The sequence below is a fragment of the Miscanthus floridulus genome, chromosome 7, assembly GCF_019320115.1.
Source record: "Miscanthus floridulus cultivar M001 chromosome 7, ASM1932011v1, whole genome shotgun sequence".
Classification (NCBI taxonomy): Eukaryota; Viridiplantae; Streptophyta; class Magnoliopsida; order Poales; family Poaceae; genus Miscanthus; species Miscanthus floridulus.
The window spans coordinates 85,924,276-85,996,364 of NC_089586.1; the positions used below are offsets into that span (position 1 = coordinate 85,924,276).

The window sequence follows — 72,089 nt, forward strand, 5'->3', positions numbered from 1 at the left end:
TTATCTGTTAAATATCATACCTTACACTTGTTTTGCAGCAACAAATGGGTACATCGGCAAGCGTACCAGATGTTCAAGCTCCACAACCAACAAGTGCCGATGCCCCCCAGCCAACCATTGCTGAGGCCCAAGCAAAGCGCAAAGCCTTAACAGATGCCGAGGCACAGCCAAAACGACAGAAGTCCATGCCGATCCCCACATCTGCCCCAACGTCTGCAAGCCGGCTAGAATCAGTCGATGCAACTGAGCAAGCAGTTAATCCTCCTGTATAGGACATACCATCGGTCATCATACCCCAAGGGCCAACCACCGATGAGGCCACAGAGGATATCCCATCGGCAAGCTCAGCCGATCCTCCACACGGCATACTCCAGGCTGCTTCCTCCAGCCAAGTACAGGAAATTGCCTTGAAATAGGTAAGCCGATTGACCTAGTCGATTTATAATATTCATACTTATCCTTAACTGACCTCTTTTTCTTTTTCTCAGGAACAAGACTCCCCAAACAGCCTATTTTCCTTTGCCATTGACGTTTCTGACGATGATGGAGAGGAAACAAGTTCTTCCCTTGCACTGGGAACAATATCGGCAGAAATTAAGTCCAAGTTGGAAGCTCTCCTGGACTTGTTACAACAGGATACCGCCCAACTGGTAGATGACTCGGACCCCGCAAAGGCAATTTTCAAAACAATCCGTGGCCAGGTCCCTGCCGATGTTGAAGAAGCACTCTTCCCAGCAGCCCATTTAGAAAGCCGCCAACTGCAATATCAACGGGCTGCTCAACGCATTGCTGATAGAGTAGCTCAGGCTCAACTCAAAGAAGAGATGCTACAACTGAAACAGATTGCCGATGAGAAACACAAGGGCATCGGCAACTTGCAGACTTTGGGCGCTGAACTTAAGCAGAAAATCTTAGATTTATCGGCAAAGAGGATGGCTCTATTGGCTGAATTGAAAGAAGTCGAGGTAGCCTTAACTCATGCCCAACAAGAAGAAAGCCAGCTACCCGATGCCATCAAGGCCCTTCAGCAAGAAAGAGACATCCAGGCTCGCAAAGCCTTGGCCATAAAGAAAAAACTCAAGCCTGTGGAGGGTGCTGCCGATGAAGACATCAAAGAAATGAAGGAAGCCGACCAGATTCACCTGCGTGCGATATTGGCTATCCAATCCTTGTTAAACTTGTAAATCTTGTCTATTGCATCGGCACTTTATGAGACATTGACATCCTTGTATAATTTTAGCCGATAGGACTGTTATCGGCACTTATACTTTTATGCATCCATCCAGATACTAGGGTAATATTTCTTTAAATATTTTCCATTTAATGCTCTGGGAAACACAACCCCTTCAAGGGTTTCTAGAATATATGCGTTACCAGAAACAGACTGATTTATCCGATATGGACCTTCCCAATTAGGAGACCACTTTCCAAACTTTGAACTTTTAGTCCCAATCGGTAAAATCAATTTCCAGACCAGATCTCCATCGGCAAACTCCTTTACCTTCACCTTCTTGTCATACCATCTGGCTACTCTTTTCTTATTTTCTTTGATGCTAACTAAAGCCCTTAACCGATGACCCGCCACATCTTCCAACTCATCCTTCATAAGAGTATCATAATCATCGGCTGTCAGCTGATTTTGAGAACGTATTCGCCTAGAGCCAGTTTTAATTTCACAAGGCAATACTGCGTCGTGTCCATATACTAACTGATAAGGTGTTACTTTGGTTGTACCATGACATGACATCCAATATGACCACAAGGCTTCATTTAATACTGTATGCCACCTCTTAGGATTTTCTTTAATTTTGCGCTTAATGAGTTTGATGATCCCTTTGTTAGAAGCCTCAGCCTGACCATTAGCTTGAGCATAATATGGAGAAGAATTTAAAACTTTAATTCCCATACCTACAGCAAACTCATCAAATTCTCCCGATGTAAACATAGTACCCTGATCGGTAGTGATAGTTTGAGGAATACCAAATCAGTAAACAATATGCTCTTTCACAAAATCGATCATATTAGCTGATGTCACTTTTTTTAAAGGAATTGCCTCAACCCATTTTGTGAAATAATCGGTAGCAACCAGAATAAATTTATGTCCTTTGCTCGATGGCGGATAAATCTGACCGATGAGATCGATAGCCCATCCCCGGAACGGCCAAGGTTTAATTATAGGGTTCATAGCCGATGCAGGCGCTCTTTGAATATTACCAAACTTTTGACACCCCTGACATCCTTTAAAATATTTAAAACAATCTTCAAGAATAGTCGGCCAATAGTATCCATTCCTTCTGATCATCCACTTCATCTTGAAAGCCGATTGATGCGCTCCACACACTCCTTCATGAATTTCACCCATCAAACTTTTCGATTCATCACTGCTAACACATCTGAGTAAAACTCCATCTATAGTTCGATAATATAATTCATCATCGAGGAGCACATACTTGGTAGCTTGGAACCTTATACGGCTTTCAACCTTTTTATATGGATCCTTTAAATAATCGACAATCTCCTTTCTCCAGTCATCGATATCGACTGCCGATGTTAGCACTTCCTGAATAGGCTGATACCCTGAAGCATGCTGAGCTAGTCGATTAGCCTCCTCATTATGCAGTCGAGAAATATGTTCAAGACGAAAATCTCTAAACCCTTTCAACAATTGCAAACATCTTTCATAATACAAAATTAAAACTTCACTTCGGCATTCATAAATCCCAGCCAATTGATTTATAACTAGCATAGAATCACCAAAGATTTCAACAGCATCGGCACGTATCTCCTTCAGCAATTCTAACCCTTTTATCAAGGCTTGGTATTCAGCCTGATTGTTTGTCGATGTAGCAACAATCGGCAATGAAAACTCATACTTCCTTCCTTGAGGTGAAATCAACATAATGCTGATACCTGCTCCTTCACCACATGTGGACCCATCGAAGAAAAGTGTCCAAGGAGCAACCTCCAGAGAGTCCACTATATTACAATGCTGAGTGACAAAATCAGCCATAACTTTCCCCTTAACTGCCTTAGTCGATTCGTAACGTAGTTCAAATTCTGATAATGCTAAAATCCACTTGCCGATTCTACCACTTAATATCGGCATCGACAGCATATACTTGACTACGTCGTCTTTGCATATGACCGTACATTCGGCAGATAACAAATAATGTCTTAATTTGACACAAGAAAAGTATAAACACAGATATAATTTTTCGATGGCAGAATACCTTGTCTCAGCATCCACTAATCTTCTGCTCAAATAATAAATAACATGTTCTTTCCCTTCAAATTCTTGAATAAGAGCTGAACCGATAACGGTATCATCAGTTGACAAATACAACCTGAAAGGTTTCCCGTGTTGAGGTGGAACTAGCACTGGAGGATTTGTTAAATATTTCTTAATTTCATCTAGGGCTAACTGCTGCTTAGCTCCCCATACAAATTCCTGATCGGCTTTCAATTTAAGTAATAGACTGAAAGCCTTGATCTTACCCGACAGATTAGATATGAATCTTCTAATGAAATTAATCTTCCCGATCAAAGATTGCAATTCAGTTTTATTGGTAGGAGCAACCACCTTGTTAATTGCATCAATAGACTTCCTACTAATTTCAATGCCCCGCTGATGCACCATAAAACCCAAGAATTGACCTGCTGATACACCAAATGCACATTTATTAGGATTCATCTTCAATCCATGCTTCCTTGTGCACTCCAGTATCTTTCGCAGATCGGCTAGTTGTTTTGTGATATCTCCAGACTTAATCACTACATCATCAATGTAGATCTCCACTAATGTGCCGATGTATTCATGAAAAATAAAGTTCATAGCTCTTTGATAAGTAGCGCCGGCATTTTTCAAACCAAACGTCATGACTATCCACTCAAACAACCCTACATGACCTGGACATCTAAAAGCAGTCTTGGGAATATCTTCTTCAGCCATGAATATTTGATTGTAACCTGCATTACCATCCATGAAGCTGATAATTTGATGTCCGGCTGCAGCATCAATCAACAAATCAGCAATCGGCATTGGATAGCCATCCATCGGTGTGGCTTTGTTGAGATTCCTGAAATCAATACAAACACGAAGTTTTCCATTTTTCTTATAAACAGGAACCACATTAGAGATCTACTCTGCATATCGACACTGCCGAATAAACTTTGCCTCAATTAATTTAGTTATTTCGGCCTTAATGTCAGGAAGTATATTAGGGTTGCATCGACGCGCTGGCTGCTGATGTGGCCGAAATCCAGATTTGATAGGTAACCGATGTTCAACTATCGATCGGTCTAATCCAGGCATCTCATTATAATCCCAAGCAAAACAATCTTTATACTCTTTTAACAAATCAGTTATTTGCTGCTTACACTTGGAATCTAACTTAGCACTAATAAAAGTAGGTCTTGGCCTATCGCCATCACCAATATCTACTTTTACTAAATCATCTGCCGATGTGAACCCTTGACCTAATTTTCCATCATCGGCAAACCTATCCATTAAAACTCTTCTTCAGAACCGACTGCTTGGATCAGTGGAATTTCATAATCAGCAACTCTAAGGAACTCTTTTTCCCAAACTTCTCCTGATATGCATTTAGTTCGCTCATAAGTATCTGATTCTGCCGATGCGATGATATAAGAAGAATCACCAGGGACAAACTCAATCTTATCCCCAATCCACTGTACGAGGCATTGATGCATTGTAGAAGGAACACAACAATTAGCATGAATCCAATCCCTCCCTAGAAGCAGATTATATGCACCCTTGCCATTAATAACAAAGAACGTCATCGGCAAGGTTTTGCTGCCAATGGTCAATTCAACGCATACTGCCCCTTTAGCCGGTGACACATTGCCTTCAAAATCCTTCAGCATCATATCGGTTTTGGTCAAGTCTTGATCTCCCTTACCAAGTTTCCGATACATCACATAAGGCATAATATTAATCGCAGCCCCTCCATCGATAAGTATCTTAGATACAGGCTGCCCATCAACTCTGCCTTTCACAAACAAAGCCTTAAGATACTGTCTCTCGTCATCGGTAGGTTTCTCAAAAACAGCCATCATTGGATCTAGTGTCAACTGAGCTACTTGATCAGAGAGAACAACTTCTTCCTCACTATCAGATAGTGCCAAAAACTCCATCGGCAACATGAATACCATATTAACATCTGCCGATGGACCCTTATTTTTGTGTTTTACCTGCCACTGCTGATGACCAGACCTCTCATTGGAGGAATTTTCCTCTCGGTATAAATCCTCCTGATGCTCACGTTGCATCCTCCTTTTTTGTGTCTTTGTCAGACCCTCCGGGCACCATCAAGGAAACTTGGTTTTCCAAACCGGCTGATAACAGGTCCCAGTTGATTCTACACGACGTATATTAGGGTCCCTGTAGAATATTTCTTCATCGGGAACTCTTGCGTTTGCCATCTCCTCAAGCTCCTCTTGATTCCTTGGAAAATATCCAGCGCGTTTACCAAGCCTCTCATGTACACTAAGTCTGCCCCCAGCCGATCATGCACTGATGCTCTGCCTCTGATCGGCTCATTGATAAATAAACCCTGATTGCCAGGTTGAAACCTCCTTTCTGACCGATTGACCCCATAATAACCATTGCACTCAGGGCAATTTTCAACAGTTGGCAATTTAATACCTTCTTCCCAGCAATGGATGAAAAACGGGCACCTCCAATGATCTTTATGCCGATACCATTCTTCCCGACGTCTCTCTTCTTGCTGTTGTCGATATCGGTCCTTACGCTGACACCAACCCTCCTGCCGCCTTCGATGGGTAATCACAATGCTAGGTCGAGGAGAGTTTTTGGAACTACTACTTTCTCCTAGCAAACCCTTACTTTTTGCATCATCGGTAGTTATCTGATGTTGGGGATCCACTGATGCGTTTTTCTCAGCAGCCTCTGACGTCAATACCTTGGTCTTCCCTTTGGCCTCCAACATATTTGCTGGAAAAGGGTGTTGATCAATTTTCATCGGCTTTTGGGCCTTGGAAGTACCAAACTTAATTCTCCCAGATTCAATAGCCGATTGTAACTGTTGCCTGAACACCTTGCACTCATTTGTACTGTGTGAAGTTGCATTGTGCCATTTGCAGTACAAGATCTTCTTCAACTCTTCTGCCGATGGGATCACATGATTAGGTGATAGCTTAATTTGGCCCTCTTGAAGCAGAAGATCAAATATCTTGTCGGCCTTGGTGATATCAAAGGTAAACTTTTCTGGCTCTTTCTGACCAAAGGGACAAGATATCGGCTTTTTATTCTTAACCCACTCAGCTAAGCCGATAACTGGTTCTTCATCAGAATCAGAATCTCCTACTTCTTCAACAAATGATACTTTTTACTCCAATTCTTTTTAGGTTCAAAAACCCTAGTATCTTGATCAGAGATCCTTTGCACAAGATGACTGAGGCTTTCAAACTCCTGAGAAGCATATATGTCTCTAAGATGTGGTAATAACCCTTGGAAAGCCAGATCGGCAAGCTGCCGATCATCCAGCACCAGGCTGTAGCACTTATTTTTTACATCTCGTAGCCTTTGCACAAAGCTTTCTACCGATTCATCATTACGCTGTCTCAATTTTACTAAATCGGTAAGCTCCTTTTCATGGATTCCAGCAAAGAAATACTTATGAAATTGTTTTTCTAGATCAGCCCAAGTAATAATAGAATTTGGTGGTAATGAAATGAACCATGTAAATGCCGATCTAGACAAAGATGATGAAAATAATTGAACTCTTAATTCATCTCTGCTAGCTGCCTCTCCACATTGAATAATGAAGCGATTGACGTGTTCCATTGTTGATGTATCATCTTGCCCAGAGAATTTAGTGAAATCTGGTACCTTGTACCGATTTGGGAGAGGAATTAAATCATATGCAGGAGGGTATGTAGTCCGATAAGAATAAGTATTGACCTTGGGTTTTATCCCAAACTGATCCTTCATAATTTCTACTATCTTATCGGCCCAAAAAGCATCAGCCTCCTACTGATGAACTGGCTGAATTTCTACAGGAGGTGCCTGCTGATATCCCTCCACATATCTTTGTGGCCCACGATCTCCAGCAATCAGCATATTTGCCGTTACTTGTGGTCCATTAACCTGTTGGAAAGGATTCATCGGCTGAGCTACCGATGCTTGATTCTGGAAACCAGCTTGCATATGACCTTGTTGAATCCTTGCAACCTGCTGATTTTGCTGAACTGTATGTTGAACAGATAACTATCCTGACCAACCATTATTAGAACTCATCGGTACAAAACTTACCGATGGCTGGTAATTTGCTGACATTGTTGGATAATTATAACCAGCTTGAGGCATGAACTGAACCCTAGTTTGACTCATAGCAGGGGCTTTCTGCTGCATCGGCAGTAAGCTTGCCGATGGACTTGAATTGGGTGTTTGAACTAAAGGCATCTGGAAACCTCCTGGAGTTGGTTGCACAGTAGTTGCTGTGGCATATTGAGGCACTTGAGCCATCGGCGAAACAGCCGATGGTATAGGAGCTTTTCCTACTGCATTAAACACTTGAGGTAACCCAGGATTGAAAGCAGATGACTTCGGAGGCATACCATATCCCCACCAATTAGCAGGAATCTAGCTATTCTAAGACACAGGGCCTAACATAGCTGATGCCGATAGATCTGTATTAAGCTGAACTCATCCTCCTGGTAGTACCAGATCTGATCGTATCGGTGTAGATTGAATATTAGGTAAGCCTGCCGATACTAGAGGAGAAGTAACTTCTGTACCCACAACGGCCGAGGGAGCCGATAGAGTATTGACAGATGCCGGCTCTGGTTGGTGATAGGCAGGCCCAACATAATGCGGTGATGCTTGTCCTTCTTTGAGAGTTCGAACCACAGCATTATGAACAGTATTGGACAGCACATTGGAATGATTAATCAAAGCATGATTTACTGCAGAATTAACCATCTCTTGAAGTTTACCAGGATTGGAGTCAAAGGTAACCTGCCGAGGCAACGACAAATCTTGCTTCTGGATGACTTGTCCACTCTTGTTCAGGCTAAACGATTTCAGACAAAGCTGCCTGTATTCTTCTACAGCCTTTTCCATAGCCTGCCTCTGCTCTTCCTTAAGATCTTCTTCTGATACCACGATAATGTTCCCTGAATCGATCTCGGGATTGAACATATTGATCGGATTGATTTGTCCCACCGAGCGTGCCAAAAGATGTGTTGATGCAAAAGTGGATCTGCAAACACAAAGGGCTAATACCCGAATCGATATCCAAAGCGTGCCAGTCGATTTGACCTGTTAATCGACAAGGATGAAGATACGAGCACTTTGGTCCTGACAACAGCGATACGCCCAAAAGTCACGGCCAAGAGGTACTCACGCGGAACTCGAGAATCGCCGAAGGTCGCACTGAAGCGATGCAACTCGCCGAATTAATGAGAACTTATAAAAAGGAAAAATATGCAAATTGACGAAGTCGCCGAAAAGTAAGTAGATGCAAATAGGAGTAAAAATTGGTTTTGATATTGATTGATATATATTACATTGCCCCTCAATCTATATTTATACCCTGATCTAAAGAGACATAACCAAAAACGACTAGGACACCAAGTCCATATCTAAGGAAACACGTGACTCTTACATGAATCATACTCTAACAAATATAGAAAAGGAAATCAACTCCTATCTATTTCCCTGTCCACCTCAATTACGATGGAATTCTCACCGACCTCCTTTCCATCGGCATACTTCCTATTTCATCGGCAGTAGTTTTCAAGCCTTCCTTCATCGGCATCGACAATAACATCTCCAACCTTATCGGCAATGCCCGAGTCTAAATCAACCTTTCCATCGATCACCACCATTCATCGGCAACCATCTTTACAAGCTGATTTTCATCGGTTGTCAGCGTATACAGTAACTTTCCTCCTGCCGATTAGCCCACTCTGATCATTTTGACACGTGCAAAAAATGGTGTCAACAATATGCACATTTGAGATAAGTCAGTTCAAGAAAAGGGGGAAATAATGGAATAAGGAGCTATCATAATCAACAGGCAAATACTATCATTGACTAATATTCTCATCACTGCAATTTCTAAGATGATTCAAACATTTCACATAGATGTACATGATTGATATAACGCAAGGGAGGACTTGCTAGTTCCCAGTTCAAGACACGGGAGCGAACATCTAAGAAGATGGAGGACCTCTCGCACTAGCAGAAGACCATAATTTATTACCACTTGCACTCGCAGATGATGAACACCTAAGAAGACGGAGTCGCAGAGAAGTACCTGCAACTCTCGACGAGCAGCACTGAGATCTGGTGAGGGGAACGCCGCACGGCCTGGGGTGGGGCAGCGAGCACGGCTCCACGTGGCCTCACGAGGGCTACCACCACGTGGCCGGGGCTAGGGCGGCGAGCTTGACTCCGGGCTGCCAGGCGAGGCCTCCATGGCGTGGATAGCAAGATCCGTAGCGGCAAAAACCCTAGTCAGCCGGATTAGAGCAGGATACGATGCCATGGATCCTACTGCCCTCAACCAAGTTGTCGTAGATCCCGCCCCCCTCGACTGAGTTGCCATAGATCTGGCCCCCCTCGACCGAGCCCATCCTGGCGACGCAAATGGAGGTGCCCATGCTGGGATCTAGAAGCAGCCACCACTAGGATCCGGCCACCACCACTAGGATCTGCCCGCCACCACCGTCATCACCCACGCCAAGATCCCGACGCCCTACGCCCTTCGCCGCCGCTTGTGGCTGTGGATTTGAGAAGAGGAAGGAAATGAGAGGAGAGAGGAAGATAGAGAGCGAGGAGAAAGGGAGAGGAGACAGGAGGGAGCGGCGTCGGTGGGCCGGCGACGGCGATGAGAGAGATGGGGAAGACGAGGGATACCCGGGATACGAGAGAGTGATTGGCATCGTGAGGATCTAGACATACTGGGGCCCCTGGGCGTGCCGGCAGGACGAACGCCGGTGCTGGCAAGGAAGACGAAGACAAAGCTAGGCCTCCCGAGCGTGGGGATCGTCCGTAGACGCAGCTAGGGCAGAGCATCGGATCTAGAGTGGGTGTAGCATGTGCACAGGTGATGGAGAAGGGGGCCGCTATGGGAGGAGGAGAGACAACCGGCGGCTGCGGCGGTGATAGGGTCGTGGAGCTCGTCGGGGCTAGGGTTGTAGAGGAGGAGAGGAGGGGGAGGCCGGTGGGGGAGGGACCAGTGCCGGTGGCGAGGTAGAGCTCATCTGGCTAGGGTTGGAGGTAGAGCTCGTCTGGCTAGCGAAAGGTCCTAATATGGATAGAGGGGGGTGAATAGCCTATTTAAAAATCTACAAATCAACTAGAGCAATTTGATTAGTATGACAAATAGCGTAATGCAAACTTGCTCTAGCTCTACAAGGGTTGCAAGCCACCTATCCAACGATTCTAGTTGCAATGATCACTTAGGCACACAAACTTGCTATGTAATTACTCACTAAGAGCTCTCAATCTTGCTACTCTAAAGAGCTCAACTAGATGAATGTAAATAATAAAGCAAGCTCTCAATTATAATTACACTAAAGAGCTTGTATCAACTAGTTTGTAAGAATGTAAATAAGTGAGTAGGGTGATTATACCGACGTGTAGGGGATGAACCAATCACAAGATGAATATATAGCCAATCACCGGGAGAATGCCAAAGACAAGAGACAATCGATTTTCTCCCGAGGTTCACGTGCTTGCCAACACGCTACGTCCCCGTTGTGTCGACCAACACTTGGTGGTTCGGCGGCTAAGAAGTGTTTCACAAACCTCATCCACACAATTGGACACCGCAAGAACTGACCCACAAGTGAGGTAACTCAATGACACGAGCAATTTACTAGAGTTACCTTTCGGCGCTCCACCGAGGAAGGTACAACTCCCCTCACAATCACCGGAGACAGCCACGAACAATCACCAACTCGTGCTGATTTTCCACCGCTGCATCAAGGCGTCTAGGTGGTGGCAACCACCAAGAGTAACAAGTGAAATCCGCAGCGCAACACGAATACCAAGTGCCTCTAGATGCAATCACTCAAGCAATGCACTTGGATTCTCTCCCAATCTCACAAATATGATGAATCAATGATGAAGATGAGTGGGAGGACTTTAGCTAAGCTCACAAGGTTGCTATTTCAATGAAAATGTGCAAGAGAGTGAGCTTGAGCCGGCCATGGGGCTTAAATAGAAGCCCCCACGAAATAGAGCCGTTGTACCCCTTTACTGGGTAAAACGCGCTCTGACCGGACGCTCCGGTCATACTGACCGGACTCTAGACACAGCGTACGGTCCACAGATGTAAGCCACGTGTCATTCTAAGTTAAACTTGAGCCGCCAGATCACAACGGCTATTAACTGACCGGACGCTCCGGCAAAACTGACCGGACCCTGAACCACCAGCGTCCGGTCGTTTACAGTAAGGGTCCAAATCCGGTTTTCTTCGATCGGACGCATCCGGTCCACCTTGACCGGACATAGACCAGCATCCGGTGCTAAACCCTAGTCACTGTGTTGCCATGTCAGTTTGATCGGACGCAGAAACCAGTGTCTGGTGCATCTCAGGTCCAGCGTCCGGTGCAACACCGAAACTGGCGACCTCTCTGCCACACCTGACCGGACACGCCGGTCCACCCAAGATCAGCGTCCGGTCACTCACAGTGACCTCTAATTTTTCTGTCTAGGGTGCCGGTGGCACCGTCGGATTGTCCGCACTCTACGGGCAGACACTCCGCCGGTGGAGTTTCTTGCTCTTGCACCTAAACTTCACCACCCTTGATCAAATGTGCCAACCACCAAGTGTATCACCTTGTGCACATGTGTTAGCGTATTTTCACAAACATTTTCAAGGGTGTTAGCACTCCACTAGATCCTAAATGCATATGCAATGAGTTAGAGCATCTAGTGGCACTTTGATAACCGCATTCCGATATGAGTTTCACCCCTCTTAATAGTACGGCTATCAATCCTAAATGTGATCACACTCGCTAAGTGTTTGGATCACCAAAACAAAATGGCTCCTACATTTTATACCTTTGCCTTGAGCCTTTTGTTTTTCTCTTTCTTCTTTTCCAAGTTTAAGCATTTGACCATCACCATGCCATCACCATTGTCATGATCTTTTCCATTGCTTCATCACTTGGAGTAGTGCTACCTATCTCATAATCATCTTGATAAACTAGGTAGCACTTAGGGTTTCATCAATTAACCAAAACCAAACTAGAGCTTTCAATCTTCCCCTTTTTGGTAATTGATGACAACCTTTATACAAAGATATGAATTAAAGTTCTTTTGAATCCATGTTGCTTGCCCAAGCATATTTACCATGTGTAAAGGATATGGGCAAGTTTCATGAACTCCATATGATAGCAATTGCTCCCCCTACATATGTGCTAAGAGTTTGGATTGAAGCTTTGCACATATGATTAGATAGGAAATATAGGAGTCAATTTCTACCAAATGATGCTAAGGTGTAAGAGATGGACCTTTGAAGCGTGATACCAATTGGAGTGCACCAATATACCATCCTTAGCACCATTAGTAACTAGACATATACAAGAACTAGAATACCCCATGAGATCAACATTACATGCAAGGGTCTAGTTTCCATAGAATGAACATAAGTCTAGTTACTTAGCCTATGCATGCTAGTTTTTCATTTCAACATTCAAACCTACAACTAGCATACACCACACAAGCATGGATATTTGAAATTAAAACTTATGCCATGCAAGCAAACATATGTAATGCTCATTCAAATGCACCAGACAAGTTTATGAGCTTGCTCCCCCTATTTGTATGCTCAAAATTTTAATTGATCCCCTTCTTTTGTCATCTATTATCTCTCCCCTTTGTTTCACTATCTTTTTAATTGATCCCCTTCTTTTGTCATCTATTATCTCTCCCTCTTTGTTTCACTATCTTTGTACACTATTTCTCCCCCTTTGGCATCAATGATCACAAAGGCTTAAAGTATAGATAGGGTAGGATTATTAATGTCAACAATTTGCACAAAAGGTGGCCTCAGATTATAGATATGTTGGGGTGAAACCATGTGAAATGAGGATCATTTTCCCAATTTGGTTCAATCTAGATTACTTGCAAAAGATATTTAACTCGGTTTGATCCAAGGACAAGCTTCTTCACACCTCCAAATAAAGGTTATCTTGTACCATGTTGAGTTAAACACTTATAGCTCATTTTCTAAATCAAACACTAGGTTTACAAGCCCACAAACATGTCATATGCTACCACTAGATCATTTCAAACATTCAAGCAATAGTGGTACCATACAAGCATCAAATTCATTTAATCTTCATGAATGAGCCTATTCAAATGGAAAATATGTCTAGATGCACTAAACAAGTCCTTAGCAATATATGGATGACATGTCAATCAACTTTACCTTGCTTAGCTCGAAGGAGAGGCATGTCATATATAAATTGGGGGTGCATCAACACATATTGGAGAAGTCAAGTATGTTCAATTCATTCCTTAGCTTGCAAAACCTCTTCTCATCAAGTGGCTTGGTGAATATGTTGGCAAGTTGATCTTCGGTGCCCACACTCTCTATGCAAATGTCCCCTTTTTATTGGTGATCTCTTATGAAATGATGGCAGACATCAATATGCTTTGTTCTTGAGTGTTGAACCGGGTTGTTGGTGAGTTTTACGGCACTTTCATTGTCACATAGCAATGGCATTTGCTTGAACTTGATTCCAAAGTCACTCAAAGTAGCCTTCATCCAAAGTAATTGAGCACAACAACTACCGGCCGAAATGTACTCCGCTTCGGCGGTTGAAAGTGCTACACTATTTTGCTTCTGTGATGACCAAGATACAAGTGATCTTCCCAATAGTTGACATGTGCCCGATGTGCTCTTTCTCTCAACTTTGCATCCCGCATAATCGGAATCCGAATATCCAATCAACTCAAATCTTGCTCCTTTGGGATACCATAATCCAACATGTTGTGTATGCTTCAAGTACCTCAATATTCTCTTAGTTGCCTTCAAATGACTTTCTCTTGGTGAGGCTTGAAATCTAGCACACATGCATACACTAAACATCACATCCGGACTTGATGCGGTCACATAGAGTAGGCTTCCAATCATAGACCGATACATCTTTTGATCCACCATGTTGCCACTAGTATCACTATCCAAACTTCCACTTGTCCCCATTGGTGTACTAATAGCTTTACTATCATCCATTCCAAACTTCTTGAGCATGTCCTTGATATACTTGCCTTGACTTACAAATGTGCCATTCTTCATTTGCTTGATTTGAAGACCAAGGAAGTAACTAAGCTCTCCAATCATGGACATCTCAAACTCACTTGCCATCATTGTGCCAAACTCCTCGCAAAATTCTTGATTTGTTGACCCAAAGATGATATCATCAACATAGATTTGCATTACAAACAAGTCATTCCCAAGCTTCTTGGTGAAGAGAGTGGTGTCAACCTTTCCCATCTTGAATCCCTTAGAGAGTATGAAATCTCTCAATCTCTCATACCATGCTCTAGGTGCTTGTTTCAATCCATACAAAGCCTTTCTCAACTTGTAAACATGGTTGGGTTTCTTCTCATCTTCAAAACTAGGAGGTTGCTCAATATACACAAGCTCATTGATGTATCCATTTAGAAATGCACTTTTCACATCCATTTGGTACAACTTGATGTTGTGGGCACAAGCATAAGCTAGCAAGATCCTAATTGCTTCCAATCTTGCAACCGGGGCATATGTTTCTCCAAAGTCAAGACCTTCAACTTGAGTATAACCTTGAGCCACTAATCTTGCTTTGTTCCTTATTACTATCCCATCTTGATCTTGCTTGTTCCGAAAGACCCACTTAGTTCCAATCATATTATGATCCTTTGGCCTCTCAACTAAATCCCATACTTGGTTTCTTGTGAAGTTGTTTAGCTCTTCATGCATAGCATTGATCCAATCAACATCCCTCAAAGCTTCATCTATCTTCTTAGGTTCAATGGATGACACAAATGAGAAATGCTCACAAAATGAAGCCAATCTTGATCTTGTTTGCACACCTCTTGAAATATCACCAATGATAGTATCCAATGGATGATCTCTTGCAACATTGGTTGGTTGAAGCATTTGCACTTGATTGCTAGCATTTGATTGATCACTTGGTCAAGATGATGAACTAGCCATTTGTTGATCTTGCACATTGCCATTACTAGTGCTTGCTTGGATTTGATCATGAGAACCACTAGATTGCATATTTGAGTTAGAGAGCACTTGATTCTTGTCATCAACATCAATCACCCCTCTAGGCCTTAACTCACCAATGTCCATGTTCTTCATTGCATTGACTAATTGAGTGCCTTTTACATCATCTAGGTTCTCATCTTCCTCCTGGGAACCATTTGTTTCATGAAATTCCATATCATGAACCTCCTCAAGAGTACCACTAGCCAAATTCCAAACTCTATAAGCCTTGCTAGTAGTGGAGTAACCAAGCAAGAAACCTTCATCACATTTCTTTTCAAACTTGCTCAATCTATTGCCTTTTTTCAATATATAGCATTTACAACCAAAAACCCAGAAGTATGCTATGTTGGGCTTTCTTCCATTCAATAGCTCATAAGGTGTCTTTTCCATCATGGGGTGACAATAGAGTCGGTTGCTATAGTAGCAAGTCGTGTTGATTGCTTTGGCCCAAAATGAATGACTCACATTGTACTCACTCAACATTGATCTTGCCATGTCAATCAAAGTTCTATTCTTCCTTTCAACTAAGCCATTTGATTGAGGAGTGTACTTGGCCAAGAATTGATGTCTAATTCCAAATTCATCACACAACTCATCAATTCTAGTGTTCTTGAATTCACTACCATTGTCACTTCTAACTTTCTTGATTGTTGTTTCAAACTCATTGTGAATGCCTTTGACAAATGATTTGAATGTTGCAAACACATCACTTTTGTCACCAAGAAAGAACACCCATGTGTATCTAGTGAAATCATCCACAATCACAAATCCATATTTGTTTCCACCAATGCTAATGTATGTGGTTGGTCCAAACAAGTCCATGTGCATCAACTCAAATGCCTTAGATGTGCTCATTATGCTCTTCTTAGGATGTGTATTACCAACTTGCTTTCCGGCTTGACATGCACTACATAGCTTATCCTTCTCAAATGTGACATCTTTCAAGCCTCTAACTAAGTCATGCTTAATCAACTTATTCAATTGTTTCATTCCAACATGACCAAGCCTTCTATGCCATAACCAACCCATGCTAGACTTAGTGATCAAACATGTTGACAATTTAGCTTCTCTAGCATTGAAATCAACTAAGTATAGATTCTCATATCTAAATCCTTTGAATATCATGTTAGACCCATCTACACTTATGATCTCTACATCATCCACACCAAATATGCACTTGAAACCAAGATCACACAATTGAGCTACCGACAATAGGTTGAAGTTCAAGCTCTCTACTAGTAGCACATTGGAAATGCTCAAATCATTGGATATTGCAATCTTACCAAGCCCTTTGACCTTGCCTTTGCCATTGTCACCAAATGTGATACTATCAATCCCATTGCTCTTGCTTTCATTTATTGAATTGAACATTCTTGGATCACCGGTCATGTGTTGTGTGCACCCACTATCAAGCACCCAATGCCTTCCTCCGGCTTTATAATTTATCTACAAAAGAAGATCAATTCTTTTTAGGTACCCAAACTTGCTTGGGTCCTTGTAGGTTAGTCACCAAGGTCTTTGGTACCCAAATGGCCTTCTTCTTTGGGCCCACAATTGGTGTACCAATGAACTTAGCCTTCATACCATTGGCACCCTTATAAAGCATGTAGCAAGAATCAAATTTGATTGAGGATACATTAGGTAGCTTGTTCTTGTTAGTCTTGCAATTTTGCTCTATATGCCCAACTTGCTTGCATCTATTGCAAAACCGACCATTGCCCTTCACAAAGCTAGCTTTGGGAGTGACAAAGGCCGCTTTGCCTTTCTTGGGGGTATAGCCTAATCCCTCTTTGTTGAGAGAAAACCTTTGACTACCCAAGCACTTTAGCAAGCGGGCATCTCCACCATAGGCATTGCCTAAGGCACGAGTGAGCTCATTCACCTTCTTCTTGAGGGTTTCATTTTCCACCATTAGTGATGTATCATTCATAGGTGGAGTGGTAATGGTTGTGCTACAAGAAGTGTTAGTGGGAGCAACAATAATGGGTTCATGAAAAGATTCATCAATAAGATCACATGTTAGTCCCACATCACATGTTACTATCACTTGCTCCTTCTTGGCTTCCTCCTTCTTGACTTGCTCAATGAGAGAGGAGTGAGCCTTTTCAAGCTTAGAGTGAGCTTTGCCAAGCTTCTCATGGGCTTCCATTAGCCTCTCATGAGTTGCATTGAGCTCATCAAGGGATTGCTCAAGAAATTTGACTTTCTTGTTCAATTCCTTGCACTCCTTTCTCTTCATCTCAAAGCAAGTATGCACTTGCTCACACATGTCCATGAGCTCCTCCTTGGAGTACTCCTCATCATCATCATCACTCCTACAAGCATCACTTTCACATTCATCATCACTCACATCATATTTTACCTTGATAGGTTTTGCCATGAGGCACGTCGATGGAGTGTCGAAGATGGAGGGCTTGTTGTTGATGGCAATGCTTGCTAGTGCTCTCTTGATAGATTTCTTGTCATCATCACTAGAGCTATCACTATCCGAAGAGCCATCACTATCCCATGTGACCACATAGCCTCCACCCTTCTTCTTCTTTTGGAAGGCCATTCTCTTCTCCCTCTTCTCCTTCTTTTCTTTCTTATCCTCCTTGTGCTTCTTCTTCTCATCCTCATCATTGTCACTATTGTATGGACAATTTGCTACTACATGATCGGGGCTTTTGCAATTGTAGCATCTTCTCACATACTCTTTTTTCTTGGTGTGATCTCTTCTCTTTCTTGCACCATAGCCCTTCTTCTTCATGAACTTGCCCATCTTGCGCACAAAAAGAGCCATAGCCTCATCATCAATATCACTTAGATCTTCATCATCACTTGATTCTTTCTTGGACTTGCCCTTGCTTTTGTATGATGATGAACTAGCCTTGAATGCTATGCTTTTCTTCTTCTTGTCCTCTTCTTCCTTCTTGTCCTCCTTGTCATCCCCCCCTTTCCACACGGTATGTCTCTTGTGTCATGACATCACCTAGTACTTGGTTGGGGGTAATATCCTTCAATCCTCCTCTTATGATGAGCAATCTCAACATCTCAAACCTTGGAGGTAGGCACATTAAGAACTGATGAGAGACATCATCATCCTTGATCTTTTCTCCCAAAGCCTTCAAGTCATTGACAATTACTTGTAATCGAATGCTCTCATCTTCCTTCATCTTGAAGCTTGTCAACTTGTCCTTAAGGATGTACAACTTGGCACTCTTCACCACCGGTGTGCCCTCATATGTTTCCTCCAATCTCTTCCACACTTCATTTGCTCTTTCACAATCCTTGATTTGCTCAAACACCTTGGAATCAATGGCATTGTATATGGTGTTGAGAGCCAATGTATTGCATTGCTTGTTGATCTTATCTTGGTTAGTTGGATCATCGGGATCAATGATAGCATAGTCATTCTCGGTCACTTCCCATACTTGATCATTGATTGAACCAAGATACATCCTCATCTTTCTCTTCCAATAATCATAGCATGTGCCATCAAAGAACAGTGGTTTGCCCCCCACATGGTTGAACACAACTTGAGCCATAATTTGACACCGAGGTTGTTAAGCCTTCAATCAAACGGTGACCACGGCTTTGATACCACTTGAAAGGTCCTAATATGGCTAGAGGGGGGTGAATAGCCTATTTAAAAATCTATAAATCAACTAGAGCAATTTGATTAGTATGACAAATAGCGTAATGCAAACTTGCTCTAGCTCTACAAGGGTTGCAAACCACCTATTCAACAATTCTAGTTGCAATGATTACTTAGGCACACAAACTTGCTATGTAATTACTCACTAAGAGCTCTCAATCTTGCTACTCTAAAGAGCTCAACTAGACGAATGCAAATAATAAAGCAAGCTCTCAATTCTAATTACACTAAAGAGCTTGTATCAACTAGTTTGCAAGAATGTAAATAAGTGAGTAGGGTGATTATACTGACGTGTAGGGGATGAACCAATCACAAGATGAATATATAGCCAATCACCGGGAGAATGCCAAAGACAAGAGACAATCGATTTTCTCCCGAGGTTCACGTGCTTGCCAACACGCTACGTCCCCGTTGTGTCGACCAACACTTGGTGGTTCGGTGGCTAAGAGGTGTTTCACAAACCTCGTCCACACAATTGGACACCGCGAGAACCGACCCACAAGTGAGGTAACTCAATGACACGAGCAATTTACTAGAGTTACCTTTCGGCGCTCCGCCAGGGAAGGTACAACTCCTCTCACAGTCACCGGAGATGGCCACGAACAATCACCAACTCGTGCTGATCCTCCACCGCTGCACCGAGCCGTCTAGGTGGTGGCAACCACCAAGAGTAACAAGTGAAATCTGTAGCGCAACACGAATACCAAGTGCCTCTAGATGCAATCACTCAAGCAATGCACTTGGATTCTCTCCCAATCTCACAAAGATGATGAATCAATGATGGAGATGAGTGGGAGGACTTTAGCTAAGCTCACAAGGTTGCTATTTCAATGAAAATGTGCAAGAGAGTGAGCTTGAGCCGGCCATGGGGCTTAAATAGAAGCCCCCACGAAATAGAGCCGTTGTACCCCTTCACTGGGTAAAACGCGCTCTGACCGGACGCTCCGGTCATACTGACTGGACTCTAGACACAGCGTCCGGTCCACAGATGTAAGCCACGTGTCATTCTAAGTTAAATTTGAGCCGCCAGATCACAACGGCTATTAACTGACCGGACGCTCTGGCAAAACTGACCGGACCCTGAACCACCAGCGTCCGGTCGTTTACAGTAAGGGTCCAAATCCGGTTTTCTTCGATCGGACGCGTCCAGTCCACCTTGACCGGACACAGACCAGCGTCCGGTGCTAAACCCTAGTCACTGTGTTGCCATGTCAGTTTGACCGAACACAGAAACCAGCGTCCGGTGCATCTCAGGTCCACATCCGGAGCAACACCGAAACTGGCGACCTCTCTGCCACACCTGACCGGACACGCTGGTCCACCCAAGATCAGCGTCCGGTCACTCACAGTGACCTCCAATTTTTCTGTCTAGGGTGCCGGTGGCAACGTCAGACTGTCCGTACTCTACGGATAGACACTCTGCCGGTGGAGTTTCTTGCCCTTGCACCTAAACTTCACCACCCTTGATCAAATGTGCCAACCACCAAGTGTATCACCTTGTGCACATGTGTTAGCGTATTTTCACAAACATTTTCAAGGGTGTTAGCACTCCACTAGATCCTAAATGCATATGCAATGAGTTAGAGCATCTAGTGGCACTTTGATAACCGCATTCCGATACGAGTTTCACCCCTCTTAATAGTGCGGCTATCAATCCTAAATGTGATCACACTCGCTAAGTGTCTGGATCACCAAAACAAAATGGCTCCTACATTTTATACCTTTGCCTTGAGCCTTTTGTTTTTCTTTTTCTTCTTTTCCAAGTTTAAGCATTTGACCATCACCATGCCATCACCATTGTCATGATCTTCGCCATTGCTTCATCACTTGGAGTAGTGCTACCTATCTCATAATCATCTTGATAAACTAGGTTAGCACTTAGGGTTTCATCAATTAACCAAAACCAAACTAGAGCTTTTAGCTAGGGTCGGAGGTGGCGGGGTCGCGTGCGACTGAGAAGATGGGGACGGGATGAGGACTAGAGATGGGACAGGATAGGGCCAGGGTGCTACATGAGTGCACCTACACACACAAATCGACAAGTCAAAGCTAGCAAGGCCCCAGCAACATGTATGCACGTGTACCTGCATGCGTGTCGACCACCATGCTAATTAGGCACCGACCATGCATGTCAGAGAATTCACCATCCTCTGCTACGCGCCACCGTCCATTTGCATGCCGCGTACGACTGTCCACCTGCTTTGTCTATCTGTGACGTGCCTCATCTGAGCCGTGGAATTTCTATCTAACACACCAGCTAAATAGAATGTACGTGGACACCCTGGGAGGCCGCTGATTCGACATGCCATATATCTTTAATACACCTGAAAAGACTCTCATCGGTGTTTTTGGACCACCGACGAGTAAATTTGTATTTACACGTCTGGCTCAGATGATGTGCTCGGAGAACACAATGGTTTATACTAGTTCGAGCTGAACATCCCTACGTCTAGTTCCCTGCTGCTTGTGTTACCAGCACTTGGTTTGTAGTAGGGGTTACAAACAGGCGAGAGAGGGAAAGGATCTCAAGTCTCTGGTGAAAGGAGTGAACGGGTGCTAAGAGCTCGATTGCCGTTCAGCCGTGTGCTCATGTCATGCTCTTGTGTTTTTGTCTTGTGGTCCTACCTCCTTTCATGGGGTGCCCTACTTCCCCTTTTATAGGTGAAGGGAAATCGTGAGCTACAGCGGAGGAAAAGGAGAAGAATGAGAGAGAGAAGAGAGAAGAAGGCTTCTAGGATTGCTGGGTCCTTCTTCTCCTTCATGCGGGTCTCGCCGATCCTGAAGATGTCAACAGGAATGGCTCCACATCGCGGCCTTGTTTGTCACTGGTGCCAAACGCAGGCATCATCTGCCGGTCATGGCGTTCCACTCTATCTCGACAGACATCATGGTGAACTGATGCGCCTGTCAACGTCCGTACGAGGATTAGGTAGAACAGTATCGGCACATCAAACACTGTTCTTGATGTGAATCACTAGGTATGGCCCATCATGGCCACGGGTAACATCGAGATGTGCCAGCCTCTTTTCTGTTGTCATAGTTTTGATCTAGGCCCATACGCTTGGACCTAGAGTGGTTGGCAGCGGTATGGGTCCCCGTCGGATGAGACGGAACCCGCGTCCTTGGGTCGGGCGAGACGGAGCACAAACCCAAGGGGTCGAACGAGACGGAGCCCATGGCCTCAGGGTCAGGCGAGATGGAGCCCATACCTGAGGGTCAGGTGAGACGGAGCCCACGACCTTGGGCGAGATGGAGCCCATGGCCTTGGGGTCGCTCGAGACCTTTTAATACGTCTTGAGCCATCCAGGGGAGTCAGTGTGGGCACTAACCTCCTTGCTTTAGGTATCCCTAATAATGATACTCGACAGTAGGCCCCGAGCCTACGGAGGAGTAGAATACTCCTTTGGAGGCTTTTCTGGATGGGAGGACTCTGAGGGCCTTGGCCTTCTTTTTGTAGCCTGCAGCGTGTCCTAGTAGAATAGCGATTCCCTTTTGTCATGATCGGTCTTCTTGGAGCATGTAACCGTAGTGCTCGGGAGGTCAAAAAGGTTGTTCTTGATTCTAGTCCCCTAGAATCCGATCGGTCCGCCGTCGTACTGCGACCATGTGTTCGGTCTCCTTTCGAGTCCAACTTCCCTCGAGCCCCCACGCATGTAGGGGTCCGATCGACGGCCAGCTCGTCTTTGTGATCATCATCCCTCAAGCATTTTTTGATTAAACGAAGGGGCTAAGCCATGGACTAGGAACCGACCAAGACTCAAACGTGGGCCGGGATGCCCGCGACGCTCATGCGCCCGGGTACTGGTCACTAGTGGACCCATCCCTTTCCACCCCTCACTCTAAGGGAGTCCTGGAGCGGCTGTGAACCCGTCGGAGGGCTAGCCTTCGAATTCCTAGGCCTAAATGGGCCGTAGGAGCGTTTTTAGCTCTGTATCCCTCCTTACCCACAATGGTTCTTGGCCCATTGATCGGGTGAACCGTCATCCGGCGTGTTCTTTGAGGGCACGGCCAGAGATAGCATGAGCATGATCTTCTGAGGGAGGTGACGTGACGCGGCACAATGGGCACATCAATCTAGGCGGACGGTTCACCTTCTCGCCCTGCTCTGTCCTAAAAATAGCGGCCTCCCCCTTCATGTTTCTACACACCAAAACCATAGCCTTACCTTCTCCGTTTCTCCGCCACCGCTGTTTGGATCTACCGTGCTTGCTAATCTGAGGCCAGAGCCCTAGATCTGTGGCTTTCGCTTCTCTGCCGCCGCCTTTGCTCTTCTGTAGCCGCCTCCATCCTCCATGGATTCGTGGTACTGCTCCAATGTTACCCATGCACGCATGGAGGGATTCGTCAAGCGTGGTCTTCTCCGTGGGAGGACCGATGTGGCGGAGTGGCTCATGCCTGGCCGTGAGGATGCGTCGGCGCCGCCCAATGGCTACTTCGTCTCCTTCGCGCCCTTTCATGAGCGTGGACTCGTGGTTCCTCCTCACCCATTGTTCCGGGGTCTGCTGCACCACTATCAGATCGAGTTGCATCACTTGAACCCCAATGTGATCTAGCACATCGCGGCCTTCAATGCACTGTGCGAGGCGTACCTGGGGATTGAGCCCCACTTCGAGCTATGGAGATATTTCTTCTCCATCTCCTTGATCAAGAAGGAGAGAGCACGAGAGACCCCAGTGCTGATGGGATGCGTGGGCATCCACCCTCGGGGGCAGTGGGCGACCGAGTACATGCCCTGTCCGCTCTCTAGATCCAACAAGGGGTGGCACTCGCATTGGTTCTACATGAAGGACGACCCTACCATACCACTTGAAGGGTCCTAATATGGCTAGAGAGGGGTGAATAGCCTATTTAAAAATCTACAAATCAACTAGAGCAATTTGATTAGTATGACAAATAGCGTAATGCAAACTTGCTCTAGCTCTACAAGGGTTGCAAGCCACCTATCCAACAATTCTAGTTACAATGATTACTTAGGCACACAAACTTGCTATATAATTACTCACTAAGAGCTCTCAACCTTGCTACTCTAAAGAGCTCAACTAGATGAATGTAAATAATAAAGCAAGCTCTCAATTCTAATTACACTAAAGAGCTTGTATCAACTAGTTTGCAAGAATGTAAATAAGTGAGTAGGGTGATTATACCGACGTGTAGGGGATGAACCAATCACAAGATGAATATATAGCCAATCACCGGGAGAAAGCCAAAGACAAGAGACAATCGATTTTCTCCCGAGGTTCACGTGCTTGCCAACACGCTACGTCCCCGTTGTGTCGACCAACACTTGGTGGTTCGGCGGCTAAGAGGTGTTTCACAAACCTCGTCCACATGATAGGACACCACAAGAACCGACCCACAAGTGAGGTAACTCAATGACACGAGCAATTTACTAGAGTTACCTTTCGGCGCTCCGCCGGGGAAGGTACAACTCCCCTCACAATCACCGGAGACGGCCACGAACAATCACCAACTCGTGCCGATCCTCCACCACTGCACCGAGCCATCTAGGTGGTGGCAACCACCAAGAGTAACAAGTGAAATCCACAGCACAACACGAATACCAAGTGCCTCTAGATGCAATCACTCAAGCAATGCACTTGGATTCTCTCCCAATCTCACAAAGATGATGAATCAATGATGGAGATGAGTGGGAGGACTTTGGCTAAGCTCACAAGGTTGCTATGTCAATGAAAATGTGCAAGAGAGTGAGCTTGAGCCGGCCATGGGGCTTAAATAGAAGCCCCCACGAAATAGAGCCGTTGTACCCCTTCACTGGGCAAAACACGCTCTGACCGAACGCTCCGGTCATACTGACCGGACCCTGGACACAGCGTCCGGTTCATAGATGTAAGCCACGTGTCATTCTGAGTTAAACTTGAGCCGCCAGATCATAGTGGCTATTAACTGACCGGACGCTCCGGCAAAACTGACCGGACGCTGAACCACGAGGGTCCGGTCGTTTACAGTAAGAGTCTAAATCTGGTTTTCTTCGATCGGACGCGTCCAGTCCACCTTGACTGGACACAGACTAGCGTCCGGTGCTAAACCCTAGTCACTGTGTTGTCATGACAGTTTGACCGGACGCAGAAACCAGCGTCCGGTGCATCTCAGGTCCAGCGTCCGGTGCAACACCAAAACTGGCGACCTCTCTACTATGCCTGACTGGACGCGCCGGTCCATCCAAGATCAGTGTCCGGTCACTCACAGTGACCTCTAATTTTTCTGTCTAGGGTGCCGGTGGCACCGTCGGACTGTCCGCACTCAACGGGCGGACACTCCGCCGGTGGAGTTTCTTACCCTTGCACCTAAACTTCACCACCCTTGATCAAATGTGCCAACCACCAAGTGTATCACCTTGTGCACATGTGTTAGCGTATTTTCACAAACATTTTCAATGATGTTGGCACTCTACTAGATCCTAAATGCATATGCAATGAGTTAGAGCATCTAGTGGCACTTTGATAACTGCATTTCGATGCGAGTTTCACTCCTCTTAATAGTACAGCTATCTATCCTAAATGTGATCACACTCACTAAGTGTCTTGATCACTAAAACAAAGTGGCTCCTACATTTTATACCTTTCCCTTGAGCCTCTTGTTTTTCTCTTTCTTCTTTTCCAAGTTTAAGCATTTGACCATCACCATGCCATCACCATTGTCATGATCTTCGCCATTGCTTCATCACTTGGAGTAGTGCTACCTATCTCATAATCAACTTGATAAACTAGGTTAGCACTTAGGGTTTCATCAATTAACCAAAACCAAACTAGAGCTTTCACCATTGCATGTCTTCTCCGGGCGTCTGATCGAAGAGGTTCCGCCATCATGGCCATGGGGACACCCGTCAAGGAGAAGAAGAGGAAGCACGACCTCCTCAAGGCCATCGCATTTTTTAAGACCCACGGCCTCCGTGGGGCCAGCGTCATCGGGGGGTATCACGCGAGGAGGGTGGCGTCCCTGATGACACCTAGCACGCATCTCATTGGGATGACACTCACCCAGGGGCTGCTCCATGACAGCGAGGTCACACATCGCATCAAGGAGGCCACAGGGGAGGCTGATGCCGTGTTCTCGATCCTAGGGCATCCCATGATGTGGCCAAACGCGGGCTTCATTGAGCTACCGACGGGGTTAGTCTTCTAGGACTCCATCGCACCGCTGCCAGAGCACGCAGCCGTGACGGCGATGAACCGTGCTGTGGATGAACAAAGTAAGAAGAAGAAGGATGACGAGGAGAAGAAACGATGGTTGAAGCAGTTAGCAAAGCTGCAACGAGGGAAGCAGCATCAAGGTTCATCGGAAGAAGAGGAGGAAGAAGAAGAAGAGGAGGATGATAGCTCCATGTCGCCCATCCCATGGGATGATCTGGCCACCGGGGATGAGGACCCGCCTTCACCGCAGGTGGGGCCCTTCCTATGGCATGCCACGGGGCAGGAGGGGAAGGACGCGCCCCTAGAGTCAGCGGAATCAATCTGCCCTGCCCTGTCCAGACCTTTGGCGGTGGCCTCGGAGCCGATGGAATCAGGCCGCCTTGCCTTGTCTGGGCCTTTGACGGCAGCTCTAGAGCCAGCGGAAATAGGTCGCTCTGCTCCATCTGAGCCCTCTGAGCCAAGGGAGGACTCGAAGTGGCAATGTGCCAACGAGGAGCAGCCAGGGTCGGGCAAGCCAGCCCAAAAATGTCCTCGCATGATGGTGTTAGGGTGAGTCAAGAGTTTTTTCATTCTTTCATCTTGATGGATTTTTGCCGCGAACTAACCACCATGTCCCTTGCAGCGTCGGAGGACATGGGACTCTCCTACGGCTCACTCCGAAAAAGATCCTCCTCCAGCAAATGTGCCAGGAGCCGGCTGGCGCCACGCTAGTGGCGAGAGTGAGTGGCGTTGGGGTGGCCACGGCATCAATCGGGGAGGCACAGCCGATGGCTGTGTCCATGGGAGAGTAGGCAAAGGAGGGCGCGTCCGGGGTGCCTGTGGCTGGTGCGGTGCGGCCGGTCGTGTCCTCGACGTCACAGGCAGAGGTGGCATGGCCGGAGCCATCGTTCGTGTAGGTGGCCATGTCTACAGCGGGGTGGATGGAAGGGGGCGCACCCAAGCCATCCTTCATGGATGTGGCGACAGGACAGGCCTCCGTGTCCGCATCACCCGCTCCCTCTATCGCTAGAGGAGCCACTTTGGAGGAGCTACCACTACAAGAGAGGTTTGCACCGCTTGAGCTTGGAGCGGGGAAGTTCCAGTCTCTGGTCTGGGTGGATGCCCTCGATGAAGCAGCAGAGGAGAGGGAATGGGGGAGCGTCCACACAGAGGTTGGGGACGCGGTTCGTGCCCTGACCACCATGTTGAGCTTGATACGTGACATTGTCGCCCTAGTTGGCCTGGTATGATATGACCGTGCTTCTGACCCGCATGTTCTCTTTCTGCGCCTCTAAGTCTTGTCTTCTTCACAGATCCTTATGGGCCATAGTCGAGAGAAGTCCCAGTTCCTTGATAAGGAGACGTGGTGGAGTAAGGGACTGGCCGTATAGCTCAGTGTCGCCCATCTAGAGGTGGCTGATCTTGCCCCTACCACCCGGGAGGTGACCGACCTCTGAGTCAGGGAGAAGGATGCTCGTGATGATGCCCGTGAGGTCAGGGAGAAGCTCATGGCCCTGATCAAGAGGGCACGCACGGATGACGTGGAGGCCGAGTGACTATGGAAGGAGCGGGGTGATTTGCTCTGGGCCATAGAGGAGATTCGCATGGGGATTGACCTAGCTCGCCAGAAGCGCACTGACGCTCAGCAGTGGATCAACCACCTCAAGGATGAGCTTTAGAGGGAGAGGGACCTAAAGGTTGTGGCCGAGGGTGTGTCTGCTAGGCTCGCCGTGGAGGTCGGTCAGGACCAAGAAGAGGTCTGGCACCTGGAGGCCGAGGTGACCCAGCGGCGCGATGTGGTGCGCAAGCTTCGGGCAGACGTGGATGGTAAGTCTCTGGTTTCCCTTATTGTCTTTCTCCCTAGAATCTATGGTAAGCCTTTTGATATGGTTGGTACGTGACATGGGTAGGTTTCGACGACAAGCTCGGGGCAAAGGTGATGAAGAGCCATGGCCTAGAGAATGAGCTCAGCGAGGTGAAGGACACCCTCTAGAAGGAGAGCGATGAACATGACAACCTATGCGTTGCCGTCTAGCTGGTCTACGATGAGCTCGAGCTAGCCCTAGAGTAGGAGACAAGCTCGCTCACGGTTTGTGCCACCTAGATCACGAACCGGGCACGTGATATGGCAAGGGGCATGCTTCGCTTTGTTGTTCACCAATCGTTCGTGATCACCCATTCTCATTACAAGAACATCGATCTGGCGATGATGAGCCAAGGCTTCACGTCCATCCATACAGATGTTGAGCTGGATGACATGGAGAAGGAGGTGGCCCCCCTAGCTCATGACCTTGCTACCAAGATAGAAGATGAAATCATCCCCCAGAGGGGTTAGTTTAGTCAGATAGCTCAGCCGGCGTATTTGTAATAAGCGGACAAGTTCCAACCCTTCTATTTCGTTTAAACAAGCTTGTTCTTTTGTTTTAGTTGAACAAATTTGTTCTATCTCCGTTTTTATGTGTAAAAAGGGTTAATGCGTTCCGACCTTTCCTATTGTTTAAACAAGCTTGTTCTTTTGTTTTGGTTGAACAAATTTGTTCTTTATCCCTTTTTATGTGTAAAAATGGTTAATGTGTTTTGACCCTTCCTGTTGTTTAAGACTGCAGAGCTCGAGGTGTGGGCGAGAAACTCTGGTCACGCTGGTAAGCAAGAGTGCTGTAGCCACTAGGGGCATAGGTTTCTTGCAGTCTAACCAGTTTTACTTGGCATTCGTTTTCGCAAACCTTGCCTCTTGGTTTTTAACGTGAGAAAGGGTCGGGCACGGTGACTATTTTAGAAAGGGTATATATTTACCCTTATCAGCCCCCAAGTGAGATGCGACCCCTTGCCATTGCTAGGGTCAGGTTTCACTAAAGACCGGGGAGACGATAGTGAAACTAGTAGGAGAAAGCATTTTTTGTTTAGAAACGTTATTCTTAGTTTTTGTGCGTACCCCCTCCCTAGGATCCGAGCCATCATTCTGTGACCATGTATTCGGTCTCCTTATGAGTCCAACTTCCCTCAAGTCCCCACGCATTGCAGAGATCCGGTTAATGGGTCAGCTCATCTTTGTGATCGTCATCCCTCAAATATTTTTTCGATAAAACAGAGGGGCTGAGCCGTGCCATGTTTTTCCTCGATGGACGAAACATGGTGCTCGGTGAGCTGTTAAGAGGCTAGTTCAAGTGGGGCCCTAGCTTCCTGTTCATGGGGTCTAGCATGGGTTAGCTGGTGACCGACTTCATATTCTTAATGGCCAATCGATATAGTCCTCAGGGTACGTTCAACCGGTCCTGAGGGCTCGTTGCCTTTCTTCAAGGAAAAACCATGGACTGGAAAACCGACCAAGACTCAAACATGGGATAGGATGACCATGGCGCTCGTGTGCCCGGGTACTGGCCACTAGTGGGTCCCATCCCTTCCACCCCTCACTCTAAGGGCGCCCTAGAGCAGCTGTGAACCCATCAGAGGGCTAGCCTTCAAACTCCTAGGCCTGAATGGGCCATAGGAGCAGTTTTTAGCTCCGTATCCCACCTTACTTGTGATGGATTCTCGCGTCGAGCTAGATGGCGTACGAGAAGGAGGTGGTCCCTCTAGCACAAGACTTACCTATGGAGATAGAGGATGGGATCATCTCCCCTAAGAAATTAGTTAGGCAGATAAGCTAGGCGGCTGAACTCGTAATAAGTGGACAAGCTCTTAAATTTTGTTATGGCCAAACAGATTTTTAGCTCTTCTCCCCTTTTTGTATAAAAAGGTTAATGCATTCTGAATTCTTTCCTGTAGTTAAGGATAAAAGGCTCGGGGTGCAGGCAAAGAACTCTGGTCACGCTGGTGAGCAAAAACACCATAGCCACTGGAGCATAGGTTTCTTATGGTCTGACCTGTTTTACTCAGCAGTTTATTTCCTGCAACCCTCGGTTCTTGATCTTAATGTGAGAGAGGGTCGGGCACAAAGAATGTCTATAAGATAGATATGCTCTTATCAGCCCCTAAGTGAGGCCCGACCCCCTGCCTTTGCTGGGGTCGGGTGTCACTAAAGATCGGGGAGTTGATAGCAAAACTGATAAGAGAAAGCGTGCATAAATTAAAGGTAAAAGCGAATAGCTATTTGATGTTCTAGGTGTTGATGAAAGACTTCGCCGTCGATGTTCCTGAGGTTATAGGTGCCTGGTTCAGAGCACCTCCATGATGACATACAGGTCCCTCCCATGGCAGAGAGAGCTTGTGGTGGTTCTTGTTGCTCTAGATAAGGCTGGAGTACCAGGTCCTCGACATTGAAGGCCTGACCCCACACTCGATGGCTGTAGTACCAGCACAACGCTTGCTGGTACTTGGCTGAGCAGAGGAGGGCAATGTCGTGCACATCATCTAGCTAGTCCATGGCATCCTCGAGGGATGACTTGGCTCCCTATTTGTTGTACGCCCTAACCCTCGGTGCTCCATAATCTAGGTCAGTTGGGAGGATAGCCTCAGAACCATAGACCATGAAGAATGGCGTCTAGCTGGTGGCCTAGCTAGGGGTTGTCCTTAGGCTCTAGAGCACCATGGGAAGCTCTACGACCCATCGTCTACCAAACTTGTTTAATCGGTTGAAGATCCTAGGCTTGAGGCCTTGTAGGACCATGCCGTTCGTGTGGTTGAACCTACCCTGTTCGTGCGGGGGTGCGCCATGGTGGCCCAATCAACATGGATGTGGTATTCATTGCAGAATCAGAGGAACTTATTCCTAGTGAATTGCATGCCATTGTCCATGATAATGGAGTTCGGGACCCCAAAGCGATGGACGATGTCAAGGAAGAACAACATGGCTTGCTTAGACTTGATCGCGGAGATCGGTCGAGCCTCTACCCACTTTGTAAACTTGTCTACGGTGACAAGCAAGTGCGTATATCCGCCGGGCGCCCTCTTGAGAGGTCCGACCAGACCGAGCCCCCAGACCATGAACAGCCACGTGATGGAGATCGTTTGGAGTGCTTGGGCTGGCAGGTGGGTCTGCCAAGTGTAGTATTGACATCCTTCATAGGTGCACACAATCTGTTCAACATTGGCTACTATGGTCAGCTAGTAGAAGCCTTGTTGGAACGTGTTTCTGACTAGGGTCCTAGGCGCGGCATGGTGCCCGCACACCCCACCATAGATATCACCCAGCAAGTGCTTCCCTTGTTCGATGGAGATGCAATGCTATAGGATCCCAGTGTGGCTTCGCCTGTAGAGCTCGCCCTCAATAACGACAAATGACTTGGCATGACACGCGAGTCGCCGAGCCTCCATTTTATCCATCGGTAGTGCCTCATGGAGGAGGTAGTCTAGGTAAGGCATCCTCCAGTCGGCCAGAGGGTTGGGCTCTATCACTAGATCCTCGTCAAGCTTCATGACTTCAGGGTCAGATGGAGCCACCGACTGGTTAGCCCCTGAGCCTAGGGCAGGTAGCCCATCACTGGCCTATTCTTGCTCCTCGTAGTGGACCGAGGGCTTGTACTAATTGCTGGCAAAGACACCCGTCGGCACTGGCTCTTGGTCGGACGCCGTTGTCGCCAGCGTGTCGGCCACCTCGTTGAGACATCTTGGGATGTGATTGAGCTCGAGACCATTGAACTTGTCCTCTAGCTAGCGGACTTCTTGGCACTACGCAACCATCTTAGCATTGTGGTAGCTTGATTCCTTCATGACTTGGTCGATGACCAGCTAGGAGCCACCCTGGACGTCAAGCTATCGGATACCCAACTTGACGGCGATGCGTAGGCCATTGATGAGTGCCTCATACTCGGCCACATTGTTGGACGAGGGGAAATGGATGTGAACCATGTACCTCATGCGTACCCTGAGGTGCGAAATGAAGACCTGCCCCATGCCGGTGCCTTTCTTCATCAGCGATCCATCAAAGTACATCGTCTAGTACTCTTGGTCGATGGTTGGATCTTGGTCCACTCTACAATAAAATCAGCTAGCAGTTGGGACCTGATGGCTATTCTGGGGGCATATGAAATGCCTTGACCCATCAGCTCGAGTGCCCACTTCATGATTCTTCCTGTGGCATCCCGGTTTTGGATGACCTCGCCGAGAGGGAAGGACATCACGACCGTCACTAGATGCGACTCGAAGTAGTGATGCAACTTCCTCTTGGCGATAAGGACAGCGTATAGGAGCTTATGGATTTGGGGGAAGCAGGTCTTGGAATTGGACAAGACCTCGCTAATGAAGTACACATGACGCTATAGTTTGAGGGCGTGTCCCTCTTCTTCTCGCTCTACCACCAGGGCAGCGCTGACCACTTGTGTGGTGGCAGCAATGTAGAGCAGAAGCGGTTCCCCATTGTTTGGGGGACCAAGATTAGGGCCTTTGTCAGGAGCTACTTGACCTTGTCAAATGCCTCTTGGGCATCGGGCGTCCATTCGAAGCGATCGGCCTTCTTCAGAAGCCGATAGAGGGGGAGACCTCATTCGTTGAAGCGCGAGATAAAGCGACTGAGCATAGCGAGGCACCCTGTAACTCATTGTACCCCCTTTATGTTTTGAATTAGGCCCATCCTCATGATGGCCAAGATCTTCTCTGGGTTGGCTTCGATGCCACCCTCGAAGACAATAAAACCTAGCAGCATACCCCTTGGGACCCTGAAAACATACTTGTTGAGGTTGAGTTTGATGCCGTTTGCTTAGAGTTTCACGAAGGTCTGCTCTAGGTTGGCTATGACCTGGTCAGCCCATTTGGACTTGACCATGATGTCATCCATGTAGGCCTCAATAGTCTGCCCGATGAGATCCCCAAAACACTTGAGCATGCAACGTTGGTACGTAGCCCCTATGTTCTTCAGGCCAAACGGCATTGTGATTTAGCAGAACGATCCGAATGGGGTGATGAAAGATGTCACGAGCTGGTCAAACTCTTTCATTGCGATTTGATGGTACCCAGAGTAAGCATCAAGGAAGCAAAGGGTTTTGCACCCTATGGTCGAGGCGACTACTTGGTCTATGCATGGCAAAGGAAATGGATCCTTTGGACACGCTTTGTTGACACCCGTGTAGTCAACACACATTCTCCATTTCCCATTCTTTTTTCGTACAAGAATAGGATTGGCTAACCACTCGAGGTGATATACTTCCTTGATGAACCCAGGCGCCAAAAGCTTTGCAATCTCCTCACTGATTGCCCTGTGTTTCTCCTCGTCGAAGCAACATAGGCGCTGCTTCACCGGCTTGGATCCTAGCCTGATCTTCAAGGCATGCTCGACAACTTCTCTTGGAATGCCTAGCATATCCGAGGGTCTCCACGCAAAGATGTCTCTGTTGGTGTGGAGGAAGTCGGCGAGCGCGCTTTCCTATTTGGAGGAAAGCGTGGTGCCGATGCGCACCACTTTGCCCCTGAAGACGCTAGGGTCTATGAGGACCTCCTTGGCACCCTCTATAGGCTCGAGAGACCCAGCTGACCGCTAGGGGTCAAGCGCTTCTTCAACGACCTCCTCCCTAATGGCCGCAAGCTCTTTGGAGGCGACAATTGTCGTGTCGTGTTCGCAGCACTCGACCTCGCACTCATTGGCGCGCTAGAAGGTGCCGATGGTGATGACCTCATATGGACCCGACATCTTCAACTTTAGATAGGTGTAGTTAGGGATGGCCATGAACTTCATGTAGCATGGATGTCCCAGGACGGCATGGTAGGTTCCATGGAACCCGACCACCTCGAAGGTAAGGGTCTCTGTTCTATAATTGTTGGATCCCCGAAGGTGACAGGCAGATCGATCTGCCCAAGTGGCACGACCTGCTTTCCTGGCATGATGCTGTGGAAAGGTGCCCCGGTTGGCTAGATGCGCGCTTGGTTGATGCCCATGGTGTCAAGCGTTTCAGTGTACATGATGTTGAGGCCGCTGCCTCCATCCATCAGCACATTGATGAGCCACTTCGTGCCGATGATCGGGTCGACCATGAGCGGATATCTTCCTAGCTGCAGGATGCTTTCTGGGTGGTCGATCCGATCAAAGGTTGTGGCAGACTCCGACCATCGGAGGAAGGTAGGCGTGGCCATCTTGGCCATATAGACCTCGCGGCACGCAAGCTTCTGGCGGCGCTTGGAGTTGTAGTCCACTGACCCTCTGAAGATCATGAGGCAGCCATCTAGTGTCGGAAATCCGCCATCCTTCCCCTCGGTGTCATCTATGGCTGGCTTGGGCTCCTTCCTATGCTCCTCCTTGTTGGAGCCTCTAGACAAGAAACGATTCATGAGGACGTAGTCCTTGTATAGGTGCTTGACGGGGAAAGCATTGTTTGGGCATGGCCCTTCAAGCAGCTTCTCGAAGTGGTTCGGGGTACCCTCATCGGGCTTCCAACCCCCCTTGCGATCGACGGTGGCCACGAGCGAGCCCTCGCACCGCTGCTTGTTCTTCTTGTTGGGACAGTTGGAGGCGCCTTCACCGGCATCCTCGTCCTGCTTTGCCTTGCCTTTGAGACTATCAAAAATTGCCCCGACCACCTCCTCGCCCGAGGCGTGGCTGGTGGCAATGTCGAGGAGCTCCTTGGTGGTTCGTAGGCCCTTATGTCCTAGCTTGTGAGCCAGGGACTCGTAGGTGGTCCTAGATAGGAAAGGTCCTATGACGTCGGCGTCGACAACGTTGGGCAGCTCGTTGCACTGCCGAGAGAAGCGCCAGATGTACCCATGAAAAGTTTCCCTAGACTTCTGTCAGTAGCTTTTGAGATCCCATGGGTTCCTAGGACATGCGTATGTGCCTTGGAAGTTTCTCACGAAGATCTCTTTTAGGTCCACCCAACCTTGGATCCGGTTGGGCGAAAGGTGTTCCAACCACGCTCGCGCCGAATCGGCCAAGAACAATGGAAGGTTGTGGATAATAAAATTATCACTATCTGCTCCACTAGCTTGGCAAGCAAGCTGATAATCCTAGAGCCATAGTCTAGGGTTTGTTTCCCTAGAGTATTTTGGGATGTTGGTTGGCGGTCGGTACAGCGGTGGGAAGACGACGTTGAGGATGTGTTGGCCAAAGGCCTATGGCTCCGACAAGTCGGGGCTCATGCTTCAGTCCTCGTCGCTGTCATAGCATCTGCCATGATGAGGGTGGTAGCCACGGTTAGCCTCCTCCCTCTCATCACTACGAGCACACCGGCGGGCATCCAGGGTCTTGCGCATGTCATGGTGGAGGCTGAGACGCTCATGCACCATGGGCCCATTGCCTTGCTGCCCCTGGTGGACTGATACGTCCCTGTCGGGTCGCTCTGAGGTTGTGCGCTGGCTGGCATCGAGCTCAAGTCATCTAGACAGTGAGCTCTCGGCATGCTACGCCGCCACATGCTCGAGTAGCGTGCGAATCTCACGATGGGCCTGACAATCCTTGGGTGTCGCGGGCTCTGAAAGCCCCTAGAGCAAGGCCACTGTGACAGCGATGTTCTGGCTTGCCCGGGTGAAGTGTGGGAGGGCTTCGTCATCCTTGATGATCCTTCGATTCATGTCGTGGGCCATGGCATGCGCACACCCACCATCTCTGTGGTGCTCGATCTCTTGCTCGAGCTCCACGCGTCCTGCTCGAGCTAGAGTCGTGCTTCTTCAAGCTCTTGGTGCCGCGCCCTCGGCTGCTCCAACTATAGGTGAGACGAGGCCTCTATATCCCCCTCAACCTCATCGTCAAGGTCATCTGTTGAGGTAGCCCTTCCCTCGTGGATGCTTTTGACGTATCCCTTGGGGGTACCTGCCATAAAACATTCTCGCGAGGGGTGATGGCTCCCTCTGCTAGAGTCAGAGTTGGAGGGTGACTCTGATTCTCCCATGAGGAGGTCATGAAAAGATTCCATGACATATTCGGTCATCCCCATGAACTCATCGTTCGTAGGGGATGGGGGCATGTGATGCACCACAAGGTGGCCAACGGTCTCTGCGATGTTGCGTAGACCGAATGGGAGCGCTGTCGGGGTGCTCCGGATGAGGCATTCCAGGGAGAGCGGCTCTCCTCCGACAAGCTGCATGATGACATTGGCGAATGAAAAGGTGAGGCAGCGCAGGTCCTCCCGGGACGGTCAGGGTCCTAGGAAGGCGCCGAGCTGGCGCTCTAGCCTCCCATAATCGAAGCCGAGGAGCTAGTCGCTCCCGGAGGCGCGGGCCTCTAGTGCGTGCAGCTGCAGTTCCTCAAGTGCCTCGACGATCGTGTCGAGGCCAGTGGAGTGGAGAGGCTGGACGGCAGTGGGAACCTGCGCCAACTCTTCGTCCATCATAACGATGAAGTCCAGGTTCCCAAAGCGCACGTACACGCCCGGGACCCAGCTGATGCTGTGACTAGCCATCTAAGGCCTGATGTGGACGTCGAGACACGCAAAAAGCCCCTACCTGGCGCGCCAACTGTCGGTGTTTTTGGACCACTGACGAGTAAAGTTGTATTTGCGTGTCTGGCTCGGATGGTGTGCTCAAAGGACACAAGGGTTTATACTGGTTCGGGCGGAACGTCTCTATGTCCAGTTCGCTGCTGCTCATGTTACCGGCACTTGGTTTGCAGTAGGGGTTACAAACAGGCGAGAGAGGAAAAGGATCCCAAGTCTCTGGTGGAAGGAGTGAACGAGTGCTGAGAGGTCGATTGGCGCTCAGCCGTATGCTCGTGTCGTGCTCTTGTGTTTTTATCTTATGGTCTAATTGCCTTTCATGGGGCACCCTGATTACCCTTTTATAGGCAAAGGGAAAGCGCGGGTTACAGCGGAGGAAAAGGAGAAGAACGAGAGAGAAGAAGGCTTTCAGGATTGCTAGGTCCTTCTCCTTCATGTGGGTCCCACCGATCCTGTAGATGTCAATAGGGACGGCTCCACGTTGCGGCCCTGTTCGTCACTGGCGCTATGCGCAGGCGTCATCTGCCGGTCATGGCGTTCCACTCCATCCCGACGGACATCGTGGTGAACTGACGCGCCTATCAGCGTCTGTACGAGGATTAGGCAGAACAGTACTGGCACACCCGACATTGTTCTTGATGTGAATCGCCAGGTATGGCCCGTAATGGCCACGGGTTACATCGAGGCGTGCCAACCTCTTTCCTGGTGTCAGAGTTTTGACCTAGGCCCATACACTTGGACCTAGAGTGGTTGGCGGCGGTATGGGCCCCCGTCGGACGAGACGGAACCTGCGTCCTTGGGGTCGGGCGAGGTGGAGCATGAACCCAAGGGGTCGAGCGAGACGAAGTTCGCGGCCTTGGGGTTGGGCGAGACAGAGACCGCGTCCTCGGGGTTGGGCGAGATGGAACCCGCACCTGAGGGGTTGGGCGAGACGGAACCCATACCCGAGGGTCGGGCAAGACGGAGCCCGCACCCGAGAGGCGGGTGAGACGGAACCCGCGACCTTGGGCGAGACGGAGCCCGTGGCCTTTGGGTCGCTCAAGACCTTTTAATACGTCTCGAGCCATCCGGAGGAGTCAGCGTGGGCGCTAACCTCCTTGCTTTGGGTATCCCTAATAACGATACCCGACAACTCTAAAGTCATTATCTACCCGGTGATACCAAGTCTTTATTTTTGCTCATGTGTCCACGTCCAATAAGAATCATACTCTATTTGGAGGTCACACATCCCCCTCCTACCCGGTTTCGATACGAAAAACCGGTTCCACGTGTTTGCGTCATATGCGAAGTCCTTAGAGCATACACATCTGCGTTCAATTAGTGAGATTTAATTCAAAAATTGTGACTCTCGTGCAACGCACGAGCATATATATATATATATATATATATATATATATATATATATATATATATATATATATATATATATATATATATATATATATATATATATATATATATAAATAAAAGATGCTTCAAAAAACAAAATTCAAGCTTGGCTATATATAAACATTCCAGTAAGTCAGGGTAATAAACCTGACCTTTGAATACTATTCGCCTAGAGGTTAGAGGTGTAGATGTATTTCGTTTAATGTTTAACTGCAAAGAGTCTACAAGTTCTAAGACATCAGATCTCTTGCTGATGAATTGATTTAACCAGGCCAAAAATGGAAGGAGCCACATTATATATAGTGATCTCAACAGACCAGATCCGATTCCAGCTCAATAACACAGTCAAACATGTACGGCCAATTAAGCTAATATATCTGAGGGCACCGTCACCCATACAGCTCGCGCCAGGGTTCCTGATCAATTGGTGATTTCTCGATCCCTCTCTTGAGAACAGTTTCTTTGGAGAACTCCAAAGCCATGTGCTTGGCCAAGTGCTCTCCTAAGCATTGCAGTACCTGACAATTGGAAGAAATTGGGTGAGCTAAGACTGAACAAACTTCACATTTTACATGTATATAAATTTTATAAAACCTTTTTTTTTCACAATTCTTCAGAACTAAACTGGACGATCATAGCATGCAGGCTTTTAATGCTACCTATGTGTGGTTATGCGCACCGCTTCATATTAGAATTAGAATATGATAAATTCTGAAGTCAAAACTTTTAACATTGCAGTACTAAATAGACAGCTCAAAAACACCAAGAACTAGACAAGATGACAATAGGAAAAACATGGTGTATTGCTTTTTTTTAACAGCAGAGAACTAGAAAACAATGTTATCTACTGTCGGCATAAATCTTTTAGAGAGTTGAATTGTAGTTGCATCCTTATAGGCTACTAAGGTACCTAGGTCACAGGCTAACACATTTTAACATTGCCACCACCTAGCAACTAGCATGCCTATTGTTTTGCTGATGTTTCCCATTTGATTAGAACAATTCTAAAAAATTTCAGGACCACATAGTCTGCAGAGCTTTCCACCAAAAGGGGGCCAAACAGAAGCAAAGGAAAGCAGAAACAGACAATTATTATCCACGGCAAGAGCCTTGAGCACTTGAATAAAGGCAAATAATGTTTTCACTTAAATTCAATACAAAAGTCAAAAATATACCTCAAGATCAGAAACCGTAGAGCTCTTGCCTTGCTGCTGCCCACCAGAAGTGACAAGAAGAACTGTAGGCATCTTCAACACGCGCACCATTTCCAGCAAACATAATATTGGCTCACTACGTATTTGCAAGGATGTAGGAGGTTTAGTGGTCCCACCAACAAACAAGTAAGTATAGTCAGTTGTCGCCCCTATTTCAGCACCATGAAGTACACGCGATGCTTTTGTTGCATGTTCCATCCCACGATGATAGCTTGTCGATCTTGTGATGAATGGGACAATTAGAACTCGCTCAGTGGAGGTAGCTTCAGAAGAAATCAGTTCCAAGACCTCATTTACAACACACGCTGCAAGAGGGGGCTTATAGTCTGGCAGAACAAAAATTGTCACCTGGCAATAAACAACATAGCTTAATAAATACAAAAATTTCCTTATGGAATGAAGAAGGAAAGACAGTGTATATCCAATATTAGCCATCAGCAACATAATTGATGTTTCATGTCATAGAAAAATATAGCCAATTTTTCACTAGTGATGATCATCAAAGTAGACTATCAGCTTGATAGCCAACAGCCCATGGGTCGTGTAATTTGGAAGTGACGTTAGCTTACTGACAGCTAAATATCAGTTGCAACTTGCAAGAGGACCACATTGACAAATAATTGAGCACTGTTAGCAGAAGCAAGATGAAACCAATTGCATATAGAGCATATATTAAAATTCACAAAATATTGTCCATTTCCTTACTCTATCTAATAAAACTCAAACAAGAGAAAAAAAAAAGAAGTGTGAACCCCACTAGGAAAGTATCCTTTCTTCTATTGGCATAGCACATAGGTTCGTTCCATAATCAGTACTGTGCAGTATCATTTTAATTCTGTCCAAATGTCATAAGTTGATTGGGATTTAAGAATGCAATCCACAAAAACATCATATGTAGTGTTGATGCATCAGGTAGACTATTGCAAGTAAAGAGCTAGACAGGACGACAGCAACAAAAACAAGGGTGGCATTCACATATGGGATCAAGCCAGGATGCAAGCCAACAAAAACAAACACCCGCCACTTAACTTCAGTTTATTAGTAAATCATGACAAGTTGATAATGAGTTATGTGAAGCAAATCTTCATCTCTTTTCCACCAATGAAGGTTTCTGCCTACACTCAGTACTACCAAACCCCAAGGAGTGGAAAGTTTCTGAACCCTGGAGCTTCCAGGAAGTTACATTTTGCAGGGAAGTTCAACAAAATGGCGGCGGCAGGGAGACTTTTCGTGTCCTGGCAGTGCTCGCAAGTTTCTAGCCACAATTATGTTTCCATATGAGAAGGGACTTCCAACTTTAAAGGCAAAATAAAAATATCCTAGCAAAATCCTTAAAGGATACTAATCTTCTAGTTTTAAAGAGCAAATCTGTTGTGCCTCATGTTCATTTGGTGATGGAATTACAGTTGCTTGTGTAGTACCCTTGCAGTCATTAGCCCAAGCACATAAGCAACAAATTTCCATTCATCTATATACTCTTATAAAGCTAAACCCCACTAGATGATTTCTCTCTCATACAAGGTGTCCACATCATTCCCCACTAAGTGACCCACTAGATATGTATCTCTTCATGCAAGGTGTCCACATCATTCCCCACTAAGTCCATGCCTTATTAATTAAAAAAATATTCACGTCATCTCTATCATGTGCAATACTTATAATCTTTAATCCATTACATGCATGTCATCTATATACTTTTTTTGTTTCATCACCTATTCCTCTATAAAGTAATCAAATATTCTATTGGTTTTTCTTCTATTAGCTTACCAATTTTTACCAGATCTTATACAACAAAATAACAACAACAACAACAACAACATAGCCTTTCAGTCCCAAGCAAGTTGGGGTAGGCTAGAGGTGAAACCCACCGAGAGCCCCAATTTACGGTTCAGGCACTTCAATAGCTGCTTTCCAAGTACTACTATTGAAACATAGATATCTAGGTATATCCCAAGCTTTTAAATCTCTTTTTATTGTCTCCCCCATGTCAGTTTCGGTCTTCCTCTACCTCTCCTCATATTATTAGCTTAGCTTAGGACTCCACAATGCACTGGTGCCTCTAAAGGTCTCCTTTGGACATGGCCAAACTACCTCAACCCATGTTGGACAAGCTTTTCTTCAATTGATGCTACCTCTAGGCGATCACGTATATCATCGTTCCAAACTCGGTCCATTCATGTGTGACCGCAAATCCATCGCAACACACGCATTTCTGCAACACTTAGTTGTTGAACATGTCGAATCTTTGTAGGCCAACATTCTGCTCCATACAACATAGCTGGTCTAATCGCCGTTCTATAGAACTTGCCTTTTAGCTTTCGTAGCACCCTCGTCATAGAGAATGCCAGAAGCTTGTTGCCACTTGATCCACCCTGCCATGATTCTATGGCTAACGTCAGCATCAATATCTCCATCCCTCTATAGCATCGATCCCAGATACCGAAAGATATCCTTCTTAGGCACTACTTGACCTTCTAAACTCACATCTCCCTCCTTCTGTACAACTCCACCAAAGTCGTATCTCATGTATTCGGTTTTAGTTCTGCTCAATCTAAAACCTTTAGACTCAAGAGTCTACCGCCATAACTCTAGTTTCCTATTTACTCCCGCCTGGCTTTCGTCCACTAACACTACATCATCAGCGAACAACATACACCAAGGGATATCCCCTTGTATGTTCCTGGTAACCTCATCCATTATCAAGTCAAAGAGATACGAGCTTAAGGCTGACCCTTGATGAAGTCCAATTTTAATCGGGAAGTAATCTTTATTACCATCGTTTGTTTGAACACTAGTCACAACATTGTTGTACATGTCCTTGATGAGGGTCACGTACTTTAATGGGACTTTATGTTTGTCCAAAGACCACCACATAACATTTCTTGGTATCTTGTCATAAGCCTTCTCCAAGTCAATGTAAACCAAGTGGAGGTCCTTTTTCTGCTCTCTAAACCGCTCCATAACCTGTCTTATTAAGAAGATTGCTTCTGTGGTTGACCTTTCGGGCATGAAACCAAATTGGTTTGTTGATATCTGCGTCGTTCCTCGCAGGCGCTGCTCGATGACTCTCTCCCATAACTTCATAGTGTGGCTCATCAATTTAATTTCCCGATAATTAGTACAACTTTAGATATCTCCCTTGTTCTTATAGATTAGTACCAATATGCTTCTTCTCCACTTCTCAGGCATCTTGTTCGATCAAAAGATATTATTGAACATCTTGATTAGCCATATTATAGCTATATCCCCGAGACATCTCCACACCATGATTGGGATACCATTAGGAACCATCGCTTTGCCCTTTTTCATCCTTTTCAAGGCTTCTCTGACGTCCAATTCTTGAATTCTCCGCACAAAGTGCTTGTTAGTGTCATCAAACGAGTCGTCCAGCTGAACGGTGGTGTTCTCGTTCTCACCATTGAACAATTTATCAAAATACTCTTGCCATCTATGTCTGATCTCATTCTCCTTCACCAAGAGCTGCTCCCTCTCATCCTTTATGCACTTGACTTGGTTGAAGTCCCTTGTCTTCCTATCGCGAGCCCTAGCCATCCTATAAATGTTCTTCTCTCCTTCCTTCGTACTCAAACGTCGGTAAATGTCCTCATAGGCCCGCCCCTTTGTCTCACTCACCGCTCGTTTTGCAGTCTTCTTTGTCACCTTGTACTTCTCTATGTTGTTTGCACACCTGTCATGATACAAGTGCATATATCACTCATTTTCCTTAATAGCCTTTTGCACATCTTCATTCCACAACCAAGTGTCTTTCGAGTCGCATCCGCTCTCTTTGGTCACTCCAAGCATTCCGAACGCATGTTGCCATCTTCTCCCACATGTTGTTTGCATCGCCTTCATCATTCTAAGGGCCCTCTTCAATAACCTTTTCATTAAAGACATTTGATGCCTCCCCTTCTCATTTCCACCACTTCGTTCTAGCAACCCTAGCTTGTTTGTTCCCACGAGCTTACACCAGAAAGCGGAAGTCAGCCACCACCAACTTGTGTTGAGCGACCACACATTATCCAGGTATCACCTTACAGTCCACGCATGTTCGTTTATCCCTCCTTGTAAGAACAAAGTCAATTTGACTAGAGTATTGGCCGCTACTAAAGGTCACTAAATGGGACTGTCTCTTACAGAAGAAAGTGTTAGCTATCATCAGATCAAAAGCTATGGCGAAGTCTAAGACTTCCTCTCCCTTCTGGTTCCTACTACCATATCCGGAAACCCCATGAACCGCCTCGAAACCTGCACTTGATGTAGCTACATGGCCATTAAGATCACCTCCTATAAAGAGCTTCTCGCTACTAGGGACAGCTCTAACCAAGCGATCTAAGTCTTCCCAGAAAAGCCGCTTAGCACTCTCATCATGGCCTACTTGGGGGCATACGCACTAATTACGTTTAAGGCCATATCACTAATGATAAGTTTAACTAAGATGATCCTATCCCCTTGCCTTCTCACCTCCACCACACCATCCTTGAGGCTCTTATCAATCAAAACTCATACTCCATTTTTATTTGAAGTTGTCCCTATGTACCAGAGCTTGAAGCTGGTATTGTCCACCTCCTTCGTCTTCTGCCCCTTCCATTTAGTCTCTTGGATGCATAAGATATTTACATGTCTCATAACCGCTGTGTCCACTAACTCTCTTAACTTACCTATAAGGGACCCTACATTCCAGCTATCTAAACGGATCCAAGTTGGCTCGACTAGCTTCCTTATCCTTCGCACCCGCCGAGGTAGGTGAGAAGACCCTTGCTCATTTTGCACCACACCCGGGCGCCGATGTGGCGCGCCACTAAGGATGCGACGACCCGATCCTTGCTCACTTGACATCATGTTCAGATCGCGACACGGGGCGTCACGGGGATGACGACCTGGACCAAATTAAATTCATATATATACAATACCATAGAGCAATGCTATGTATATAACAGATTTATTTTTAAGAAAATCCTGCAGCAACAGGAGGGGTATGCTTTAGTTTTGCTAAATTTTAACTGGCAGGACACGAATCGAATCAAATAAATGAGACAGGTACAAATCCTCTTGTGCCCTTACCTGTGGAGAGCCACTGGAATCGGAAAAGCTCAGGAGCTCGCCGGACGCCTTCTCTCCGTCGAGGCCGTACTTGCCGAGCGGGAGCTCGAAGGGCGAGGACTCCCTGCCAGAGACATCCAGCAGCAAAGCGGCAGTGAGCGGATGCTGCATGCGTTCGAAAGTTATAGGTTAGGGTTTTGGGTGGGAGGGAGAACCTCGTTAGCCCGGGCCGCGGACGGAGCGCGTCCGCGAGGGCCGCGCCGTAGCCCGCGGCGTCGCGGACGAGGAAGAGCACCCTGGGTGCCACCCGCATGGCCGCTGGTCGCCGGCGCCGCCGCCGCAGGCGAGTCGATCGGAGGAAGTGCCGCCGGAGGGGAGAGAGACTGCCGATTTCTACCGAGAGAGAAAAATAGTACAACACCGCAAGCCGCAGCTACGAGGAATCCAATCAAGGCCCTTCGAATAGCGGGCCTTCCCATTTCATGGGCCTCCTCCAGTCCGCCAGCCCGTTTGAATAATGATGGGCCTTATAGTTCGTCAGGCAGGCCCTTTCGGCTCCTTCGGTCCTTCCAGTCCTTTTCAGCCTTGCGTCGCCAAGTGTATTTTTTTTCTTCATATAACTAACGTCAAGTTCTTCGATGAAGGATGCTGTCAGTCTTGCATCGGAGGTTACGTCAGGGACCGGACATTCAACTCGTGCACATTACTAGTAACTGACAGCAGCATAGCATGCAGAATGCATCAGCGATGCTGTTTGTCAACGGGCCGCCAAATTTCTCAGTGGCACACCTCACGAGCAGGAAAATTTTGCTTCTTGAAACCGACATGGATCGTGCTGCTCCTACTCCAGTACTGTAGTAGTTGGAAGATCAGAGGCAGTTGATTGAAGTGGCAGCTAAGGGACAAAACCCCGTGACTTGACCTCACCAATGGAGAGCCACGGCCTCGCTGAAAAGCACTGAGTTTAAGGCTTTAAAATTCCACGTAGAACACACCTGCTAGATTGGCACATAATCATCAGCGGATTTAAAATATCCAGTTTGCGTGGCTAACAGCTGGTAACTGGGATGGCCTGCTACTGCTGATCATATATTTTTATTTCGATTTCGAAGAAGCCCGGTTCAGTTGCACTTGGAGCGACAGCTAGCATTTTCTTGAAGCCAGGAAAGAGAATGGTTGACAAACAGTTACTGGTTAGTTTATTGCAGTGGAGTGAGTGACTGCGCGTGATTATTCGTTAATTCGCTCCACTGATCGGATGGTATAGAGAGTTTATTGCACGGTTATGAAACCTCGCCGATTGCCCATCCTGGTCCATTGAGTAGCTAGGATGGGCTCTATTATTTGTGTCTCTCTCAACTGCTAATTATTCTAATCAACTGTAGAAAAATGTCATTTGATGGGAGTTAAAGAAACCGTTTTGTAGGAACACAGTTTTTTTTAATCTAGCATTTTTCATGTGAAATTAAACTAATTCGTGGAAAATTTCTATATAAATCCTATGAAATTCATACGTTCCATAGCCTTCAAAGGTGCCAAAGGACTTCTAAGATTTTTAGGACAGCTAAAGCAGAGAGAGGGAAAACACATGTACCCCTCATTCAAGCATCTATAAATCACATTGACGCAATCAAATCTTGCCTGTTTTAGATAACGATACCATAAATCACAATGTTGAATTATGGCTATTCAAATGGATTAGGTTAATTTGGAAACCCAAAAGTTATTAACAGAACACAAGTGGTAGTGTCTAGTGTACAAAAGCATCTTTGGTAGTTAACTCCTAAATGCATAGTTGCATACATGTAGTATGTTTACACTTTACAGGTCGACTAATTCCACTTGGACCCATCCACAGAAACATGTACAAGATTGACAACCTTCGTCCACTCCTAATCCAAACCCGAACAAAACCTAAAACACAACAAATCCACACATGGAGTAACTAACCACACGGTTTCCAATTCCTGAGAAGGCATCAAGATTCAAGCAGCAGCCAGCAGTTCAGCTTCAGCAGCAAGGCTTTGCAGATTGCTAGGCCGCGGCTGCAACTGCGTCAACTTGGCACACAGGCACTAGAGTATGGTGCAGCTGTTGGTGCCGCTGCCATGGCGCGGCACCGCCATAGTCTGCCTCCGCTTTCCCGAGGAGGAGTGGTCCATGGGCTGGGAGTCGTGCCTTTCCACCATCGGCGAGTAATTGGCCGGATGGCTCCGCGCCACCGCCCGCGAGTAGCTGCTGACCGCGGCGCCGCCGGCCCCGTAGCCATAGCCATAGCCGTAGCCACCGCCCACCGGCGACGGGTAGTAGTGGTAGGAGTACGGGCTTGTGGGCGCCGCGGCGTAGCTGTGCTGCCACTGCTGGTGCTGGTGGTGGTTGTTGTTGTAGGGCGACCGCGCCGCCGCCATCGCCATCATCGCCGCCAGCTCCTGCTTGGTCCCCGGGAGCGGGAGCGCCGCCGCCTCGAACGTGTCGTGCGTCCGCAGCTCCACGATCTCCGCCTCGCCCACCTTCTTCTTGAGCTTCTTCAGTAGCTTGTTCGAGTCCACGCCGTCGCCGATCACCAGCAGCAGGCTCTTGTCGCCGCCGGCCAGCGTCACGGACTCCACTCCTGCTCCAACCAAGAGGAGAAAAAAAAAATGATTTGCTGATGTGAATGGTAAGAACGATGTGATTGCTCTGAATTCTCATCAGAAACAAGAACAGAGCACGCAAGCAAACCGCTGCCCGCTGCTGCCACCTTCATGGCCTTGGCCTGGCACTTGTCGGATTTCACAGGAATCCGGATTATGATCTCCTTCTGAAAAAACAAATGACAGGTGCATAAATGTTTCTGAATATGCTCAAGAAAGAAAATCTGAAATACAGTACAAGACTACGAGAGAAGCACACAATTAATAAAGGAAGCTGGGGAGAAGACATTTACCCTCATGTTCTGCTTTGTTGCTTTGTTTTGTGACTGAGCTCCAAAGGTAGCAAGCTAGGAGCCGCTTTGTGGGGATGCTGGGAGACGAAAGAGAAGCGTGTGTCGGCACTGCTACTTGGTAGGCAAGCAAGCGTAATCATCGATCGATAAATAAAGCTCTCATTGGCGAGATATTTAGACGATGACTTTGACCCAAGAGACTTTGCCGGTGGTTTTTAACTCTATATATATCTCCCAAATTGGCGGTTTTTATGTTCATCATTGGAGGCCCAACCAACATCATGTAATTAGCAAGGCCCACACACTGGTTCTCTTGGCGGAGGCACAAAAAGGCCCACCAAACTCTATTTTAGCCAAACTACAAAGTTCTTCGTATATATAGGCGTGCACAAAATGTTGAGATGGTTGTCGGTAAACGATCCGTGCGATGCGAAAATAACTTCAAAAGACAACTTTTCAATTCACTAGCTTTTAGTAGTACCATTCAATATTAAATCGATAATGCTGGGCCACGGGCGTCCGCCCCATCCGGACGCCGTGTGCCTAAGTCTGCCTTGCTGCTTTCTCCCACCGCACGCCTCACCCTGTGCCGTTCGCTCACTTGCTCCTCGCTCTCGCCCGTCGCATCTCCCACCTGCGTCGCTTGCTCCTCGCTCCTCCCTCCCAACCTGTCACGCACCCTACCCGCACCGCTCGCTCCTTGATCTAACTGCGCGCCGCCCACTCGGCCGAGCCAAGGGGCGGTGTTGGTGGTGGTTATGCTCGCGTGCCGCCGCTGGCGTTGGTGTTGGTGGTGCTCGCATGCCGTCGGATCCCACCCCGACGATCGGAATCGACCGGCCCTGACCTTCTCCTCCTCTATGCTGCAAATGTATTCAAGTGTTACAGATGTTTCAGAGGTATGTTGCAATTGTTTCATATGGATGTTGCAAAGTAGATCGAGATGTTGCACATGTTGCAAGCATTTTAGAGGTATGTTGCAAGAGTTTGTTCAAAATATTTCATTCGTTTCAGATGTATGTTGCAAGAGTTTTATCAGAATGTTGCATATGTTATAATGGTTATGTTGCAAGTGTATGTTTCGTCTGTTTTAGTCATATGTTGCAATTATTTCATCTCAGTATTGCAACAGTAGATCTCGATGTAGGGTGGTCGAGCGATGAAGAGAGAGCTAGCACAGGAGCCATGGCGGCGTTGGTTGTAAGCCGGCGACAACGCTCCACTGAAGGACGCTCAGGCATCCGCGCTGGCGTAAGCGCCTAAGCGGCCCTGGAGTGGGTCCTCATCATCGAGTTGCTCCTGATCAACGGTCTGCTCGCCTACACCATCACCGTTGCGTGAGAGGCATCACGGCGTGGTGACATGGGCGCGACGGGTGGGCTCTTGTATTATGCGCGCGGTTGCGGCGGACGAGAGGAGGAGTGGACGGAGCATGACACGTGCGTTGAACGGGAGCTGCGTCCGGACGTGGGCCTGAGTCTGGACTTCCGGGCGCTAGCCTTACCGATATTAAATGCAAGATAAAAACAATACGCGTTGTTGCACGTGATGAAAAGATCTTATTGACAATTGAGTTTTGCTTATTTGGTTAATTCCATGTGGAGCGCCACCCGAACATGAAGTACTGGTCTTGCCTTAGCATTAGTGCTCACATTTTTCTACATTATTTACTCAACAAAAATGGCACTATTTAATTAGTGGCAGGCAATGTGACCATTACAGTGAAACACCTATGGCAAATTGGCGACACTATATCAAAAGTCAAAACAACATAAGGAAGGCATGCAATTTAGTGACGTGGAAACAAAATGTGTATCTAATATCAAATAGAGATGTGACTCTAATGTGTTGGTCCTAAAAAAGAGATCTTCCGAGAGCATATATAATAGACGTGGCTCAATAAAACACGTCTAGATGTGTAGTTGAGGAGCGTCCAATAGAGTGAATAAAAAATCTAGCATAAGATTATGTGTCCTAAGATGTATAGACTAGTACTACTAATAATTGGAGCGATGAATAGGCTGAACAGCAAAGTTACGGCCGAGTCAAATGTTTGAAATCTCATGTTAAGAATTAAAACGTTGTCAATATATATACTTTCATTCAAGCTTCACTACTTGAGAAACTATAGGAAGTGCATGTTTACCGTACCGCTTAGTTATTGATGAAGATCTCGTGGATCCCTTTGGACACAGACCGATAGGAAAAATTGCAAACGCTATTCCACTTGTCAGTTAATCGGCGAGAGCTGTTTCGATAGCGACTCATAAATTTACTTGCAACCGCACAATTTGTCATGATATCGACTCATGTGTTTGAAACTATAATTCGGGATGGGAAGTTGCCATACTATATACAAAGATAGACATGAGTGGCCACATCGACATGAGTGGCCACATCGTCATCGGGAGTGTACACTACGTACGTGGAAGTCAGTCGGCCCCGTGCCCACGGAACGGAAGTGAGCACACATCGGCCTGGTTTAGTTACTCCCAAACTCCCAACTTTGACATTATATAAAAAGAAGATTCATCATCACATTAAATTTACGGTACATGCATGGAATACTAAAAGTAGACGAAATTAAAAACTAATTGTGCAGTTTGGTTGTACTTTGCGAGACGAACATTTTAAACTTAATTAGTCAACGGTTGGATAATGATTACCAAACACAAACGAAATGCTACAGTGTCACTACAGTACATTTCGCCAACTTTACACATCCAAAGTTTGACAACTAAACAAGACCTAATTAAGCAAGCCGCAAACAGTGACACACAGATCTGCTGCAGGCAAGGCCGGCGATAAATGGCGTGCAACGTTTGGGTTATCATTATGAAATCTTTTTTTTTTGAGGGAGTTATCATTATGAAATGGGTAAAGTACCATTTTCAACCTCCAACTCGCATTGAAGTTCGATTTTCAACCTTCAGCTATGAAACCAGGTAACAAAGACCCTCTGACTGTCAAAATCGGACAAATTTGGTCATTTGCTGGTTTCTAAAGCAGTTTTCTATTTTCTAATAATAATAAAAATTAGGTTCGATCTCTAAAAGTTCATAATTAATTTATTTTAAATTATAAAAATATGAAACTAGTTCATGTTTTCTTCTAAAAATGTCATATATGTTGATGCTATATTTAAAATTGTTTAGACCTTACTTGTTTTAAATATAATAATAAGCGTGACAACGAGCAATAAAGCAATAGGAACATAAATAAACCAATTCCAAATACCTATATATAGACCATAAACAAGTAGAGAACATTTTTAGAAAAAAATACCAGTTTCATATTTTTCTGATCTAAAATAAATTTCAGCGGGGTATAGCAATGCTACTGTATATATTAATACAGGGCTTGGCGCCCATGGCCCGCCTCTCGAGTTGTTTTTGGCCAAAAGCAAGGCTTGGCGCCGATGCGCATGGAGACGAAGGCAGCGAACTGTCGTGTAAAAGAACAAAAAGCGAACAATTTAATTCCGTGCGAAATTTAAAACAATTTTAAATATAACATCAACATATATATAATATTTTTAGAAGAAAACATGATCTAGTTTCATATTTTTATAATTTAAAGTAGATTAATTACGAACTTCTAAAGATGGATCTAGATTTTTATTATTATTAGAAAAATAAAAAACCGCTTTTGAAACCAGCGGACGATCAAATTTGTCCGGTTTTGACAGTTGGAAAGTGTCTCTTACAACGATTTGGTCTAGCTCCTGTATGGATTACATGGTGACCGGCAATTGGTGCTAGTCTCGTAGATTTAATTTAATTATTATGTATGGGTTAGGCATGTTGAAGTCAACAAAAAATTATTTTTAGGATGGAGGAGAAATTCTTATGTGTTGTATTTGTATGAACGTTGCCATTAGGCTGCCTTTCGATTCGATACTTGCATGTAGCACCGTCTTTGCGGGTAGTACAGGTCTAGGAGATTGCCTGAAAAGTGAAGACGATGAGATTCTGAAATGGGCCATGTTTAGTTGGCCCGATTCGGTGGGGGTTGATTCACTGTACATACTCTGTATGTACAGTGACGTTTTGTTCTAGTTTGGTAATAATTGTCCAATTATTACAGTGACGTTTTGTTTTAGTTTGATAATAATTGTCTAATCGTTGATTAATTAGGCTCAAAACGTTCGTCTCGCAAGGTACAACTAAACTGTGCAATTAATTTTTGATTTTGTCAACATTTAGTACTCCATGCATGTACTACAAATTTGATGTGACAGAGAACCTTCTTTTTGCATAGTATAAGTTGGGAATTTGGTGGAACTCAACACGGCCATGGTCGAGGTTCGTTCCTGGCAGTCCTCACGTGGTGGCCCTTTTGCTGCGTTGGAGTACTGGAGAACAACAAAGCCGCGCCGACGGACGGTACGGTTCCAATCCAGAGCCGAAGACTAAACAGGAAGCAGAGTACCGCCCAAAGCTAACACTAGCAGCATATCTGCAGGAAGCAGACGAGACGAGCAGGACACCCTACATGATGGAGCAGCCGTTGGGGTCGGTAGCGGACGGTAGTGCACGGCGTACTGGTACGGCGGCGGGTAGTTGTACTGCAACGACGACGGCTGGTGCTGCTGCTGGCCGTAGTAGTAGTCGGAATCCGCCGTAGTCGTCGAGTAGGGGTAGCCGCCGTAGTAGCTCCCTCCTCGGCTCCCGTTCCCGTTCCCGTACGCGGTGGCGGCGTCGCGCGAGAGGCTGCCGGCTCGGGACCCGGACCCGTATCCGTAGTAGTTGCCGGCGCCGGCGCCGTGCAGTGTCCGCAGCTCGACGACGTCGGCGTGTCCCACCTTGCGGCGCAGGCGGGTGGTGATGTGGTTGCAGTCGACGCCGTCGCCGACCACCCGCAGCAGGCTCTCTGTCCTTCCCCGACAGCGTCACCGACTCCACCCCCTGCATCGCCGCCGCCACCTTCATCGCCTTGGCGGCGTGGCCCTTCTCCGAGCCACCCTCCATCCGGATCAACATCTCCGTCTGCACGCACGTGATGCGACAACATTTACCCTTGGTTAAGTCACAACTCACAACATGCCAAGGCCCTGTTTAGTTGCACTTCATTTTGTAAAATTTTTCAAGATTTTCTGTCACATCGAATCTTTGGACGTATACATGAAGCATTAAATATAAATAAAAAATAAAACTAATTACACACTTTAGACGAAATTCACGAGACGAATCTTTTAAGCCTAATTAGACTATGATTGGACACTAATTGCCAAATAACCACGAAAATGCTACAGTACCATTTCGTTAAAAATTTCGTCAACTAAACACTACCCAAGCCTTACCAAAGTTACCAATGATCATATGATGGAACTGTCAGCTTACCCTCATGCTGTAACAGTATTGGTGTTGTTGTCAACTGATGTTCGAATGATTTGTGATTAGGGAGCACGCGATGCTTTGAAGCTGGCTGGTTTGTGGTGTGGAGAGCAGAGGGGTGCCTGTCCCTCCTATTCATATGCCTGCCTGCTACGAAAGCGAAGCCCGTTAGCTAGTTTCAGTGCAATTGCCTAGGCACTCCGTGCCGCCTTCACTGGATTCTTTTTCTTTGCGTCGAAGCAGAGTACCGCCCACGAACCCAACCGAATAGAAAAAGGAAAAAAAAAACCTTCAGACCACCAGATTGCACGAAAAAGCTTGCAGGGTGCAGCTACCTGCCGTTTTGACTGTTGAGAGCGATGTGGGCCACAAGATGCAGAGAATCGCTTTGCGTGGTGGACGGCTGGGATTGCGCCTGGGTTGGTTCGAGACTTGACAGACCACCAGGTGGCACTAGTGACTACTCAAGATGGTTGGCAAGACCAGGCGTGGTGATAGAGTGATAGACCGGCTTGACAAATTAATCCAGTGGCGGTCGGGAAATGGTTGCCAACAACGGTGTCGTCTAGTCAAGCCAGCTTCACCGATCATCACCCGCAAAAAAAAACAATTCATCAATCATAGATTCATAGACATGATGTGTGGGTGTGGCCATCCAGTAGGTTCTTTCCTTCTCATTTTCCCGACAACAACATCAAGAGCATTTGTTCCTGATGCGGAGATTCCGAGCAGAAAATTTCTCTTTCCTGTGTTCTTTATATTACCGGGTGACATACGAGATTCTTTTTCGTTTGGCAGATCCTTTTAGAACCGACTTGCTACTACTACTCCATTGAAATTACTATCAGACGATAGTAATTTCAATGGAGTAGTAGTAGCAAGTCGGTTCTAAAAGGATCTGCCAAACGAAAAAGAATCTCGTATGTCACCCGGTAATATAAAGAACACAGGAAAGAGAAATTTTCTGCCGGTGGGGAACCTCCTCTAGTCCCGGTTTCCCACCCGGGAGCAAGCATCCGGGACTAAAGGGGGGTACTTTAGTCCCGGGTCAGGAACCGGGACTAAAGGAGGACCTTTAGTCCCGATGGGTAACACCAACCGGGACTAAAGGTGCCTCCTGACATGCCACGATGGCCGGCACCTTTAGTCCCGGTTGGTAATACGAACCGGGACTAAAGGTTTTTTTTCTTTTTTCTTTTCTTTTCATTTTTTTGTTTTCTTTTCAAAATAGGTTTTCGAAGTCATATTGTACGCTGCTAATTATACATTTATACGCGCATATAGTATGTTTCGGTTCAAGTACAATGAACGTATTAAATCACACAATTCAAGCATAGAAATATATATATATATATATATATATATATATATATATATATATATATATATATATATATATATATATGCATGCATGCATCATATATATATTTACATGCATGCATGCATATGTGTATTTTACATTATATTATTTCATGTGCATATATTACAAAAGATTGCATTACAGTTGTTGTGACATAACAAGTTTCCTCTCATCCTCTAGCTTGGCTTCAATGGCAGTGTTGGGTTGAAGTAGAACTCGTCCTTGGAATCGATGACCTGCTCATTAAAAAATCCGGCTATAGACTCTTGAATTGCTTTGATTTGGTCTTGCCGTATGACCTTTTCCTCCAACCATCGAGTCTACAGGTTTGAATTAAAGGAAAATAAATTAATATATGTACATATATATATATATAAAGACATAGTAACACAATCAATAATAATAATTAAATGAATATATAGTGTATTTTTAACATACTTTGAGTCTCTCTGTAGGAGTTCTTTGGGAGAGCACCTTGATAAACTTGCAAACATAGTAACCACAGTAGTTGTTCCCCTGTTCCTGCCTCAGACACCACTTTACGAGAAAAAGATTTGTCATCCAATCTGGTGATCCGGTGAAAGCTATATGTTTAATTAATAAAGATGATGCGATTCAGGGGACTTACTTTCAAAGGGATTACATTCAGTGGCGCTTTGTATTTTTCCATGTGTTGCTTCTCAATAAAGGTTTTCCAAACACTGCCCAATAAAAAATTTGCCACGTCATCAGATATAGTTAATCATCATGTTTGTGTGTATATATAGTTGCTAGAGATCCCGAAATTACCTCTGGATAATATCTATCATATCTTGGTAGTCTTGTTGTGGTTTTCTCATCGAGTCATAGATTATCAAGTGACTTTTCACCAGATCGATGTCCATCAATATCCAGTGATTGCTGCATGTGTTTATAGGATATAACGCATAACACTCATTAATTAACTAGAATCAACATATGAGCCATTAAGGATATGATCGACATGATTAACACTCACTTGAAGTTATAGGGAAAGAGTATATCCTTCTTGTGGCGTTGGTTCACTAAGAAGTTCATGAGGTTACTCTCTGACTCAGACTTCCAATTAGTCTTTGGAGTAATTGGGTCTTTGAATACTATATGGGGATCAACAAAACCAATTTTATTGCAGCCTTCCTTTCTGAGCTCTGTCATTGTAAATCTGCATATATATAGTACTTGTTAGGATAATTTATATGCATATACACACATATGATGAGTTTAATAATAGATCAAAAGAATTATTACTTACAGGTAATAGCAGCTAATGATAACTTTATCCAGAGAGGTCAGGTGGCATAGTTGATGAAATTCTGCAAAGTCAACATACATAACATCATCGCCACGGAACCAATGTTCGTCTCTAATTCTGACACCAACGCAGAAGTCTCCACTGGTAGACGCCTGCATGTACCACTTGTTTAGCAGGTACATTTGCGTCCCCAGATCAGATAAGGCTTGAGGGTTGTATAGACTCTGGCCTCGTACAAATTTTTTCTTCCAAATATCAACCTCCGCCGCACTCTCAATGTTTCCATCACCAAACATCTGGTAAAGGTCGAGACCAGTCTCATCAAGAAATTCACCAAGGTGATCCAAATCGACATCCGGAGGTATGTTTGCCTAATGCATTAATCCTAAATTCGAACCATATTTATTACCAACAACTAGCGGGGGGATTGATTGGTGCGCTTGTTGTCCGAGTTGGGCAACTCCTTTCCCTGCTCGCTTCTTTTTCTGTGCCACCTCAATTGGCTTGGTGAGAGTGCGGTCATAGTCTGATAATGTTGATTTGGACGGCTTACGAGATTCCCGCTATTGTTGATGGTAAGAAGTCACCTTTTTTCTTAGAATATCTAGAGCTACGAAGAAGTACGGTTTCTCCGGATTTCTCCTTGCTTCTTGATTCATTTTAAGTTTGTCATAGAATCTAGACATGTCTTTTTTATATGCATCAGTTCCTTCTTCCTTCTCTTCAGATATTATTTTGGGAATAGCCCTTGGTTTTACGGTGGCTTTCTTTGCAGGCGGGGACTGGTTCTTCGTTTGAGGGGCTGGCCTCTTGCTAGGCTTCTTGGTAGGTGGGGGCGGGGGAGGCGTTGGAGACCTCCTTGGAGGTGTTGGCAGCGGCATTGGAGACCTCCTTGGAGGTGGCGGCTGCGGCATTGGAGACCTCCTTGGAGATGGTGTGGATGCAGCCTCGTCTTCCAACACAATGTCATCGTACAGAGCACTATGATGATCTGGCGATTGAACAATTCGATTTAGGTTGGGGGAGGATCTGCTACAAAAAAAGGAATGACATATTATTATGAGCAGATTGTTAATTATTTAAGCCCCAATACAAATTAATGATGTAGTGTTTTCATCCGCACGTACCTATGGTGAGGTAGTTCAGGAGGAGGTGGAGCCGACATCCCTGGAATGATGATGTAGCGCTTGCGCCATAGAATGAATGTCTTCTCCGCTTCTCCTAGAGTCTTCTCGCCATCACCTCCAGGAATGTCAAGAGGCAAATCACTAAAACCTTTTTCAGCTTTATCTACCGAGATGGTAGCATATCCTTCTTGGATTATATTCCCATGAATCCTTGGTGTCTTGGTTCGGTCGATAGGATTAACAAGACCGATAGCCACCTTGATTGTGGAATTCTCCTTCGGAATGTGTAGCTCACATGTTGTACAAGGTTCAGTGACGTCATCCACAGGGAAGCGCAGTCATGTGTCCCCTTGATTTGGTATCTCCATGGAAGCGCAACTGCTTTTCAACTGAACAGATTGGCTAATGTTGATTCCTGGCTCTGATGCCTGCTTGCTTGCACTCACTGCTATTTGCACTTGCCTTCTGATTTCCTCCTGCATTCTCGCTTCAAGGTTTTTTTCCTGCTCCTGTGCTTCACGCACCGCTTCCTCCAACCTCTGGAGCCGCTGTGCCTCTTCTTCCTTCTTTCTCTGACGACTTCTGTAGGAAGGTCTGTCCTGAGGGAATCCATGCTCCCACGAGACACTTCCTTTGCCTCTAGTTCGGCCACCATGTTCAATAGTCCCGATGGCATATGTCAGCTCATCCTTCTCTCTGTTGGGCCTGAACGCACCACTAGCAGTAGCTCTCTGAGTATAAAACAATCTTTCTGCTGCTTCTTGCAGTCTTGCGCCATAAATGCACTTCCCTGTCTCCTGGTCTAGTGTTTCCCCATGAGCGAAAAACCAATTCTTTGCACGTTCTCCCCACTCGAGTGATTCTGGTCTGATACCCTTGGCAAGAAGGTATGCTTCCATTTTGTTCCACTTCTTAATGGCAGTCGGGTAGCCACCTGATCCCAAGGTATGGTGGTATGTCTTCTGTTGGGCATTACGTTGGTTCTTTATCACCTGACTCACACCCTCTTCCGAAGTCTTGTACTGTACAAACTCATCCCAATAGGGTCTCTGCTTTGAGATCGGGCCTGGGACAGTAAAATCTGGTGCTATGTTCTTCTTGACATACGTCGTGTATAGGTGTTTCTTCCAAGTCTGAAACTAGGTGGCCATCTTCTTCATTGCCCAATCCCTAACTCGCTCCTTCAATTCATCACCATCTATTATATCATCATAACCATCTGTTTGGAGCGTGAAATGTACCAAGACATCATTCCAAATTAACGCCTTGTCACGATCGGAGACAAAACTGACATGAGGAGCATTGGTCTTCTTCTTCCATTCATGGGTACTAATCGGGAGCTGGTCCCGTACAAGGTAACCACAGTGGTGCACAAATTTCATTTTATTCGGCCCCCCCCGGTTCTCCTGTATCCACATTGAACTCCGAGATGATGAAGCGGCCCTCCAATGGCTTTTTGGGACCTCGAACATTTTTACTCTTCGTTGTAGTTGTTGATGTCGATCCAGAGGGCTACAAAACATAAACATTATTTTTAATGTCATGAGCACACATAAGACATATGATAATATATATAGCTAATAATAAAAAATATATACTTGGCCAATATGTTGTTGCTCATTTTGTTCAAGAGCTAAGTACTGACTCCCGTCATCTGCATCCTCTTACACATTATTTTTAGCACCATCATCGCCGGCAACTTGAGTGCCAGTGTTGATCAAATTCATCATCAACTCCTCCTCATCCATGTTTCTCGGGTCGGCCATCTAGCTTCAAAAAACAAAACCAATATATAGTACGTCAAATCTTTGCTTACATGCGTAAAATCTACAAACAATATGCATTATTAAATCTTGCCCCTCGGTCACGGACGCAATTCGCCACACTAGGACGAACTACGTCGGTACTAGGGCGAATTAGGGCTATACATAAATGGCCGAGGGCAAATTGCGTCGGTGACTAGGGCGAACCACGTCGGTGACATCAACAGCGCGGTTTGCCCTGGTGTGATTGTTTAGCATTAACGATAACGATAATACGAATGTTGATCAACTAGGCCACGAGAAAGGGCGGTGTGACAAGAGTGGCGGTGCTCCACTCCGCCGTATATATGTCTGTACACATGGGTGAACGAGGGCGGCGGTGCTCCGCCGTATACATAGAAACGCATGGACGAACGAGGGCGGCGGTGCTCCGCGACATATATATACATGCATATGAATACAAATGACGTATATATACGTGTCGGCGCGGTGGCCGGTGTGCTGACGACGACGACGTGAGGCGGGCCAGCGTGCTGATGACGACGACGACGTGAGGCAGGCCGGGGCGGTGTCGGTGCGTGATGTTGTGATCCTATGTACCATGTGAACCATGTAGTCATTCATCATATGAGAAAATTCTATGTTAATAATGTAAGTATAAGTTATTATGAAATGTAAGTATATGTGTCTTATTGCTAATATAACCATTACTATTTTTGAAATGATAAGAATTTATTTTCTTCTTTTACAGGCGATCTCTAATGCTATGATATAAAGTTTGAAGATAGTCTTCCCGGAAAAAATATGTAATGCTTATATTACTTTAGCAACATTAATATATTATATCTGTATATTCAAAGTTCACAAATGAAGAAACGTTGAAGTTTTCCTTCATTTGTCTGTAGCCATGCATGCAAGTCCAACCAAAACTGCTTACATCATCACATGTGATATTTTTTATAAACTAAAAAACGCTTAGTTTACAAACTGGGTATCAAAATTGAATTCCTATTTGACCATTATATATCCTACAACAAATCCTTCAAAAAAAAGACCCTATATGAATATATTTGGATAAAATTTCGTTAACAAACATTGATCTATGAAGATAGAAAAAATTCTTCTATTGAAACTACATCTTGGAATAATGGCATATTATATAGTGATGAATATATGACGGTTGATGGGCTGGATCATTTTCAGCTTTAGTGACAACGACAATGGTTTCCAAATAATATATAGCGTGTTTATTATACAAGCCATGGATTTACATCGATCTAATTAATTTCTAAAGTAATTTCATTGGTGGTCCTTAATTAAACTTGTCATGAGTTCAGGTCCCAGTGATCTTAAAATGTATTTTAGTACCATAAAATGCAGTTTTTGATACTCTAAACTTGCTAATTTATCCATATAATATCCAAATATTCAAAACTTGCGTTAAGATATGGTTTTGAGATGTGAGCTTGACAACTCCATCTTTCTCTCTTTGGCCTCGCTCTACTGTAGGCAGAACTGGAAACAGCTGCAGCCACAGCCCAATAATCACAGCTGATCAGGTTTTTTATTTAAAATCATTTAGAGTTCCAAATATTCATTTTCAGTTCCTAGATTTTGTGATTCAAAATTTGGAATTTTCAATCGACCTCGAGCGTTGACATGGCTTACACCAAAGTTGTAGTTTTCGACGTGATCTATAACTCGGCAGTGGAGGGCTCGGGCGAATGTACAAAGAGATCGACGAACATATCACCTCGAGCTCGGCAGTGGAGGGCCTCGGGTGCGGTGGGGCCACGGGCGCGGTGGAGGGCCTCGGGCGTGGAGGAGGGCGCGGTGGAGGGGCACGGGCGCGCGCGGTGGAGGCCGCACGAGGAAGAAGAGGGCGGCGCCGGTGTCACGGAAGGCGAACGGACGCGGCGCGAGGAAGAAGAGGGCGGCGGTGTTCGACGAGGAAGAAGACGAGCGGATCGATCTGCGCCAGGCGCTGGAGGTTATATATCAGAGAGAATTACTCCCGGTGCCAGCCACCAACCGGGAGTAAAAACCCTTTACTCCCGGTGCGTATTACCAGCCGGGAGTAAAGGTACCTTTACTTAGGGTGGGCTTCCCACCCGGGAGTAAAGGTGGCCTGCAGTTTCGTTTCCCGCCTGTTTTAAGCAATAGTCTTGTTAAATACAATAGAAATGCAATAGTTTTTGTTAAATACATAGTAAATTAAATAAAAGGCATAAAATTATTTTGTTAAAAATATGAATTTTCTTTTTGTTTATTGCACATAGGAAAAATCTATAACCTAACTTTTTTATTTTTTGTTAGAATTATAAAACATAATGTAACTAATATTTATTATTTCGTTAATGCAAAAATGTAGTGTTTAATTAAAATTATTAAAACTATTGGTTTTGGACAGGAAATTTGTTTTCACATCATTTTAACGTTAATATTTTAATTTTTCATCACTCAGTATCCTAATTTACCTTTTTGAGAGAGAAATCCCACCAAATCAAACATTGATTTAATTTGAACCATGACATAATAAACATCTGAATTCACAATTATTACATAATATCTCAAACACACACTATATTAAATCACTATATCATCAAGTGGGCACAGCAGTGAACTTCTTCTTTACATATGTCCCTTGGTTATGATCGCTTTGTAACCATGGAGTGTCCTCATCATTTACCAAGATGCTAGGGTCTTTGTTCACTTTGAAGGGCGGAATTCGGTCATCCTTTTCATATTCTTCTGACATGTCCGACTTGTCCTCAATTCCCACGATGACTCTTTTCCCTGAAAGAACTATGTGGCGCTTTGGCTCTTTGGTTGAGTCATTATCGTTTTTCCCTCTTTTTGGTTTGGTAGACATATCATTGACATAGAACACCTGATTCATATCCTTGGCAAGGACGAATGGTTCGTCTTTATACCCAATATTACTAAGGTCTACTGTTGTCATTCCATACTTGTTGTCTACTGTTACCCCGCCTCCGGTCACCTTAACCCATTGGCACTTGAACAATGGGATCTTCAAAGTAGGTGCATATTCTAGTTCCCATATTTCATCTATGCGTCCATAATATGTCTGCTTATTCTCATTCGGGTCTGTGGCATCTATGCGGACACCGCTGTTTTGGTTGGTACTCCTTTTATCTTGGGCTACTGTGTAGAATATGTTCCTATTTATCTCGTACCCTTTGTATGTGACGATATGCCATGATGGTTGCATAGCCAATAAATACAGTTGCTCATGGATGCTCTCATCACCTTGACATTTTTTTCGCAACCAACCGCCGAAAGTTTCCATGTGCTTATGCATAATCCAAGCTTCAGTCTTCCCTGGAAACTTGGATCGTAAGAGATCCTTGTGTGTCTCAATATACGGATCTACCAAAGAGGAGTTCTGTAGAATTGTGTAGTGCGCTTTATTGAAATAATCATCATCCGTACCAATATATGTTTTCCTCCCTAGTGTTCCCTTTTCGCTTAGTCTCCCCTCATGTCTCAATTCAGGAACACCAATCGAGTCAAGGTCGAGAATAAAGTCAACACAGAACTCAATGACCTCTTCTGTTCCATAGCCCTTGGTGATGCTTCCTTCTGGGCGAGCACGGTTGTGAACATATTTCTTCAGGACTCCCATGAATCTCTCTAAGGGGAACATGTTGTGTAGGAACACAGGACCGAGAGTGAAAATCTCCTTGACTAGGTGAACTAGGAGGTGTGTCATAATATCAAAGAAGGAAGGAGGGAACACCAACTCAAAGCTGACGAGACATTGAACCACATCATTCTGTAGTTTAGCTAGATCAGTTGGATCAATTGCCTTCTGAGAAATTGCATTGAGGAATGCACATAGCTTTACGGTGGCTAGACGTACATTTGGAGGTAGAATTCCTCTTAATGCAACTGGAAGTAATTGCGTCATGAGAACGTGACAGTCATGGGACTTTAAGTTACAGAATTTCTTCTCTGGCACATTTATAATACCCTTTATATTCGAGGAGAATCCAGATGGTACCTTGATGTTGTTTAAGCATTCAAACATGATTTCCTTCTCCTCTTTGCTTAGAGTGTAGCTAGCAGGACGTAAGTAATAGCGTCCATCATCTGTCTTCTCTGGATGCAGGTTGTCTCTTTCTCTCAAACAACGCAGGTCCTGTCGTGCTTCAAATGTGTCCTTAGGCTTTCCATACACACCCATAAAGCCTAGCAGGTTCACACAAAGATTCTTCATCAGGTACATCATGTCGATCGAGCTACGGACCTCCAGGACTTGCCAATAGGGTAGGTCCCAAAATATGGACTTCTTCTTCCACATGGGTGCATGACCGTTAGCGTCTTTCGGAATAGGTTGGCTTCCATGTCCTTTTCCAAAGACGACTTTCACATCATTGACCATATCGAGTACATCCTCACCGGTTCGGTTGCGAGGCTTGGTCAGGTGGTCTGCCTTCCCTTTAAAATGCTTGCCTTTCTTTCTTACGGGGTGATTTGCAGGAAGAAATCGACGATGGCCAAGGTACATGACCTTTCGACATTTTTTCAAGAATACACCTCTAATATCACCGAAGCAGTGTGTGCATGTATTATATGCCTTGTTTGACTGTCCTAAAAGATTACTTAGAGCAGGCCAATCATTGATTGTTACGAACAACAATGCTCGCAGATCAAAGTGTTCCTGTTTGTACTCATCCCACACACGTACACCTTCTTTATTCCACAAAATGAGAAGTTCGTCAATAAGTGGTCTCAGGTACACATCAATGTCATTGCCAGGTTGCTTCGGGCCTTGGATGAGCACAGGTATCATAATGAACTTCCGCTTCATGCATAACCAAGGAGGAATGTTGTAGATACTTAGAGTAACAGGCCAAGTGCTATGACTACTGTTCTGCTCTCCAAAAGGATTGATACCATCTGTACTTAAAGCAAACCTTAAGTTTTTTGTGTCATTTGCAAACTCCGAGAATTCTCTGTCGATTGCTCTCCACTGGGACCCGTCAGCAGGGTGTCTCAACATATTGTCTACCTTATGGTCTTCTTTGTGCCATCATAACAATTTTGCATGTTTTTGTTTCTGAACATACGTTTCAAGCGTGGTATTATAGGAGCATACCACATAACCTTGGCAGGGATTTTCTTACGCGGACGTTCGCCCTCAACATCACCAGGGTCATCTCCACCAGGGTCATCTTGCCTGATCTTATACCGCGACGCATGGCATACCGGGCATGCATCCAATTTCTCGTACTCTTTGCCACGGTACAGGATGCAGTCATTAGGACATGCATGTATCTTCTCTATTTCTAGCCCCATAGGATAGACAACTTGTTTTGCTTCGTAGGTAGTGGCGGGCAATTCATTGTACTTCGGAAGCATCTTCTTTTGGATTTTTAGTAACTCTCTAAATCCCTTGTCAGATACACCATTCTTTGCCTTCCATTGCAGCAATTCTAGTGTGGTTCCCAACTTTTTCTGCCCTGCATCACAAGTTGGGTACAACAATTTCTTGTGATCTTCTAGCATCTGCTCGAACTTGATCTTCTCCTTTTCACTTTCACATTCTCTTTGTGCGTCACGAATGACCTGACAAAGATCATCAACCGGCTCATCTTCTGCGGCTACCTCTTCTTCAGCTTCTCCCATTGCAGTATCATTGAAGCACGCACCATCAGGAATAATATCATTGTCGTCCCATTGTTCTTCTTCACCTTCTTCTATTACAACACCGGTTTCTCCGTGCTTTGTCCAACAAATATAGTTTGGCATGAAACCCGACTTGAACAAGTGTGAATGAAGAGTCCTTGAGCAAGGATATTCCACCGTATTCTTACATATGGCACATGGGCAGCACATGAAACCGTCGCGTTTGTTTGCCTCGGCCACACGTAACAAAGAATACACACCGTCAATGAACTCTTGGGAGTGGCGATCAGCATTATACATCCAATGACGGCTCATCTGCATTACATGACATAAATATCATATTAAAACCTAGATCATAATTAATTATTTATACAACATGCGTGCCACCACAAAAGATACAAATTTATGAAAGCATCGCTACAATGTAGACAATCCCAACTACCACTAAAAGAACTAAAGCTAAAATACATTTCAGGAGCACAAAGATTTCGCGACCAATCTCAACTAAAACAGACAGATCCCTCGATTGTGCAACATCTTTGGGCTTCTTCGGCTGGATCACTGCCTCATTAGCCGCCGTATCTGCCTGTTGTACAAGATATTTTTGCACGAGTTCAACATACTCTTCCTCCCAGTAGAAGCCTGAACATCGTCCACTGCCATCCCACTGAAATTAAAACAAAAAATTAGAACTTTAATCACAACCATCATGAAAATAGGTATAAACTAACCATAATCATTAAATACGATAAAATAACTCACATTGCGATCCGGACACTTGTAGAAGATACGATCCTTGTTGGGACCCTCCTTCTTCACTCGGTACTCCATCACAATCTTCGTCTCATCACGACACTTGCCGCATGGAATGAGAGGAAGGCCCGGCCTAAGTCGCTTTGGAAACCCATGAGAGGCCGAGGACCCAGAAGCAGTTGCCATCTACTCTCTATACTCATTTTTTAATACACTATAAATTTCTCCTTTTATAAACAAATAAAATTAACAAACTATAAAATTATCTAGATCTCTAAACAATGATATTTTTAATGGTCATTGTGTTCTCGTCTTTTACTGCGGCAGGTAAGTAATTCACATGATATTTCCACAAATTAACAGAAGAATGGGAGTGTACACATATAACAGACTACTGCGACGATATCGGGACGTGTGAATAAATAATCATCCGTACTAGTTGACCTTGCTTACGTGATCATCTCGGCGAGCATTTCTCCACCGGACGGCACCGTACTTGGCCACGGAAGAGCTCCAATTCTACGAGGAAGGGAACACGGTCTTCCACGACCGTTGCCGCTCTCCCTCGTAGAATCAAAGCTCCTCTTTAACGTCCGTTACCGCTCGGCAGAGAATATGCTCGCCGAAATGAACACGGTCCGCTAGTTCAACTAGTACGGATTTTCTATAATTTTCTAACTATTTTTTAAGTTTTTCATTTCATAAAAAGTTAAAATAAAAAGTACGGTGATTGACAGACTACTGCGACGATATCGGGACATGTGAATAAATAACCATCCGTACTAGTTGAACTTGCTTACGTGATCATCTCGGCGAGCATTTCTCCACCGGACGGCACCGTACTTGGTCAAGGAAGAGCTCCGATTCTACGAGGAAGGGAACACGGTCTCCCACGACCGTTGTCGCTCTCCCTCGTAGAATCAAAGCTCCTCCTTGATGTCCGTTACCGCTCGACAGAGAACATGCTTGCCGAGCTGAACACGGTCCGCAAGTTCAACTAGTACGGATTTTCTATAATTTTCTAACTATTTTCTAAGTTTTTATTTATATATACTACGTTTAGGTACGGCGATTGACAGACTACTGCGACGATATCGGGACATGTGAATAAATAACCATCCGTACTAGTTGACCTTGCTTACGTGATCATCTCGGCGAGCATTTCTCCACCGGACGGCACCGTACTTGGTCAAGGAAGAGCTCCGATTCTACGAGGAAGGGAACACGGTCTTCCACGACTGTTGTCGCTCTCCCTCGTAGAATCAAAGCTCCTCCTTGACGTCCGTTACCGCTCGGCAGAGAACATGCTCGCCGAGCTGAACACGGTCCACAAGTTCAACTAGTACGGATTTGCTATAATTTTCTAACTATTTTCTAAGTTTATATTTATATATACTTTAACCTTCTTTCATGTAAATATGCAAGCTTGAAGTGATTTTGAGCTCAAATTGCTTACAAATGAAAAAAAAAACCACAATAAAGAACCATAAATATATATAGTGAACAAAATGGCATAAGAAAATGGTGAAAAATGAGAGTATGAGATTGGTAACCTTTACAACTGAAGAATCGACGGAGGAATCGAAGAAATCGACGGAGGAATCGAAGAATGGATGCAGGAACAATGGAGGGAGGGAGGAAGCAAGAACACTACTGCAGTGAGCTTCAAAATGTGCTGAGCTCGGGCTCGGGGAGGAAGGAGGAGACGGCCGATTTATAAAGGGAAAACATTTAGTCCCGGTTGGTGGATCCAACCGGGACTAAAGGTAACTTTCCAACCCCGGGCGCAGCCATGGCCCGGGAGTAGACCTTTACTCCCGGTTGGAGCCACCAACCGGGAGTAAAAGTATACCTTTAGTCCCGGTTGGTGGCTCCAACCGGGACTAAAGGTCCCTGCCACCTCTGTTTGGCGCAGTAGCCGTTGGGCAGGGACCTTTAGTCCTGGTTAGAGCCTCCAACCGGGACTAAAGGTATTTCTAGTCCCGGGGGCAAAAAATTCCGGGACTAGAGCCCATTTTGACCGAGGATCAAAGGTCTGTTCTCTACTAGTGCTTGACTCGGTTGCGTGGGCAAGACCACGGATCAACAAAGCCCAAACGCCAAGGTGAGGCTTCTTGGTTCGAGTGCTCGCACGCCCACCCTAGGGTTCGACTTCGCCGACGTTTTTCACCGTCGTGAGGAATTTTGGCCACAACACTACCCGTTCCCCCTTCCCCTATCCGGCTTGGGCTGATCAAGGGGCCGACCTTGCTCGGCTACCCCAGCCTTGGCAGGATCAGAGACAGCGAGATCGTGGTTTGTTATGTTGGCACGTGATGGTGATGGCGCCGTCCAGGGATGATGGTGACCTGGAAGATCTGCTCAAGGCTCTGGACCTTCGTGAGGCCAGACGCGATGAGGTCGTACTGGGGGAGGAAGAAGTGATGAAGAAGACAACCACTGATGATAGGGTGGCCTCCCACGAGGAGTCTTGCCGCTCCCAATGAGTCACTTAAGCTGGAACTGTCGCGGACTTGGCAATGTCGTGACAGTGCTGTGCGTCCTCGAAACACAGGTTTTCATATCACGGGAAACACAGGTTCTCATATCACGGGTGGAGGGGTTAAAGAAGACACTAGGCTATGATAATGCTTTTGCAGTTAGTAGTAATGGCCGTAGTGTTGGTTTGGGAATTTTTTGGAATAACAATATTAATGTGTCACTTTTACCGTTTTCACATTATCACATAGATGCTATTGTTACATAGGGCGGAGCTGACCCTTGGAGACTTACATGTGTTTATGGGGAGGCGCGATCGTCATCTCCTTTACCGTAGGTTCGCATTAGAGACTTCAATGAAGTTTTACATCGATCGGAACATGTCCGCGTCCAAGAGAGAAGCGTTTCGCAGATTTCCGTGAGATGGCTGATGTTTGCGGCCTGAACGATATCGGTTTCAGTGGGCGGAGCTGGACCTTCGAGAAGAAGGTAAGTGGTGGATCCTTCTACCGATCGAGTGCGCTTGGATCGTGTGCTTGTAGTGAGACACTATGCAGCGGCGACCTCGGATCATGGGAAAGATAGTGCTGACCTGGTGCAGAAAAGAGGAAACGACGACGCTTCATATATGAGGTTGTGTGGGAAGCACATGAGACATTTTCGTCTACTCTAGCTGAGTCATGGCACCGCTTGTACTATCGTACAGCCTCCATGTGCTCAAATGCATGCTGTAGCAAAGAGCAGGATTCCTCGTAGACAAGGACGTGCAAGCTGCTCGACCGAACAGGCACCAGAATTACTGGGAGTATCATCATATTTGTCGCTAGTTTTTTCGCTGTCTGTGTCCCTGCTAGACTCGAAGATTCAGTACAATCGGGTCTACCAGTAACTGTGCCGTCCTGAACAGCCCGACACCTGCGGTGACAAGAAGCTTGCAATTATCTATTCGGGCTTTTTTTGTGATTTTTTAAAATTCTAAAACTTATTGAGATAAGGACGATTTCTTTTACGTTCCTCTGTGATTTTTTCTTAAAAATTCAAAACTTACTGCGATAAGGACGGCGCGTCATATCATACCTACAAGAAATCTTCACTGTAGCAATTGTTAGCGTGGACGCCTGGAGCCACTCCAACTTGCAGCACTTGTTTAGACGCCCTGCCGCGGCTTTGGAGCCTTCCGGCGCTGACCGTCTTTCTAGTCTCGGTCGATTGGGTGACTCGGTGAGCATGAGCACTTGATCAGGGGGCATCATTTCTGTTTCCACGTGCGGACCACAGCGACCGATGCGTGGTGCGTCCTTGTGAGGGCGCATTGATGTGTTGCCTTGCAGGGTAAAATGCTGTATGGATATGCAGCCTGTTCCGGAGGCAGTAAACGATCGTGGATTATTTACTGCTGGCTGGTTTATTGTGAGAGAAAAACACTGTTCTTAATTAGAAATTTACAATCGTTTACAAGCAAGCGAACAGGCTGATGATAGGCTGCCCAGCCGAATTCAACAATGTAGACGAGCGACGAAATGCAAACTTTCAAAGGTTTGTTGATGCATGACAGCTGTAGGATCAGTTCCTTGTTTACTCTTGTTACTTTCAGATTTACTCGGCAGATCAGGTGCAGATTCTGTTAGGGTCAGGATTGTGGGTTTAGCATTGTGTTCCGTGATACTGGAGCAACAAGTATTTGCAGCAGCGGATGCAGAACAGAGTTGAAGGGGGCTGATCTCTTCTTCTTCTTCCTCTCTCTATTTTTCTTCTTACCTTTACCTCTTCTTCTCCCTCACCCTTCCCATTGTATGGGGGCTGGAGCCCGATTAAGATGCTTCTTTTGTTTTATGCAGTATACAGTTAAAGTTAAAAAATACTCCCATAATCAAAAGTTAAAGAGCTATACAGTAGTATGAACAGGAAGTTTTAGTGTAGTCATTTTCCATGCGGATCAAGAAGTTTTCTTTTGCGGGGGTTTGGACTGGTAAAAAATCGTAGAGTACGTGATGATGTGGCCGCCGAGTCGTCGGGTCGGCCGACCCGATGCCATAATATAGCTTCGCCCCTGACTCGCTCACCATTTCATAGTCTGCAACAATGACAACTGCTTCAAAATCTACAAGATTGAAAGAAACAACCACCAACAAACGTCTCACCTGCTAGCAAAGCAAGCTTTTGTAGCACTGCAAACTGTTCCCTTAAACTCTATCTCTCTATTATCAAAGTTGTGTTATGTTCGAACCGTCCGAACACACCCCACGTATGGGACGTCCGAGCACTCCCTTCTGAAATAAAGTTTTGTTCCTTGTCTGAAAAAAAACAAAAACAAAAGGCCTCTACGTTCGGACGTCCGAAGTTCCGAACACTCCCCCCACCAAAACTCCGACTAGAGGACACTCCCTAGCACGTCGTTACCTACCTCTGCTGCCTGCTCCGATCCAGAGCTGCTCCAGTACTTAGGGGCTTGGACAGACGAGCTCGGGTGCGGTGCTCACTGGTCAACACGAGATCGATGGACGTTCGCACTGGTGCACTGCAGAGGACTGTCTGCCACATGCAAATACCACGTTTGACATGCATCGTCGCCACCGATCGAGATTCAAGAGAGCCCAGCAACCTTACCTCTGCTTCCAGTTAACGTACTCAACAGTCAACGGCAACTTGCCAACTGAATACCTCAAGGAGATCTTCACCAGTCAACATAGCAGCAGCATTGTCCACTTGGATGAAACTTCATTGGACTCAGATGCGACTCAGGTACTAGCTACTGATGCTTTCACTAATTCAGTCCCAGATATGAAGGAACTCCACCATATAGTCAAAAACATGCGCAACAATGCTGCCCCTGGACCTGATGGATTAAATGCAGCCTTTTACAAAGCCTCTTGGAACTGGACAGGTAAGGATGTACATGATTTAGTAACTTCTTTTTACAATTCTAGCAACCTACCTAGTAGTATCAATAATACTCACATTGTTCTCATTCCTAGGAACAACATCCCTAACACTACAAGAGATTTCAGACCTATAAGTCTTTGTAATGTCAGCTACAAAATAATTGCCAAAACACTTGCTGATAGAATCAAGAACCACCTACCCCATATTATTCACCCCTCTCAGAATGCTATTGTTCAAGGTAGACATATTGCTTCTAATATCATCATTGTTCAGGAAATTGTTCATTCTTTTGGTGTCAAATATTGGAAACAAAAGGCTTTTCTTTTAAAACTTGACTTAGCTAAGGCTTTTGATAGAATTGAATGGAACTTCATTGTCAAAGCTATGAAAAGACAGGGCTTCAGAGATCATTTCATTAATCTTGTTTACAATTGCATCTCTACTACTAGTCTTGCTGTTGTCATCAATGGTGAGCCCTCTGCGACTTTTTGTCCTCAAAGAGGTGTTCGACAGGGATGCCCCTTTTCCCCTTATCTCTTTATGTTGGCTGTCAATGAATTATCTATTAGCTTGCAACATAATATGATCTTGAATAATATTGATGGTATCACCCTTGGTCCTAGCTGTCCCAAAATTCACTCTTTACTGTTTGCTGATGACCTTATCATTTGTGGGCAAGCAAATAGGAATGAGGCTAATATGATCAGGACTGTTCTTTATGATTTTTGTAATGCCTCGGGTCAGACTCTCAACCTTGCTAAATCTCATGTCATGCAGTAAGAATGTTGATGATATCACTAGGCTAGATGTAAAATCTGTTTTCCCTGTTAGTGATCTCACTCCCAATTCTATTTACTTGGGTCATCCACTCATCTTTAATCACAACGACAGAACTCAGACCGTACAATTTCATTCTAACTAAATTTAGAGCTAAGTTAACAACTATTAAGGGTAGCACGCTCAACCATGCTGGCCGTCTTGTTTATATTAATTCTGTTTTGAATTCCATTCCAATTTACTATATGTCAACTGTTCTTTTTTTCTAAGACGTTCATTGCGAAGATTACTGCTATCATCAGGAAATTTTGGTGGGCGGGTGTTCAAGAGGAAAATGGGACTAGTCCTTTCCACTTTCGTTCCTGGGATGATATTTGCAAACCTAAATATAACGGAGGCCTAGGAATTATGGATATCTATAGGATTAATCAAAGCCTCCTGATCAATGCTGCCTGGAACATTGACACTAATAAAAACCCTTTCTTAACTTTCATATTGAAAGCCAAATATAATTGCTCTTTTTGTACTGCTAGTAATAATAACTGTAAATCCATTTTTTGGTCTTCCACCATGCAAATTAAACATTTCCCTCACGATAACTGTGTTCTGCAAATTCACAATGGTGAATTCAGTATTTGGTCCACCCCACTGGTGTGCTTTATGGAATTCTATTCATGATCACATTAAGCTTCCTGTAACTGTTCAGAAACTTCCTCATTGCATCTCTGATCTTTGGGTGCCTCACAATCATTCTGGGGACATTGACCTCATATCTCAAATATTTGACGACCAGGCTGTAAATTGCACTGCCAATACTCAGATAGTACCTTCTAACAGTCCTGACAGACTCAGATGGATGCCTGCTAAAAAAGGATTGTGCAGTTCCAAAGAAGCTTTTTCCTTTCTTAATAACAATGTGCAGGTACAATTGACACGGCAGGGTACCAGAGGAATCACTCCCCAAGCTTTGGACATCTTAAAAAGAGTATGGAAACATAAGACAATTCCTCCATGCATCAAAACTTTCGCTTGGAGACTCATCAGACGAGCTCTAGCTACTGGGGAAAGAGCTGGAAGCTTATCCTAAAAAATTGACAAACGTTGCTCAGTCTGCAATATGACTGAGAATGATTCTCATCTATTTTTTCACTGCAGCTTTGCTAGGGCGATTTGGTTCTCAGCTTCGCCACCGTTTGTAACCTCTCGGCTTCCACAAGAGCAGGATGGCGTCCAGGATATTCTATCATCCATTGTTACTACAAACACATCTGATGATGAATTTCATAGAATCATGACCACTCTGTGGTACATTTGGAAAGCGAGAAATGATGCTCGCTTCAACAACAAAAAATGGTCTGTTTTGCAGGCACACTATGCAGTGGCTGCAGATATGAAGCTAACCATTCATGAGGACAATGCTAGCGCAGAGGAAAACGAGCAAGAATCAATGAACATGTTAACAACTAATCCATCTAATGCAGGGATACCAGGATTAACAGAAGTCCGGTTGACAAATCCCTGTCTACCGCAGGGACAAACAAATCATCCCATTGCTCCTATTGTGCAGGTCAATTATCCAGCTCTCTTGGAAGGAGCAAGATGCTACATTGATGCAGCAATTGCACCGGATCACGAAGGCCAACAAATGAGAAAAAGTGGAATCGGTGTTTTCATCCTGGAACCCAGGAGAAAACTGATGATCCACATCAAGGCGACGACCATGGCCAACTCAGTCCTTATGGCTGAGGCAACGGCTCTTTCTCTTGCAGGGATCATATCATCAAGGATGCAATTCCAGG

At 45.6% G+C, this 72,089-nt stretch overlaps 2 protein-coding genes and 1 pseudogene across 2 annotated transcripts; all 3 read right to left on the reverse strand.

The window, feature by feature from the left end:
- Positions 1-37,878: 37,878 nt before the first annotated feature.
- LOC136463663 (uncharacterized) lies at positions 37,879-44,405 on the reverse strand. Its single transcript, XM_066462642.1, has 4 exons — positions 44,181-44,405; positions 43,987-44,089; positions 38,884-39,270; positions 37,879-38,226 (listed from the first exon to the last, which is right to left on the reverse strand). Exons 1-4 carry the CDS (start codon positions 44,276-44,278, stop codon positions 38,098-38,100), a joined length of 717 nt encoding a protein of 238 aa, XP_066318739.1. The 5' UTR covers positions 44,279-44,405; the 3' UTR covers positions 37,879-38,097.
- A 1,263-nt stretch (positions 44,406-45,668) lies between these two features.
- On the reverse strand, positions 45,669-47,049 carry LOC136463664 (uncharacterized). The gene is made up of 3 exons (XM_066462643.1): positions 46,892-47,049; positions 46,687-46,765; positions 45,669-46,576 (listed from the first exon to the last, which is right to left on the reverse strand). Exons 1-3 carry the CDS (start codon positions 46,895-46,897, stop codon positions 46,041-46,043), a joined length of 621 nt encoding a protein of 206 aa, XP_066318740.1. The 5' UTR covers positions 46,898-47,049; the 3' UTR covers positions 45,669-46,040.
- Positions 47,050-51,176: 4,127 nt separating this feature from the next.
- Positions 51,177-52,319, reverse strand: LOC136463665 (uncharacterized; annotated as a pseudogene).
- Between the last annotated feature and the right edge of the window lie 19,770 nt (positions 52,320-72,089).

What these genes read in the sequence shown, in the direction of transcription:
- LOC136463664 (XM_066462643.1), bottom strand. An exon ending in GGTGGCAGCAGCGGGCAGCG is followed by an intron (nt 46,577 to 46,686) that starts GTTTGCTTGCGT and finishes TGGTTGGAGCAG; the next exon opens with GAGTGGAGTCCGTGACGCTG.
- LOC136463663 (XM_066462642.1), bottom strand. Translation starts at nt 44,278, where the DNA reads ATGCGGGTGGCACCCAGGGTGCTCTTCCTCGTCCGCGACGCCGCGGGC. An exon ending in CCGCGGCCCGGGCTAACGAG is followed by an intron (nt 44,090 to 44,180) that starts GTTCTCCCTCCC and finishes TGTCTCTGGCAG; the next exon opens with GGAGTCCTCGCCCTTCGAGC. An exon ending in CTACGGTTTCTGATCTTGAG is followed by an intron (nt 38,227 to 38,883) that starts GTATATTTTTGA and finishes TCCAATTGTCAG; the next exon opens with GTACTGCAATGCTTAGGAGA.